This window comes from Lynx rufus, unplaced genomic scaffold (assembly GCF_022079265.1).
Source record: "Lynx rufus isolate CCGP_SWC_20201006 ecotype Redwood Valley unplaced genomic scaffold, mLynRuf1.p SCAF_58, whole genome shotgun sequence".
NCBI lineage: Eukaryota > Metazoa > Chordata > Mammalia > Carnivora > Felidae > Lynx > Lynx rufus.
The window spans coordinates 520771-591080 of record NW_025814876.1 but is presented as its reverse complement, the minus strand read 5'-3'; the positions used below and the strand labels follow the sequence as shown (position 1 = coordinate 591080).

Below are 70310 nucleotides of genomic sequence, written 5' to 3'. Positions count from 1 at the left end.
GAGCACGTGGTATCCATTCGTCCCTTCCCACCCAGCCCCCAGGGCATACTGATCTAGAATGATTCTTCATTGCTAGTGTAGATGGCTATGTGGACACTGTCAGAGAAATGGGGTCGTATAGTATGTGGCCTTTTGTGTGTGTCTCCTTTCACTTAGCATACCGTTTTCAACGTTTTTGTGTGTTTCTTTGTTTGATTAGCATGTATCAGAGCTTTATACCTTTCGAAAAAGAGCTAAGTAAGATCCCATGCCATGGATAGACCAGTTTGTTTACCCACGCATCAGTTGACGGACATTTGGTTATTTCCCCGTGGCGGCCTTTGTGAAGAATGCTGCTACACGACTCCGCACACGAATTTTTGCATGATGTACGTTCTCTCCTCTCTTGGGGATATACCTAGCAGTGCAATTTCTGAGTCGCATGGAATCTCTACTTAACACGTGGGGAGCGGTCAACCTCTTTTGCAAAGCAGTTGCCTCCATTTGAGTGCCATCGGCAACGCGCGGGGCTCTGGTTTCTCCACACCCTCCCCAGCACGTCTTATTGTCTGTCTTTTGGATCCTAGCCATCCTAGGCACTGGGATCTCCTTGTGGTTCTGATCTGCATTTCCCTGATTCCTAATAAGGTTGAGCATCTTCTCATTGGCTTATTCGCCAACCGTGTACCTTCTTGGACCAGTGTCTATCCAGATCCAGTGCTCAATTGTTTTCTCTTTTGGGCAGGGGGGCTTCATTCTTATTCATTGATTGGTTGCTTGATTGACTGGTTGATTTCGAGGAGTAAGAGGTTTGCATATGTCACAGTGTTCCATTTGGATGGCACCCAATTTGCCTGAGTTTTTCTTCCTGTGCTTTTTCTGTCGTATCTCAGAGCCATTGCCGACAGAAGGTCTCAAAGACGTAAGCCAGGATTTCTCCTGAGAGTTTTGTAGTGCATCGTTTTAACTTTTATGCTAAAATGCTTGATCCAGATAGAAGGATTTGTGTTGTTGTTGTTGTTGTTGTTGTTGATGTTGTTTTCTTATATGATGGGATGTAAAGATGCAAGTTCATTCTTTTGAAAGTGGATTTCTAGGTGTGTCAGCACTAGTTATGGAAAAGACTCTTGCATTGATTGTTTTGGAACTCTGGGTGAAAGTCAGTGGAACATAACTTCAAGGGCTCATCTTCATACTGTCCATGCTATGGCACTGATCTGTGAGTGTATCCTTCAGGCAGCACCACAGTGCTTCCATCGCTGTAGCCGTGCAGCACCCATTGCCATTGGGATGTGTGAGTCCCCCACCGTTGAGTTTCTTTGGCAAGATTGTTTTTGTTACCCGACATCCCTTTCATGCATTTCCGCATTCATCGTCATAGGAAAGTTAGGGTCAGATGGTCAATTTCTGCGAAAAGCAACCTTGGATTTTGATAGGGGTTGCATTCAATCTTCAGATCATGTTTTGCAGTGTTGTCATTTTCACCATATTCAGTCTTCTGATCCATGAACGTTGGATGCCTTTGTATTTAATGTACTCTTCTATACCTTCATTCAGTGCTGTTTTGCAGTCTTCAGGATGTCAGTCTTGCCCATTTGTTGTTCCGTTCATTCTTTTTTCTTAAAGTGTAATTATTAAATTATTTTGAGTGAGACAGAGAGAGAGAGAGAGAGAGAGAGGGAGGGAGATGGAGAGAGGGAGAGAATCGCATGCAGGCTCGATACTGTCAGCATGGAGCCCGACTGGAGGATCCAACTCACAACTTGAGCGTCACAACTTGAGCGAAAATCAAGTTGGGACGCTAGACTGACTGAGCCCCCCAGGTGCCCCTTCAAGTATATTCTTAAGTACTTGTTCTTCCTGAGGACATTGTTTTCTGAACTTCAATGATGATTCTTCATTGCTCGTGTCTAGAAATACAGCTGATTGTTGTATATTGCGGATGGATCGTGCAACCCACTGAGTTGATTTCTGAGCGTGGTGTGTGTGTGTGTGTGTGTGTGTGTGTGTGTGTGCGCGTGCACGCTCGCGTGTGCATGCACGTCTTAGGTTCTTTTGTTTGTGCAAGATTATGTGTTCTGTGAAGAGACATACGTTTCCTTCTTCGTTTCCCACATGGATGCCTTTTCCGTCCTTGTCTTGCCTTATTAGCCTGGGTAGACCTTGCGTGCAATGTTGAGTAGATGTGGTGAATGTGGACATCCTTTCCTGTCCCTGACCTTCAAAGGAAATTCCAGGCTTTCAGTGGGACGTGTGGTGGCAGCTGTGGCTGTTTGGTAGATCCTTTGCTCGGGTCGAGGACATCGCCTTGTGTTCCATCCTGTGTGGAACCAACGCTGTGATGTCTGTGAGCCCAGAGATGGAAAGAGTGCTCGTCAGTGTGTGCCGAGACACCCTGCCTCTGGTGTCTGAAAACGGCACCGTTTCTCCTTTTGTCATCCGGAACACCTGAGGAACACGGCCCATTTTGAAGTCCCTGCCCTCTCTCTAGGCTTGGCTCCTGCTCTGCGGCCTGGATGGGCGCAGACACCACTCATGGGATGCCTTGCGAAGCAGATCATGGCATGGGGAAGGAGCAGCCTCCACGATTCCCACAAAGTCTGAATCCCATGGAGGCTCAGCTGTCTGGGCTCCCTTAAGCCTGATAAGAACGACTCTTTTACATTCAGTCGTCTCTTCCTGACTTATTGACTCATTCCTCCATGCGTGTAGTGAGTGAGTCGTTCCTGATTTAATTCCACAAACGTATGTGCAGTGAGCAGTGAGCCAACAGTGGAGTGACAGCAGTGAAGATGTGGGGAGCAGTGGTCCCTTAAGAAGTGAGATGAGGGACACACGGTGTGTTTTGCAAGTGAGACCGCGGATGGAAGGAAACCGCCACACGAAGACCAAGACTTTTGGGGGGAGAGTTTATTTACCACTTATGGGGGTGGTGCACCAAGACCCGTTGGATCTTAACACACCTGTGTTAGTGAGGCAGCTTCCAGGAGACATTGCGATGCCAATGCCATCAAGCTCCTAGCAAGCAGAGGAGAGCAAGGATGTGGTGCTTTGACACAGAGAATGATGAGAGAGGGGGATCTGGGCCACGTCCTGGGCCTGTGGGCCTTTTCCAGGTAGCGTGGCTCAGGCATGAAGGCATGGCCGTAGGAGAGGCCAAAGGGCCTGCAGGATGGGATCGCCTTTGTAGGGAATGTGTATGAGAGTAGTCCATTGCTTTGCCACAAGGGCTGGCTGGGGGCAAAGTCTAAGCCAAGACACTGGAGGGATCCAGCAAGTGGAGAGGAAGTGTTTGGGGGGCGGGCTTTGTGTGTTTTTTTGGGGGGGGTGTAACCAGGATGTACCTATAGTCACTTGAGGGCAAGCACAGGTCTTTCGGAGTTCCCCGAGGCCATCAGCCAGAGCCTCAGACCTTGCACTGGCAGCAAACGGGGACACAGCAGCTGGATTGGCTGCAGGAGGACCCACAGCCGGAAGAGCAGCAGCAGGGCTTGCAGCAGCTGGACTGGCAGCAGCAGGGCTTGCAGCAGCTGGACTGGCAGCAGCAGGGCTTGCAGCAGCTGGACTGGCAGCAGCAGGGCTTGCAGCAGCTGGACTGGCAGCAGCAGGGCTTGCAGCAGCTGGACTGGCAGCAGCCACAGGAGCCACAGGAGCCACAGCCCCCCTTGGAGCCCCCACAGGAGCCACAGCCCCCCTTGGAGCCCCCACAGGAGCCACAGCCCCCCTTGGAGCCCCCACAGGAGCCACAGCCCCCCTTGGAGCCCCCACACGAGCCACAGCCTCCCTTGGAGCCCCCACACGAGCCGCCGCTGGAACAGGCACAGGCTGGCACACAGCAGCACACGGGCTTGCAGCAGCACACGGGCTTGCAGCAGCACACGGGCACACAGCAGCTGGAGCCGCAGCCCCCACAGCTGGAGCCGCAGCCCCCACAGCTGGAGCCGCAGCCCCCACAGCTGGAGCCACAGCCTCCAGAACAGCCACAGCAGCCCATGTTTCTGGTGGGTTTTGGGCGGAGTCGGTCAGAGATGCAGGTGCAGAGGGGAGGTGTTCAGGTGTGGAGCCTCCTGGGCCAGGGGCCCTGTATATACCTGCCAGGGTCAGGTGAGAGGCTGACACACTGTCACTTCCTGGTTCCTGTTTGTGCCGCTTTGCAGCGGACAAAGGATGAGTATTTTTCAGAATTTCATCATGACCATGTGATTGTATTGACCAGAACGTCTTTGGTGGGTTTTGCCTTTTCCCCAGCGCCCGACTTGCATCACCTGACGGGCTTGTGTTTCAGAGTTTGCAGGGAGACGGAAGCAGCGCCTCGGAGCCCTGGTGGTCCCACCCTGACCCGATTCGTGACCCTCAACAGTCTTGGCATGATTCCAAAGAGCACATGACCGGTGGGCTCAGGGTGTGGAGAGTGTGGGAAGCAGAAAGCCACCGTGGCGGTGGGCAGTGGGAAGGGCCCTTCCTGTCCATCTCCGGGCAGGAGGTGCTTATGGGCATTCGGAGCAGGTGGCGCCCACGGTTCTGGGCTGGGACCCTGATGGCGGAGCCTGGGCTACTCAGGGTCCTCCTTGAATTGCCTCGTGGGAGTTCTGCTTTGACTGAACTCGTGGGGGCAGGGTGGTGCTGAGAGATGCCTTGAGCCAGCTCCTGTGCTCCCGAGGTGCCCTGCCTTCCTTCTATGGATCGGAGCCGCCCGATTGCACTGTGGGCATCAGGATCCATCCGTGCTATCAGTACGACGCCCCTTGTTTGCCTGTAGACCCCGAGGCACGAGGAGCCCAAAGTGGCCGGGTGGCCGCCTCAACTCCAGTCCAGCGGAATGGTTGTGTGTCCGTGCTGGAAGCCTTTCTCCCTCCGCAACCAAGAGCTTCAGGCCAGCGGCGCGTGAGGTCCCGGCGACTGGAGAGAAGAACCATTTTGCTAGCGGGTCAGCAGGGAAAAGAGTGAGGAGGATGTGGTAGGAATCACCGGCCGTGCGTCTTTCAGCTCCTTGACGCCGATGCTCTCCGTAGAGTCCGTCAGGAGTGTAGCGCAACCCACCGTTCCTAGCCTGTCCCCTTGGGGTCTGGTGGCTCGCCCTGGCCTCGCCCGCCATTACAGCCCTCAACGCGTGGACCAGGGAACCACGCGTGAGAACAATGGTGTCTGCCCCGGAAGATTTGGATGGCTTGCGGGTTTGATATCAATATTCCATTTGCTCGCGTGACCGTTGAAAACACTTGGCTGTACGTCGTTCCAAGGGCGACTTACACATATGTGGCCTCAATGTGTCTTGTGGAGGCTGATAGCCCCCTCTTCGGAAAGATAAAAATCAAAAGAATACGACAAAGCAAAGACTCCCTGCCAAAGGGACGCAGGGCTCAAGTCTGAGCAACTCGAAGAGAAATGCCCTGCAGGCTCTTAGGCTTAACTATCTATGCCACCGCCTTTATTAGTTTGACAAATGCCCTTCAAATTTTAAACCGCGCGTGCAAAGTCGATAGCTTTGGTTCCTCTTTTGCATGTCTGTGTCTCGGTTGGGCGTGTTCCTTTCCTTCCCCACCCTGTCCCGCCCCCCCGCCCCCACCCCCCCCCTGCACCCCCAGGCATTTTTCTGTCCTTCCGGCTTGGGAAGTTTCCATTGACCTGCCTGAGTTCACGGAGTGCGTGCACACCGTGTCCGGTCAGCTGATGGGTCCATCAAAGCCTTTCTTCGCCTTTGTCACAGTGCCTTTGATCTCTAGCCCTTTCTGGGAATCTTTGGTAGGATTTCCTGTCGCTGCTTCCGTCACCCGTTTCCTCTCGGAGGTGTCCCGAGAGGCTCAGCGTGTCAATCATATTTCTTTTAACTTCCTCGTCTGATCATTTCAAAGTCCCTGCCGTGCCTGGGTCTGGCTGTGATGCCCGCTCTGTGTCTTCCAGCTGAGCTCTTTGTCTTTTAGTATGCCTTGTACTTTGATGTCGAAAGCGGGACGTGATGCACCGGGGAAGAGGAATGGTGGTACCTAGGCCTGGAGGGGTGTGTTAATAAGGGCTGGGGGTGAGGGGATGTTCTTCGTCTTTTAGTGACCTGGCCTGCAACCTTTACTAGGCGGCCTCAGTCGGTCCCCACCACGCCCCCGCCGCCAGCCGGGCTGCCACCCTGCCGCCAGGTGGTCACGAATCAGCCTGGGACTGGAGCTGAGTATTTCCTCCCCTCCAGGTCACTGGGCTCTGAGAAAACCCCAGCAACGTTGGGCTTGGTCAAATCATGTGTCCTGAGGGCAGACCTCACGAAGGTGGGGACGTGCTCTGGCATAATTCTACATGTCTCCTTCCATGCTCCCTCTGGCCCAAAGCGTGAGGGGATTTTTGGAGTGTGTCCCCCTGGAGATGTTAGCTCTCGGGCATGTCTGCACTGAGGTTGGCTTACCCTCTGTTTCTGTAAGTTGTGATTCCCTGTCTCTGCCCCTCTGTCTCTCCAACACAGGGCGGGGCGTGGGGGGGCATGCAGCAGGATGCCCTGTGACCTCGGTTCTTTGGTGGATCTGACAAGGGCTGCTGGTTTTTTCAGTTGAGACTTTTCTTGGTGGGTGGAGGGGCGTGGCCACCTCCAAGCTCCTCCCATGCTCTGCAGGCATGGTTTCCCTCCTGAAGACGCTTTCACATCCCATCACAATGAAACCCTCTTCTAGCATGTCATGTCCACGGACCAAAGAAATACAGCCGTAGAATGTATGAAACGTCCGCTTCTGGGAAATACTTTGGTGCCGTCCTGAATATTCCTTAGGGTAGTTCATGACGTTTGCCTTGACATGGGAATCTGCAGTCCATGACTAAAAGGCGCACCTTCGATGGCGATCCCAAGGTGGTTTGGGAAGATTCTTAACCGTGGACGAGTTTCTTCCCCATAGAAGAGGATGCCCAAACAACGTCACGTCACATGAATTTGAGAATGGAGACCTACTCCGTATGTGATCAAATTCAGCCTTTGACGTGTGCAATTGAGTGGTGTTTGGTCGATTGGCAAAGTGAGACAAGCATCACTTCTGACTCGTTCCAGAACATGTTCATGGCCCCCCAAACACAACTCCATAACGTGAGCACGTGGTATCCATTCGTCCCTTCCCACCCAGCCCCCAGGGCATACTGATCTAGAATGATTCTTCATTGCTAGTGTAGATGGCTATGTGGACACTGTCAGAGAAATGGGGTCGTATAGTATGTGGCCTTTTGTGTGTGTCTCCTTTCACTTAGCATACCGTTTTCAACGTTTTTGTGTGTTTCTTTGTTTGATTAGCATGTATCAGAGCTTTATACCTTTCGAAAAAGAGCTAAGTAAGATCCCATGCCATGGATAGACCAGTTTGTTTACCCACGCATCAGTTGACGGACATTTGGTTATTTCCCCGTGGCGGCCTTTGTGAAGAATGCTGCTACACGACTCCGCACACGAATTTTTGCATGATGTACGTTCTCTCCTCTCTTGGGGATATACCTAGCAGTGCAATTTCTGAGTCGCATGGAATCTCTACTTAACACGTGGGGAGCGGTCAACCTCTTTTGCAAAGCAGTTGCCTCCATTTGAGTGCCATCGGCAACGCGCGGGGCTCTGGTTTCTCCACACCCTCCCCAGCACGTCTTATTGTCTGTCTTTTGGATCCTAGCCATCCTAGGCACTGGGATCTCCTTGTGGTTCTGATCTGCATTTCCCTGATTCCTAATAAGGTTGAGCATCTTCTCATTGGCTTATTCGCCAACCGTGTACCTTCTTGGACCAGTGTCTATCCAGATCCAGTGCTCAATTGTTTTCTCTTTTGGGCAGGGGGGCTTCATTCTTATTCATTGATTGGTTGCTTGATTGACTGGTTGATTTCGAGGAGTAAGAGGTTTGCATATGTCACAGTGTTCCATTTGGATGGCACCCAATTTGCCTGAGTTTTTCTTCCTGTGCTTTTTCTGTCGTATCTCAGAGCCATTGCCGACAGAAGGTCTCAAAGACGTAAGCCAGGATTTCTCCTGAGAGTTTTGTAGTGCATCGTTTTAACTTTTATGCTAAAATGCTTGATCCAGATAGAAGGATTATTGTTGTTGTTGTTGTTGTTGTTGTTGTTGATGTTGTTTTCTTATATGATGGGATGTAAAGATGCAAGTTCATTCTTTTGAAAGTGGATTTCTAGGTGTGTCAGCACTAGTTATGGAAAAGACTCTTGCATTGATTGTTTTGGAACTCTGGGTGAAAGTCAGTGGAACATAACTTCAAGGGCTCATCTTCATACTGTCCATGCTATGGCACTGATCTGTGAGTGTATCCTTCAGGCAGCACCACAGTGCTTCCATCGCTGTAGCCGTGCAGCACCCATTGCCATTGGGATGTGTGAGTCCCCCACCGTTGAGTTTCTTTGGCAAGATTGTTTTTGTTACCCGACATCCCTTTCATGCATTTCCGCATTCATCGTCATAGGAAAGTTAGGGTCAGATGGTCAATTTCTGCGAAAAGCAACCTTGGATTTTGATAGGGGTTGCATTCAATCTTCAGATCATGTTTTGCAGTGTTGTCATTTTCACCATATTCAGTCTTCTGATCCATGAACGTTGGATGCCTTTGTATTTAATGTACTCTTCTATACCTTCATTCAGTGCTGTTTTGCAGTCTTCAGGATGTCAGTCTTGCCCATTTGTTGTTCCGTTCATTCTTTTTTCTTAAAGTGTAATTATTAAATTATTTTGAGTGAGACAGAGAGAGAGAGAGAGAGAGAGAGAGGGAGGGAGATGGAGAGAGGGAGAGAATCGCATGCAGGCTCGATACTGTCAGCATGGAGCCCGACTGGAGGATCCAACTCACAACTTGAGCGTCACAACTTGAGCGAAAATCAAGTTGGGACGCTAGACTGACTGAGCCCCCCAGGTGCCCCTTCAAGTATATTCTTAAGTACTTGTTCTTCCTGAGGACATTGTTTTCTGAACTTCAATGATGATTCTTCATTGCTCGTGTCTAGAAATACAGCTGATTGTTGTATATTGCGGATGGATCGTGCAACCCACTGAGTTGATTTCTGAGCGTGGTGTGTGTGTGTGTGTGTGTGTGTGTGTGTGCGCGTGCACGCTCGCGTGTGCATGCACGTCTTAGGTTCTTTTGTTTGTGCAAGATTATGTGTTCTGTGAAGAGACATACGTTTCCTTCTTCGTTTCCCACATGGATGCCTTTTCCGTCCTTGTCTTGCCTTATTAGCCTGGGTAGACCTTGCGTGCAATGTTGAGTAGATGTGGTGAATGTGGACATCCTTTCCTGTCCCTGACCTTCAAAGGAAATTCCAGGCTTTCAGTGGGACGTGTGGTGGCAGCTGTGGCTGTTTGGTAGATCCTTTGCTCGGGTCGAGGACATCGCCTTGTGTTCCATCCTGTGTGGAACCAACGCTGTGATGTCTGTGAGCCCAGAGATGGAAAGAGTGCTCGTCAGTGTGTGCCGAGACACCCTGCCTCTGGTGTCTGAAAACGGCACCGTTTCTCCTTTTGTCATCCGGAACACCTGAGGAACACAGCCCATTTTGAAGTCCCTGCCCTCTCTCTAGGCTTGGCTCCTGCTCTGCGGCCTGGATGGGCGCAGACACCACTCATGGGATGCCTTGCGAAGCAGATCATGGCATGGGGAAGGAGCAGCCTCCACGATTCCCACAAAGTCTGAATCCCATGGAGGCTCAGCTGTCTGGGCTCCCTTAAGCCTGATAAGAACGACTCTTTTACATTCAGTCGTCTCTTCCTGACTTATTGACTCATTCCTCCATGCGTGTAGTGAGTGAGTCGTTCCTGATTTAATTCCACAAACGTATGTGCAGTGAGCAGTGAGCCAACAGTGGAGTGACAGCAGTGAAGATGTGGGGAGCAGTGGTCCCTTAAGAAGTGAGATGAGGGACACACGGTGTGTTTTGCAAGTGAGACCGCGGATGGAAGGAAACCGCCACACGAAGACCAAGACTTTTGGGGGGAGAGTTTATTTACCACTTATGGGGGTGGTGCACCAAGACCCGTTGGATCTTAACACACCTGTGTTAGTGAGGCAGCTTCCAGGAGACATTGCGATGCCAATGCCATCAAGCTCCTAGCAAGCAGAGGAGAGCAAGGATGTGGTGCTTTGACACAGAGAATGATGAGAGAGGGGGATCTGGGCCACGTCCTGGCCCTGTGGGCCCTTTCCAGGTAGTGTGGCTCAGGCATGAAGGCATGGCCGTAGGAGAGGCCAAAGGGCCTGCAGGATGGGATCGCCTTTGTAGGGAATGTGTATGAGAGTAGTCCATTGCTTTGCCACAAGGGCTGGCTGGGGGCAAAGTCTAAGCCAAGACACTGGAGGGATCCAGCAAGTGGAGAGGAAGTGTTTGGGGGGCGGGCTTTGTGTGTTTTTTTGGGGGGGGGGTGTAACCAGGATGTACCTATAGTCACTTGAGGGCAAGCACAGGTCTTTCGGAGTTCCCCGAGGCCATCAGCCAGAGCCTCAGACCTTGCACTGGCAGCAAACGGGGACACAGCAGCTGGATTGGCTGCAGGAGGACCCACAGCCGGAAGAGCAGCAGCAGGGCTTGCAGCAGCAGGACTGGCAGCAGCAGGGCTTGCAGCAGCTGGACTGGCAGCAGCAGGGCTTGCAGCAGCTGGACTGGCAGCAGCAGGGCTTGCAGCAGCTGGACTGGCAGCAGCAGGGCTTGCAGCAGCTGGACTGGCAGCAGCAGGGCTTGCAGCAGCTGGACTGGCAGCCGCTGGACTGGCAGCAGCAGGGCTTGCAGCAGCTGGACTGGCAGCAGCCACAGGAGCCACAGGAGCCACAGCCCCCCTTGGAGCCCCCACAGGAGCCACAGCCCCCCTTGGAGCCCCCACAGGAGCCACAGCCCCCCTTGGAGCCCCCACAGGAGCCACAGCCCCCCTTGGAGCCCCCACACGAGCCACAGCCTCCCTTGGAGCCCCCACACGAGCCGCCGCTGGAACAGGCACAGGCTGGCACACAGCAGCACACGGGCTTGCAGCAGCACACGGGCTTGCAGCAGCACACGGGCACACAGCAGCTGGAGCCGCAGCCCCCACAGCTGGAGCCGCAGCCCCCACAGCTGGAGCCACAGCCTCCAGAACAGCCACAGCAGCCCATGTTTCTGGTGGGTTTTGGGCGGAGTCGGTCAGAGATGCAGGTGCAGAGGGGAGGTGTTCAGGTGTGGAGCCTCCTGGGCCAGGGGCCCTGTATATACCTGCCAGGGTCAGGTGAGAGGCTGACACACTGTCACTTCCTGGTTCCTGTTTGTGCCGCTTTGCAGCGGACAAAGGATGAGTATTTTTCAGAATTTCATCATGACCATGTGATTGTATTGACCAGAACGTCTTTGGTGGGTTTTGCCTTTTCCCCGGCGCCCGACTTGCATCACCTGACGGGCTTGTGTTTCAGAGTTTGCAGGGAGACGGAAGCAGTGCCTCGGAGCCCTGGTGGTCCCACCCTGACCCGATTCGTGACCCTCAACAGTCTTGGCATGATTCCAAAGAGCACATGACCGGTGGGCTCAGGGTGTGGAGAGTGTGGGAAGCAGAAAGCCACCGTGGCGGTGGGCAGTGGGAAGGGCCCTTCCTGTCCATCTCCGGGCAGGAGGTGCTTATGGGCATTCGGAGCAGGTGGCGCCCACGGTTCTGGGCTGGGACCCTGATGGCGGAGCCTGGGCTACTCAGGGTCCTCCTTGAATTGCCTCGTGGGAGTTCTGCTTTGACTGAACTCGTGGGGGCAGGGTGGTGCTGAGAGATGCCTTGAGCCAGCTCCTGTGCTCCCGAGGTGCCCTGCCTTCCTTCTATGGATCGGAGCCGCCCGATTGCACTGTGGGCATCAGGATCCATCCGTGCTATCAGTACGACGCCCCTTGTTTGCCTGTAGACCCCGAGGCACGAGGAGCCCAAAGTGGCCGGGTGGCCGCCTCAACTCCAGTCCAGCGGAATGGTTGTGTGTCCGTGCTGGAAGCCTTTCTCCCTCCGCAACCAAGAGCTTCAGGCCAGCGGCGCGTGAGGTCCCGGCGACTGGAGAGAAGAACCATTTTGCTAGCGGGTCAGCAGGGAAAAGAGTGAGGAGGATGTGGTAGGAATCACCGGCCGTGCGTCTTTCAGCTCCTTGACGCCGATGCTCTCCGTAGAGTCCGTCAGGAGTGTAGCGCAACCCACCGTTCCTAGCCTGTCCCCTTGGGGTCTGGTGGCTCGCCCTGGCCTCGCCCGCCATTACAGCCCTCAACGCGTGGACCAGGGAACCACGCGTGAGAACAATGGTGTCTGCCCCGGAAGATTTGGATGGCTTGCGGGTTTGATATCAATATTCCATTTGCTCGCGTGACCGTTGAAAACACTTGGCTGTACGTCGTTCCAAGGGCGACTTACACATATGTGGCCTCAATGTGTCTTGTGGAGGCTGATAGCCCCCTCTTCGGAAAGATAAAAATCAAAAGAATACGACAAAGCAAAGACTCCCTGCCAAAGGGACGCAGGGCTCAAGTCTGAGCAACTCGAAGAGAAATGCCCTGCAGGCTCTTAGGCTTAACTATCTATGCCACCGCCTTTATTAGTTTGACAAATGCCCTTCAAATTTTAAACCGCGCGTGCAAAGTCAATAGCTTTGGTTCCTCTTTTGCATGTCTGTGTCTCGGTTGGGCGTGTTCCTTTCCTTCCCCACCCTGTCCCGCCCCCCCGCCCCCACCCCCCCCCCTGCACCCCCAGGCATTTTTCTGTCCTTCCGGCTTGGGAAGTTTCCATTGACCTGCCTGAGTTCACGGAGTGCGTGCACACCGTGTCCGGTCAGCTGATGGGTCCATCAAAGCCTTTCTTCGCCTTTGTCACAGTGCCTTTGATCTCTAGCCCTTTCTGGGAATCTTTGGTAGGATTTCCTGTCGCTGCTTCCGTCACCCGTTTCCTCTCGGAGGTGTCCCGAGAGGCTCAGCGTGTCAATCATATTTCTTTTAACTTCCTCGTCTGATCATTTCAAAGTCCCTGCCGTGCCTGGGTCTGGCTGTGATGCCCGCTCTGTGTCTTCCAGCTGAGCTCTTTGTCTTTTAGTATGCCTTGTACTTTGATGTCGAAAGCGGGACGTGATGCACCGGGGAAGAGGAATGGTGGTACCTAGGCCTGGAGGGGTGTGTTAATAAGGGCTGGGGGTGAGGGGATGTTCTTCGTCTTTTAGTGACCTGGCCTGCAACCTTTACTAGGCGGCCTCAGTCGGTCCCCACCACGCCCCCGCCGCCAGCCGGGCTGCCACCCTGCCGCCAGGTGGTCACGAATCAGCCTGGGACTGGAGCTGAGTATTTCCTCCCCTCCAGGTCACTGGGCTCTGAGAAAACCCCAGCAACGTTGGGCTTGGTCAAATCATGTGTCCTGAGGGCAGACCTCACGAAGGTGGGGACGTGCTCTGGCATAATTCTACATGTCTCCTTCCATGCTCCCTCTGGCCCAAAGCGTGAGGGGATTTTTGGAGTGTGTCCCCCTGGAGATGTTAGCTCTCGGGCATGTCTGCACTGAGGTTGGCTTACCCTCTGTTTCTGTAAGTTGTGATTCCCTGTCTCTGCCCCTCTGTCTCTCCAACACAGGGCGGGGCGTGGGGGGGCATGCAGCAGGATGCCCTGTGACCTCGGTTCTTTGGTGGATCTGACAAGGGCTGCTGGTTTTTTCAGTTGAGACTTTTCTTGGTGGGTGGAGGGGCGTGGCCACCTCCAAGCTCCTCCCATGCTCTGCAGGCATGGTTTCCCTCCTGAAGACGCTTTCACATCCCATCACAATGAAACCCTCTTCTAGCATGTCATGTCCACGGACCAAAGAAATACAGCCGTAGAATGTATGAAACGTCCGCTTCTGGGAAATACTTTGGTGCCGTCCTGAATATTCCTTAGGGTAGTTCATGACGTTTGCCTTGACATGGGAATCTGCAGTCCATGACTAAAAGGCGCACCTTCGATGGCGATCCCAAGGTGGTTTGGGAAGATTCTTAACCGTGGACGAGTTTCTTCCCCATAGAAGAGGATGCCCAAACAACGTCACGTCACATGAATTTGAGAATGGAGACCTACTCCGTATGTGATCAAATTCAGCCTTTGACGTGTGCAATTGAGTGGTGTTTGGTCGATTGGCAAAGTGAGACAAGCATCACTTCTGACTCGTTCCAGAACATGTTCATGGCCCCCCAAACACAACTCCATAACGTGAGCACGTGGTATCCATTCGTCCCTTCCCACCCAGCCCCCAGGGCATACTGATCTAGAATGATTCTTCATTGCTAGTGTAGATGGCTATGTGGACACTGTCAGAGAAATGGGGTCGTATAGTATGTGGCCTTTTGTGTGTGTCTCCTTTCACTTAGCATACCGTTTTCAACGTTTTTGTGTGTTTCTTTGTTTGATTAGCATGTATCAGAGCTTTATACCTTTCGAAAAAGAGCTAAGTAAGATCCCATGCCATGGATAGACCAGTTTGTTTACCCACGCATCAGTTGACGGACATTTGGTTATTTCCCCGTGGCGGCCTTTGTGAAGAATGCTGCTACACGACTCCGCACACGAATTTTTGCATGATGTACGTTCTCTCCTCTCTTGGGGATATACCTAGCAGTGCAATTTCTGAGTCGCATGGAATCTCTACTTAACACGTGGGGAGCGGTCAACCTCTTTTGCAAAGCAGTTGCCTCCATTTGAGTGCCATCGGCAACGCGCGGGGCTCTGGTTTCTCCACACCCTCCCCAGCACGTCTTATTGTCTGTCTTTTGGATCCTAGCCATCCTAGGCACTGGGATCTCCTTGTGGTTCTGATCTGCATTTCCCTGATTCCTAATAAGGTTGAGCATCTTCTCATTGGCTTATTCGCCAACCGTGTACCTTCTTGGACCAGTGTCTATCCAGATCCAGTGCTCAATTGTTTTCTCTTTTGGGCAGGGGGGCTTCATTCTTATTCATTGATTGGTTGCTTGATTGACTGGTTGATTTCGAGGAGTAAGAGGTTTGCATATGTCACAGTGTTCCATTTGGATGGCACCCAATTTGCCTGAGTTTTTCTTCCTGTGCTTTTTCTGTCGTATCTCAGAGCCATTGCCGACAGAAGGTCTCAAAGACGTAAGCCAGGATTTCTCCTGAGAGTTTTGTAGTGCATCGTTTTAACTTTTATGCTAAAATGCTTGATCCAGATAGAAGGATTGTTGTTGTTGTTGTTGTTGTTGATGTTGTTTTCTTATATGATGGGATGTAAAGATGCAAGTTCATTCTTTTGAAAGTGGATTTCTAGGTGTGTCAGCACTAGTTATGGAAAAGACTCTTGCATTGATTGTTTTGGAACTCTGGGTGAAAGTCAGTGGAACATAACTTCAAGGGCTCATCTTCATACTGTCCATGCTATGGCACTGATCTGTGAGTGTATCCTTCAGGCAGCACCACAGTGCTTCCATCGCTGTAGCCGTGCAGCACCCATTGCCATTGGGATGTGTGAGTCCCCCACCGTTGAGTTTCTTTGGCAAGATTGTTTTTGTTACCCGACATCCCTTTCATGCATTTCCGCATTCATCGTCATAGGAAAGTTAGGGTCAGATGGTCAATTTCTGCGAAAAGCAACCTTGGATTTTGATAGGGGTTGCATTCAATCTTCAGATCATGTTTTGCAGTGTTGTCATTTTCACCATATTCAGTCTTCTGATCCATGAACGTTGGATGCCTTTGTATTTAATGTACTCTTCTATACCTTCATTCAGTGCTGTTTTGCAGTCTTCAGGATGTCAGTCTTGCCCATTTGTTGTTCCGTTCATTCTTTTTTCTTAAAGTGTAATTATTAAATTATTTTGAGTGAGACAGAGAGAGAGAGAGAGAGAGAGAGGGAGGGAGATGGAGAGAGGGAGAGAATCGCATGCAGGCTCGATACTGTCAGCATGGAGCCCGACTGGAGGATCCAACTCACAACTTGAGCGTCACAACTTGAGCGAAAATCAAGTTGGGACGCTAGACTGACTGAGCCCCCCAGGTGCCCCTTCAAGTATATTCTTAAGTACTTGTTCTTCCTGAGGACATTGTTTTCTGAACTTCAATGATGATTCTTCATTGCTCGTGTCTAGAAATACAGCTGATTGTTGTATATTGCGGATGGATCGTGCAACCCACTGAGTTGATTTCTGAGCGTGGTGTGTGTGTGTGTGTGTGTGTGTGTGTGTGTGCGCGTGCACGCTCGCGTGTGCATGCACGTCTTAGGTTCTTTTGTTTGTGCAAGATTATGTGTTCTGTGAAGAGACATACGTTTCCTTCTTCGTTTCCCACATGGATGCCTTTTCCGTCCTTGTCTTGCCTTATTAGCCTGGGTAGACCTTGCGTGCAATGTTGAGTAGATGTGGTGAATGTGGACATCCTTTCCTGTCCCTGACCTTCAAAGGAAATTCCAGGCTTTCAGTGGGACGTGTGGTGGCAGCTGTGGCTGTTTGGTAGATCCTTTGCTCGGGTCGAGGACATCGCCTTGTGTTCCATCCTGTGTGGAACCAACGCTGTGATGTCTGTGAGCCCAGAGATGGAAAGAGTGCTCGTCAGTGTGTGCCGAGACACCCTGCCTCTGGTGTCTGAAAACGGCACCGTTTCTCCTTTTGTCATCCGGAACACCTGAGGAACACGGCCCATTTTGAAGTCCCTGCCCTCTCTCTAGGCTTGGCTCCTGCTCTGCGGCCTGGATGGGCGCAGACACCACTCATGGGATGCCTTGCGAAGCAGATCATGGCATGGGGAAGGAGCAGCCTCCACGATTCCCACAAAGTCTGAATCCCATGGAGGCTCAGCTGTCTGGGCTCCCTTAAGCCTGATAAGAACGACTCTTTTACATTCAGTCGTCTCTTCCTGACTTATTGACTCATTCCTCCATGCGTGTAGTGAGTGAGTCGTTCCTGATTTAATTCCACAAACGTATGTGCAGTGAGCAGTGAGCCAACAGTGGAGTGACAGCAGTGAAGATGTGGGGAGCAGTGGTCCCTTAAGAAGTGAGATGAGGGACACACGGTGTGTTTTGCAAGTGAGACCGCGGATGGAAGGAAACCGCCACACGAAGACCAAGACTTTTGGGGGGAGAGTTTATTTACCACTTATGGGGGTGGTGCACCAAGACCCGTTGGATCTTAACACACCTGTGTTAGTGAGGCAGCTTCCAGGAGACATTGCGATGCCAATGCCATCAAGCTCCTAGCAAGCAGAGGAGAGCAAGGATGTGGTGCTTTGACACAGAGAATGATGAGAGAGGGGGATCTGGGCCACGTCCTGGGCCTGTGGGCCTTTTCCAGGTAGCGTGGCTCAGGCATGAAGGCATGGCCGTAGGAGAGGCCAAAGGGCCTGCAGGATGGGATCGCCTTTGTAGGGAATGTGTATGAGAGTAGTCCATTGCTTTGCCACAAGGGCTGGCTGGGGGCAAAGTCTAAGCCAAGACACTGGAGGGATCCAGCAAGTGGAGAGGAAGTGTTTGGGGGGCGGGCTTTGTGTGTTTTTTTGGGGGGGGTGTAACCAGGATGTACCTATAGTCACTTGAGGGCAAGCACAGGTCTTTCGGAGTTCCCCGAGGCCATCAGCCAGAGCCTCAGACCTTGCACTGGCAGCAAACGGGGACACAGCAGCTGGATTGGCTGCAGGAGGACCCACAGCCGGAAGAGCAGCAGCAGGGCTTGCAGCAGCTGGACTGGCAGCAGCAGGGCTTGCAGCAGCTGGACTGGCAGCAGCAGGGCTTGCAGCAGCTGGACTGGCAGCAGCAGGGCTTGCAGCAGCTGGACTGGCAGCAGCAGGGCTTGCAGCAGCTGGACTGGCAGCAGCCACAGGAGCCACAGGAGCCACAGCCCCCCTTGGAGCCCCCACAGGAGCCACAGCCCCCCTTGGAGCCCCCACAGGAGCCACAGCCCCCCTTGGAGCCCCCACAGGAGCCACAGCCCCCCTTGGAGCCCCCACACGAGCCACAGCCTCCCTTGGAGCCCCCACACGAGCCGCCGCTGGAACAGGCACAGGCTGGCACACAGCAGCACACGGGCTTGCAGCAGCACACGGGCTTGCAGCAGCACACGGGCACACAGCAGCTGGAGCCGCAGCCCCCACAGCTGGAGCCGCAGCCCCCACAGCTGGAGCCGCAGCCCCCACAGCTGGAGCCGCAGCCCCCACAGCTGGAGCCACAGCCTCCAGAACAGCCACAGCAGCCCATGTTTCTGGTGGGTTTTGGGCGGAGTCGGTCAGAGATGCAGGTGCAGAGGGGAGGTGTTCAGGTGTGGAGCCTCCTGGGCCAGGGGCCCTGTATATACCTGCCAGGGTCAGGTGAGAGGCTGACACACTGTCACTTCCTGGTTCCTGTTTGTGCCGCTTTGCAGCGGACAAAGGATGAGTATTTTTCAGAATTTCATCATGACCATGTGATTGTATTGACCAGAACGTCTTTGGTGGGTTTTGCCTTTTCCCCAGCGCCCGACTTGCATCACCTGACGGGCTTGTGTTTCAGAGTTTGCAGGGAGACGGAAGCAGCGCCTCGGAGCCCTGGTGGTCCCACCCTGACCCGATTCGTGACCCTCAACAGTCTTGGCATGATTCCAAAGAGCACATGACCGGTGGGCTCAGGGTGTGGAGAGTGTGGGAAGCAGAAAGCCACCGTGGCGGTGGGCAGTGGGAAGGGCCCTTCCTGTCCATCTCCGGGCAGGAGGTGCTTATGGGCATTCGGAGCAGGTGGCGCCCACGGTTCTGGGCTGGGACCCTGATGGCGGAGCCTGGGCTACTCAGGGTCCTCCTTGAATTGCCTCGTGGGAGTTCTGCTTTGACTGAACTCGTGGGGGCAGGGTGGTGCTGAGAGATGCCTTGAGCCAGCTCCTGTGCTCCCGAGGTGCCCTGCCTTCCTTCTATGGATCGGAGCCGCCCGATTGCACTGTGGGCATCAGGATCCATCCGTGCTATCAGTACGACGCCCCTTGTTTGCCTGTAGACCCCGAGGCACGAGGAGCCCAAAGTGGCCGGGTGGCCGCCTCAACTCCAGTCCAGCGGAATGGTTGTGTGTCCGTGCTGGAAGCCTTTCTCCCTCCGCAACCAAGAGCTTCAGGCCAGCGGCGCGTGAGGTCCCGGCGACTGGAGAGAAGAACCATTTTGCTAGCGGGTCAGCAGGGAAAAGAGTGAGGAGGATGTGGTAGGAATCACCGGCCGTGAGTCTTTCAGCTCCTTGACGCCGATGCTCTCCGTAGAGTCCGTCAGGAGTGTAGCGCAACCCACCGTTCCTAGCCTGTCCCCTTGGGGTCTGGTGGCTCGCCCTGGCCTCGCCCGCCATTACAGCCCTCAACGCGTGGACCAGGGAACCACGCGTGAGAACAATGGTGTCTGCCCCGGAAGATTTGGATGGCTTGCGGGTTTGATATCAATATTCCATTTGCTCGCGTGACCGTTGAAAACACTTGGCTGTACGTCGTTCCAAGGGCGACTTACACATATGTGGCCTCAATGTGTCTTGTGGAGGCTGATAGCCCCCTCTTCGGAAAGATAAAAATCAAAAGAATACGACAAAGCAAAGACTCCCTGCCAAAGGGACGCAGGGCTCAAGTCTGAGCAACTCGAAGAGAAATGCCCTGCAGGCTCTTAGGCTTAACTATCTATGCCACCGCCTTTATTAGTTTGACAAATGCCCTTCAAATTTTAAACCGCGCGTGCAAAGTCAATAGCTTTGGTTCCTCTTTTGCATGTCTGTGTCTCGGTTGGGCGTGTTCCTTTCCTTCCCCACCCTGTCCCGCCCCCCCGCCCCCACCCCCCCCCCTGCACCCCCAGGCATTTTTCTGTCCTTCCGGCTTGGGAAGTTTCCATTGACCTGCCTGAGTTCACGGAGTGCGTGCACACCGTGTCCGGTCAGCTGATGGGTCCATCAAAGCCTTTCTTCGCCTTTGTCACAGTGCCTTTGATCTCTAGCCCTTTCTGGGAATCTTTGGTAGGATTTCCTGTCGCTGCTTCCGTCACCCGTTTCCTCTCGGAGGTGTCCCGAGAGGCTCAGCGTGTCAATCATATTTCTTTTAACTTCCTCGTCTGATCATTTCAAAGTCCCTGCCGTGCCTGGGTCTGGCTGTGATGCCCGCTCTGTGTCTTCCAGCTGAGCTCTTTGTCTTTTAGTATGCCTTGTACTTTGATGTCGAAAGCGGGACGTGATGCACCGGGGAAGAGGAATGGTGGTACCTAGGCCTGGAGGGGTGTGTTAATAAGGGCTGGGGGTGAGGGGATGTTCTTCGTCTTTTAGTGACCTGGCCTGCAACCTTTACTAGGCGGCCTCAGTCGGTCCCCACCACGCCCCCGCCGCCAGCCGGGCTGCCACCCTGCCGCCAGGTGGTCACGAATCAGCCTGGGACTGGAGCTGAGTATTTCCTCCCCTCCAGGTCACTGGGCTCTGAGAAAACCCCAGCAACGTTGGGCTTGGTCAAATCATGTGTCCTGAGGGCAGACCTCACGAAGGTGGGGACGTGCTCTGGCATAATTCTACATGTCTCCTTCCATGCTCCCTCTGGCCCAAAGCGTGAGGGGATTTTTGGAGTGTGTCCCCCTGGAGATGTTAGCTCTCGGGCATGTCTGCACTGAGGTTGGCTTACCCTCTGTTTCTGTAAGTTGTGATTCCCTGTCTCTGCCCCTCTGTCTCTCCAACACAGGGCGGGGCGTGGGGGGGCATGCAGCAGGATGCCCTGTGACCTCGGTTCTTTGGTGGATCTGACAAGGGCTGCTGGTTTTTTCAGTTGAGACTTTTCTTGGTGGGTGGAGGGGCGTGGCCACCTCCAAGCTCCTCCCATGCTCTGCAGGCATGGTTTCCCTCCTGAAGACGCTTTCACATCCCATCACAATGAAACCCTCTTCTAGCATGTCATGTCCACGGACCAAAGAAATACAGCCGTAGAATGTATGAAACGTCCGCTTCTGGGAAATACTTTGGTGCCGTCCTGAATATTCCTTAGGGTAGTTCATGACGTTTGCCTTGACATGGGAATCTGCAGTCCATGACTAAAAGGCGCACCTTCGATGGCGATCCCAAGGTGGTTTGGGAAGATTCTTAACCGTGGACGAGTTTCTTCCCCATAGAAGAGGATGCCCAAACAACGTCACGTCACATGAATTTGAGAATGGAGACCTACTCCGTATGTGATCAAATTCAGCCTTTGACGTGTGCAATTGAGTGGTGTTTGGTCGATTGGCAAAGTGAGACAAGCATCACTTCTGACTCGTTCCAGAACATGTTCATGGCCCCCCAAACACAACTCCATAACGTGAGCACGTGGTATCCATTCGTCCCTTCCCACCCAGCCCCCAGGGCATACTGATCTAGAATGATTCTTCATTGCTAGTGTAGATGGCTATGTGGACACTGTCAGAGAAATGGGGTCGTATAGTATGTGGCCTTTTGTGTGTGTCTCCTTTCACTTAGCATACCGTTTTCAACGTTTTTGTGTGTTTCTTTGTTTGATTAGCATGTATCAGAGCTTTATACCTTTCGAAAAAGAGCTAAGTAAGATCCCATGCCATGGATAGACCAGTTTGTTTACCCACGCATCAGTTGACGGACATTTGGTTATTTCCCCGTGGCGGCCTTTGTGAAGAATGCTGCTACACGACTCCGCACACGAATTTTTGCATGATGTACGTTCTCTCCTCTCTTGGGGATATACCTAGCAGTGCAATTTCTGAGTCGCATGGAATCTCTACTTAACACGTGGGGAGCGGTCAACCTCTTTTGCAAAGCAGTTGCCTCCATTTGAGTGCCATCGGCAACGCGCGGGGCTCTGGTTTCTCCACACCCTCCCCAGCACGTCTTATTGTCTGTCTTTTGGATCCTAGCCATCCTAGGCACTGGGATCTCCTTGTGGTTCTGATCTGCATTTCCCTGATTCCTAATAAGGTTGAGCATCTTCTCATTGGCTTATTCGCCAACCGTGTACCTTCTTGGACCAGTGTCTATCCAGATCCAGTGCTCAATTGTTTTCTCTTTTGGGCAGGGGGGCTTCATTCTTATTCATTGATTGGTTGCTTGATTGACTGGTTGATTTCGAGGAGTAAGAGGTTTGCATATGTCACAGTGTTCCATTTGGATGGCACCCAATTTGCCTGAGTTTTTCTTCCTGTGCTTTTTCTGTCGTATCTCAGAGCCATTGCCGACAGAAGGTCTCAAAGACGTAAGCCAGGATTTCTCCTGAGAGTTTTGTAGTGCATCGTTTTAACTTTTATGCTAAAATGCTTGATCCAGATAGAAGGATTGTTGTTGTTGTTGTTGTTGTTGTTGTTGTTGTTGATGTTGTTTTCTTATATGATGGGATGTAAAGATGCAAGTTCATTCTTTTGAAAGTGGATTTCTAGGTGTGTCAGCACTAGTTATGGAAAAGACTCTTGCATTGATTGTTTTGGAACTCTGGGTGAAAGTCAGTGGAACATAACTTCAAGGGCTCATCTTCATACTGTCCATGCTATGGCACTGATCTGTGAGTGTATCCTTCAGGCAGCACCACAGTGCTTCCATCGCTGTAGCCGTGCAGCACCCATTGCCATTGGGATGTGTGAGTCCCCCACCGTTGAGTTTCTTTGGCAAGATTGTTTTTGTTACCCGACATCCCTTTCATGCATTTCCGCATTCATCGTCATAGGAAAGTTAGGGTCAGATGGTCAATTTCTGCGAAAAGCAACCTTGGATTTTGATAGGGGTTGCATTCAATCTTCAGATCATGTTTTGCAGTGTTGTCATTTTCACCATATTCAGTCTTCTGATCCATGAACGTTGGATGCCTTTGTATTTAATGTACTCTTCTATACCTTCATTCAGTGCTGTTTTGCAGTCTTCAGGATGTCAGTCTTGCCCATTTGTTGTTCCGTTCATTCTTTTTTCTTAAAGTGTAATTATTAAATTATTTTGAGTGAGACAGAGAGAGAGAGAGAGAGAGAGAGGGAGGGAGATGGAGAGAGGGAGAGAATCGCATGCAGGCTCGATACTGTCAGCATGGAGCCCGACTGGAGGATCCAACTCACAACTTGAGCGTCACAACTTGAGCGAAAATCAAGTTGGGACGCTAGACTGACTGAGCCCCCCAGGTGCCCCTTCAAGTATATTCTTAAGTACTTGTTCTTCCTGAGGACATTGTTTTCTGAACTTCAATGATGATTCTTCATTGCTCGTGTCTAGAAATACAGCTGATTGTTGTATATTGCGGATGGATCGTGCAACCCACTGAGTTGATTTCTGAGCGTGGTGTGTGTGTGTGTGTGTGTGTGTGTGTGTGTGCGCGTGCACGCTCGCGTGTGCATGCACGTCTTAGGTTCTTTTGTTTGTGCAAGATTATGTGTTCTGTGAAGAGACATACGTTTCCTTCTTCGTTTCCCACATGGATGCCTTTTCCGTCCTTGTCTTGCCTTATTAGCCTGGGTAGACCTTGCGTGCAATGTTGAGTAGATGTGGTGAATGTGGACATCCTTTCCTGTCCCTGACCTTCAAAGGAAATTCCAGGCTTTCAGTGGGACGTGTGGTGGCAGCTGTGGCTGTTTGGTAGATCCTTTGCTCGGGTCGAGGACATCGCCTTGTGTTCCATCCTGTGTGGAACCAACGCTGTGATGTCTGTGAGCCCAGAGATGGAAAGAGTGCTCGTCAGTGTGTGCCGAGACACCCTGCCTCTGGTGTCTGAAAACGGCACCGTTTCTCCTTTTGTCATCCGGAACACCTGAGGAACACAGCCCATTTTGAAGTCCCTGCCCTCTCTCTAGGCTTGGCTCCTGCTCTGCGGCCTGGATGGGCGCAGACACCACTCATGGGATGCCTTGCGAAGCAGATCATGGCATGGGGAAGGAGCAGCCTCCACGATTCCCACAAAGTCTGAATCCCATGGAGGCTCAGCTGTCTGGGCTCCCTTAAGCCTGATAAGAACGACTCTTTTACATTCAGTCGTCTCTTCCTGACTTATTGACTCATTCCTCCATGCGTGTAGTGAGTGAGTCGTTCCTGATTTAATTCCACAAACGTATGTGCAGTGAGCAGTGAGCCAACAGTGGAGTGACAGCAGTGAAGATGTGGGGAGCAGTGGTCCCTTAAGAAGTGAGATGAGGGACACACGGTGTGTTTTGCAAGTGAGACCGCGGATGGAAGGAAACCGCCACACGAAGACCAAGACTTTTGGGGGGAGAGTTTATTTACCACTTATGGGGGTGGTGCACCAAGACCCGTTGGATCTTAACACACCTGTGTTAGTGAGGCAGCTTCCAAGAGACATTGCGATGCCAATGCCATCAAGCTCCTAGCAAGCAGAGGAGAGCAAGGATGTGGTGCTTTGACACAGAGAATGATGAGAGAGGGGGATCTGGGCCACGTCCTGGGCCTATGGGCCCTTTCCAGGTAGCGTGGCTCAGGCATGAAGGCATGGCCGTAGGAGAGGCCAAAGGGCCTGCAGGATGGGATCGCCTTTGTAGGGAATGTGTATGAGAGTAGTCCATTGCTTTGCCACAAGGGCTGGCTGGGGGCAAAGTCTAAGCCAAGACACTGGAGGGATCCAGCAAGTGGAGAGGAAGTGTTTGGGGGGCGGGCTTTGTGTGTTTTTTTTGGGGGGGTGTAACCAGGATGTACCTATAGTCACTTGAGGGCAAGCACAGGTCTTTCGGAGTTCCCCGAGGCCATCAGCCAGAGCCTCAGACCTTGCACTGGCAGCAAACGGGGACACAGCAGCTGGATTGGCTGCAGGAGGACCCACAGCCGGAAGAGCAGCAGCAGGGCTTGCAGCAGCAGGACTGGCAGCAGCAGGGCTTGCAGCAGCTGGACTGGCAGCAGCAGGGCTTGCAGCAGCTGGACTGGCAGCAGCAGGGCTTGCAGCAGCTGGACTGGCAGCAGCAGGGCTTGCAGCAGCTGGACTGGCAGCAGCCACAGGAGCCACAGGAGCCACAGCCCCCCTTGGAGCCCCCACAGGAGCCACAGCCCCCCTTGGAGCCCCCACAGGAGCCACAGCCCCCCTTGGAGCCCCCACAGGAGCCACAGCCCCCCTTGGAGCCCCCACACGAGCCACAGCCTCCCTTGGAGCCCCCACACGAGCCGCCGCTGGAACAGGCACAGGCTGGCACACAGCAGCACACGGGCTTGCAGCAGCACACGGGCTTGCAGCAGCACACGGGCACACAGCAGCTGGAGCCGCAACCCCCACAGCTGGAGCCGCAGCCCCCACAGCTGGAGCCGCAGCCCCCACAGCTGGAGCCACAGCCTCCAGAACAGCCACAGCAGCCCATGTTTCTGGTGGGTTTTGGGCGGAGTCGGTCAGAGATGCAGGTGCAGAGGGGAGGTGTTCAGGTGTGGAGCCTCCTGGGCCAGGGGCCCTGTATATACCTGCCAGGGTCAGGTGAGAGGCTGACACACTGTCACTTCCTGGTTCCTGTTTGTGCCGCTTTGCAGCGGACAAAGGATGAGTATTTTTCAGAATTTCATCATGACCATGTGATTGTATTGACCAGAACGTCTTTGGTGGGTTTTGCCTTTTCCCCAGCGCCCGACTTGCATCACCTGACGGGCTTGTGTTTCAGAGTTTGCAGGGAGACGGAAGCAGCGCCTCGGAGCCCTGGTGGTCCCACCCTGACCCGATTCGTGACCCTCAACAGTCTTGGCATGATTCCAAAGAGCACATGACCGGTGGGCTCAGGGTGTGGAGAGTGTGGGAAGCAGAAAGCCACCGTGGCGGTGGGCAGTGGGAAGGGCCCTTCCTGTCCATCTCCGGGCAGGAGGTGCTTATGGGCATTCGGAGCAGGTGGCGCCCACGGTTCTGGGCTGGGACCCTGATGGCGGAGCCTGGGCTACTCAGGGTCCTCCTTGAATTGCCTCGTGGGAGTTCTGCTTTGACTGAACTCGTGGGGGCAGGGTGGTGCTGAGAGATGCCTTGAGCCAGCTCCTGTGCTCCCGAGGTGCCCTGCCTTCCTTCTATGGATCGGAGCCGCCCGATTGCACTGTGGGCATCAGGATCCATCCGTGCTATCAGTACGACGCCCCTTGTTTGCCTGTAGACCCCGAGGCACGAGGAGCCCAAAGTGGCCGGGTGGCCGCCTCAACTCCAGTCCAGCGGAATGGTTGTGTGTCCGTGCTGGAAGCCTTTCTCCCTCCGCAACCAAGAGCTTCAGGCCAGCGGCGCGTGAGGTCCCGGCGACTGGAGAGAAGAACCATTTTGCTAGCGGGTCAGCAGGGAAAAGAGTGAGGAGGATGTGGTAGGAATCACCGGCCGTGCGTCTTTCAGCTCCTTGACGCCGATGCTCTCCGTAGAGTCCGTCAGGAGTGTAGCGCAACCCACCGTTCCTAGCCTGTCCCCTTGGGGTCTGGTGGCTCGCCCTGGCCTCGCCCGCCATTACAGCCCTCAACGCGTGGACCAGGGAACCACGCGTGAGAACAATGGTGTCTGCCCCGGAAGATTTGGATGGCTTGCGGGTTTGATATCAATATTCCATTTGCTCGCGTGACCGTTGAAAACACTTGGCTGTACGTCGTTCCAAGGGCGACTTACACATATGTGGCCTCAATGTGTCTTGTGGAGGCTGATAGCCCCCTCTTCGGAAAGATAAAAATCAAAAGAATACGACAAAGCAAAGACTCCCTGCCAAAGGGACGCAGGGCTCAAGTCTGAGCAACTCGAAGAGAAATGCCCTGCAGGCTCTTAGGCTTAACTATCTATGCCACCGCCTTTATTAGTTTGACAAATGCCCTTCAAATTTTAAACCGCGCGTGCAAAGTCGATAGCTTTGGTTCCTCTTTTGCATGTCTGTGTCTCGGTTGGGCGTGTTCCTTTCCTTCCCCACCCTGTCCCGCCCCCCCGCCCCCACCCCCCCCCTGCACCCCCAGGCATTTTTCTGTCCTTCCGGCTTGGGAAGTTTCCATTGACCTGCCTGAGTTCACGGAGTGCGTGCACACCGTGTCCGGTCAGCTGATGGGTCCATCAAAGCCTTTCTTCGCCTTTGTCACAGTGCCTTTGATCTCTAGCCCTTTCTGGGAATCTTTGGTAGGATTTCCTGTCGCTGCTTCCGTCACCCGTTTCCTCTCGGAGGTGTCCCGAGAGGCTCAGCGTGTCAATCATATTTCTTTTAACTTCCTCGTCTGATCATTTCAAAGTCCCTGCCGTGCCTGGGTCTGGCTGTGATGCCCGCTCTGTGTCTTCCAGCTGAGCTCTTTGTCTTTTAGTATGCCTTGTACTTTGATGTCGAAAGCGGGACGTGATGCACCGGGGAAGAGGAATGGTGGTACCTAGGCCTGGAGGGGTGTGTTAATAAGGGCTGGGGGTGAGGGGATGTTCTTCGTCTTTTAGTGACCTGGCCTGCAACCTTTACTAGGCGGCCTCAGTCGGTCCCCACCACGCCCCCGCCGCCAGCCGGGCTGCCACCCTGCCGCCAGGTGGTCACGAATCAGCCTGGGACTGGAGCTGAGTATTTCCTCCCCTCCAGGTCACTGGGCTCTGAGAAAACCCCAGCAACGTTGGGCTTGGTCAAATCATGTGTCCTGAGGGCAGACCTCACGAAGGTGGGGACGTGCTCTGGCATAATTCTACATGTCTCCTTCCATGCTCCCTCTGGCCCAAAGCGTGAGGGGATTTTTGGAGTGTGTCCCCCTGGAGATGTTAGCTCTCGGGCATGTCTGCACTGAGGTTGGCTTACCCTCTGTTTCTGTAAGTTGTGATTCCCTGTCTCTGCCCCTCTGTCTCTCCAACACAGGGCGGGGCGTGGGGGGGCATGCAGCAGGATGCCCTGTGACCTCGGTTCTTTGGTGGATCTGACAAGGGCTGCTGGTTTTTTCAGTTGAGACTTTTCTTGGTGGGTGGAGGGGCGTGGCCACCTCCAAGCTCCTCCCATGCTCTGCAGGCATGGTTTCCCTCCTGAAGACGCTTTCACATCCCATCACAATGAAACCCTCTTCTAGCATGTCATGTCCACGGACCAAAGAAATACAGCCGTAGAATGTATGAAACGTCCGCTTCTGGGAAATACTTTGGTGCCGTCCTGAATATTCCTTAGGGTAGTTCATGACGTTTGCCTTGACATGGGAATCTGCAGTCCATGACTAAAAGGCGCACCTTCGATGGCGATCCCAAGGTGGTTTGGGAAGATTCTTAACCGTGGACGAGTTTCTTCCCCATAGAAGAGGATGCCCAAACAACGTCACGTCACATGAATTTGAGAATGGAGACCTACTCCGTATGTGATCAAATTCAGCCTTTGACGTGTGCAATTGAGTGGTGTTTGGTCGATTGGCAAAGTGAGACAAGCATCACTTCTGACTCGTTCCAGAACATGTTCATGGCCCCCCAAACACAACTCCATAACGTGAGCACGTGGTATCCATTCGTCCCTTCCCACCCAGCCCCCAGGGCATACTGATCTAGAATGATTCTTCATTGCTAGTGTAGATGGCTATGTGGACACTGTCAGAGAAATGGGGTCGTATAGTATGTGGCCTTTTGTGTGTGTCTCCTTTCACTTAGCATACCGTTTTCAACGTTTTTGTGTGTTTCTTTGTTTGATTAGCATGTATCAGAGCTTTATACCTTTCGAAAAAGAGCTAAGTAAGATCCCATGCCATGGATAGACCAGTTTGTTTACCCACGCATCAGTTGACGGACATTTGGTTATTTCCCCGTGGCGGCCTTTGTGAAGAATGCTGCTACACGACTCCGCACACGAATTTTTGCATGATGTACGTTCTCTCCTCTCTTGGGGATATACCTAGCAGTGCAATTTCTGAGTCGCATGGAATCTCTACTTAACACGTGGGGAGCGGTCAACCTCTTTTGCAAAGCAGTTGCCTCCATTTGAGTGCCATCGGCAACGCGCGGGGCTCTGGTTTCTCCACACCCTCCCCAGCACGTCTTATTGTCTGTCTTTTGGATCCTAGCCATCCTAGGCACTGGGATCTCCTTGTGGTTCTGATCTGCATTTCCCTGATTCCTAATAAGGTTGAGCATCTTCTCATTGGCTTATTCGCCAACCGTGTACCTTCTTGGACCAGTGTCTATCCAGATCCAGTGCTCAATTGTTTTCTCTTTTGGGCAGGGGGGCTTCATTCTTATTCATTGATTGGTTGCTTGATTGACTGGTTGATTTCGAGGAGTAAGAGGTTTGCATATGTCACAGTGTTCCATTTGGATGGCACCCAATTTGCCTGAGTTTTTCTTCCTGTGCTTTTTCTGTCGTATCTCAGAGCCATTGCCGACAGAAGGTCTCAAAGACGTAAGCCAGGATTTCTCCTGAGAGTTTTGTAGTGCATCGTTTTAACTTTTATGCTAAAATGCTTGATCCAGATAGAAGGATTGTTGTTGTTGTTGTTGTTGTTGTTGTTGTTGTTGTTGATGTTGTTTTCTTATATGATGGGATGTAAAGATGCAAGTTCATTCTTTTGAAAGTGGATTTCTAGGTGTGTCAGCACTAGTTATGGAAAAGACTCTTGCATTGATTGTTTTGGAACTCTGGGTGAAAGTCAGTGGAACATAACTTCAAGGGCTCATCTTCATACTGTCCATGCTATGGCACTGATCTGTGAGTGTATCCTTCAGGCAGCACCACAGTGCTTCCATCGCTGTAGCCGTGCAGCACCCATTGCCATTGGGATGTGTGAGTCCCCCACCGTTGAGTTTCTTTGGCAAGATTGTTTTTGTTACCCGACATCCCTTTCATGCATTTCCGCATTCATCGTCATAGGAAAGTTAGGGTCAGATGGTCAATTTCTGCGAAAAGCAACCTTGGATTTTGATAGGGGTTGCATTCAATCTTCAGATCATGTTTTGCAGTGTTGTCATTTTCACCATATTCAGTCTTCTGATCCATGAACGTTGGATGCCTTTGTATTTAATGTACTCTTCTATACCTTCATTCAGTGCTGTTTTGCAGTCTTCAGGATGTCAGTCTTGCCCATTTGTTGTTCCGTTCATTCTTTTTTCTTAAAGTGTAATTATTAAATTATTTTGAGTGAGACAGAGAGAGAGAGAGAGAGAGAGAGAGAGAGGGAGGGAGATGGAGAGAGGGAGAGAATCGCATGCAGGCTCGATACTGTCAGCATGGAGCCCGACTGGAGGATCCAACTCACAACTTGAGCGTCACAACTTGAGCGAAAATCAAGTTGGGACGCTAGACTGACTGAGCCCCCCAGGTGCCCCTTCAAGTATATTCTTAAGTACTTGTTCTTCCTGAGGACATTGTTTTCTGAACTTCAATGATGATTCTTCATTGCTCGTGTCTAGAAATACAGCTGATTGTTGTATATTGCGGATGGATCGTGCAACCCACTGAGTTGATTTCTGAGCGTGGTGTGTGTGTGTGTGTGTGTGTGTGTGTGTGTGTGCGCGTGCACGCTCGCGTGTGCATGCACGTCTTAGGTTCTTTTGTTTGTGCAAGATTATGTGTTCTGTGAAGAGACATACGTTTCCTTCTTCGTTTCCCACATGGATGCCTTTTCCGTCCTTGTCTTGCCTTATTAGCCTGGGTAGACCTTGCGTGCAATGTTGAGTAGATGTGGTGAATGTGGACATCCTTTCCTGTCCCTGACCTTCAAAGGAAATTCCAGGCTTTCAGTGGGACGTGTGGTGGCAGCTGTGGCTGTTTGGTAGATCCTTTGCTCGGGTCGAGGACATCGCCTTGTGTTCCATCCTGTGTGGAACCAACGCTGTGATGTCTGTGAGCCCAGAGATGGAAAGAGTGCTCGTCAGTGTGTGCCGAGACACCCTGCCTCTGGTGTCTGAAAACGGCACCGTTTCTCCTTTTGTCATCCGGAACACCTGAGGAACACGGCCCATTTTGAAGTCCCTGCCCTCTCTCTAGGCTTGGCTCCTGCTCTGCGGCCTGGATGGGCGCAGACACCACTCATGGGATGCCTTGCGAAGCAGATCATGGCATGGGGAAGGAGCAGCCTCCACGATTCCCACAAAGTCTGAATCCCATGGAGGCTCAGCTGTCTGGGCTCCCTTAAGCCTGATAAGAACGACTCTTTTACATTCAGTCGTCTCTTCCTGACTTATTGACTCATTCCTCCATGCGTGTAGTGAGTGAGTCGTTCCTGATTTAATTCCACAAACGTATGTGCAGTGAGCAGTGAGCCAACAGTGGAGTGACAGCAGTGAAGATGTGGGGAGCAGTGGTCCCTTAAGAAGTGAGATGAGGGACACACGGTGTGTTTTGCAAGTGAGACCGCGGATGGAAGGAAACCGCCACACGAAGACCAAGACTTTTGGGGGGAGAGTTTATTTACCACTTATGGGGGTGGTGCACCAAGACCCGTTGGATCTTAACACACCTGTGTTAGTGAGGCAGCTTCCAGGAGACATTGCGATGCCAATGCCATCAAGCTCCTAGCAAGCAGAGGAGAGCAAGGATGTGGTGCTTTGACACAGAGAATGATGAGAGAGGGGGATCTGGGCCACGTCCTGGGCCTATGGGCCTTTTCCAGGTAGTGTGGCTCAGGCATGAAGGCATGGCCGTAGGAGAGGCCAAAGGGCCTGCAGGATGGGATCGCCTTTGTAGGGAATGTGTATGAGAGTAGTCCATTGCTTTGCCACAAGGGCTGGCTGGGGGCAAAGTCTAAGCCAAGACACTGGAGGGATCCAGCAAGTGGAGAGGAAGTGTTTGGGGGGCGGGCTTTGTGTGTTTTTTTGGGGGGGGTGTAACCAGGATGTACCTATAGTCACTTGAGGGCAAGCACAGGTCTTTCGGAGTTCCCCGAGGCCATCAGCCAGAGCCTCAGACCTTGCACTGGCAGCAAACGGGGACACAGCAGCTGGATTGGCTGCAGGAGGACCCACAGCCGGAAGAGCAGCAGCAGGGCTTGCAGCAGCAGGACTGGCAGCAGCAGGGCTTGCAGCAGCTGGACTGGCAGCAGCAGGGCTTGCAGCAGCTGGACTGGCAGCAGCAGGGCTTGCAGCAGCTGGACTGGCAGCAGCAGGGCTTGCAGCAGCTGGACTGGCAGCAGCAGGGCTTGCAGCAGCTGGACTGGCAGCAGCAGGGCTTGCAGCAGCTGGACTGGCAGCAGCAGGGCTGGCAGCAGCTGGACTGGCAGCAGCAGGACTGGCAGCAGCAGGGCTTGCAGCAGCTGGACTGGCAGCAGCAGGGCTTGCAGCAGCAGGACTGGCAGCAGCAGGGCTTGCAGCAGCTGGACTGGCAGCAGCAGGGCTTGCAGCAGCTGGACTGGCAGCAGCAGGGCTTGCAGCAGCTGGACTGGCAGCCGCTGGACTGGCAGCAGCATGCCTTGCAGCATTGGCCTGGCAGCAGCCACAGGAGTCAGAGCCCCATTGGAGTCCCCCGAAGAGCCAAATCCTTCCTTTGATACCCCACAGCCAGAAATTCAGCCCACACATTTTAGTTGCAGTCCTTAGCCCACCACGGGTATCCGTGTTTCTGGTCAGTTTTTTTGGTTTTTCAGAAATGTAGGTGCAGGTGGGAGGTGTTCAGGTGTTAGTATCGTGGGCCTGGATCCCTCTCTGTAGCTGAGCATGTGTTCACTTTTCTTTGTTTGTTTCTTTTCTCTGGCAGGGTACATATTTGGCCATTTTCTAATAGCAGATGTTAGAAAGTTTATAATTGTGTCACACTTTTTCCTTTTAGTATTTTACTGATTGTTTTCATTAATTCTGTGTCATGTGCATTGACTGACGTTGTACATTCAATGTGGGCTCTGATCCACCTTTGGATTCTCTTGGCTTTTTTAGATTTCACACCCCTGTACTTCGTGTTCTGTTCTATCCGAGTTCTCTCTATCCATGTGGCTCCACTGACCTTGCAGCCTTACATCATGTCTCCGTTTACATCAGCCTTCCTGGGCCCACAGCTTCCTCCATCCTTCCTCCTTTTCTTTTGATCTTCTTTTTTTCTAAGTGGTATGAGGAATCTGTTGCAATCCAACAAACGCAGACATTAATAAATAGTATTCTGTGGTTCTGACAGTCTCAAATATTTTAGCTGTTAGTACCTCAACCATTGTTCTTGAAAAACATGACTGTTTTTACATCTATTGGTATTCCTTTTTAAGTGGTGTCTCTGGGTTCTGGACAATGACATGAGGGTCTTGCTTTCCTTAAACTCCCCTGGTGCCCCCCTGGCCAGTGGTCTCCTGGCCCAGTGTACATATTCTTATCCGTCAACCCCCTTCTGGCTCTCTGGGCATCCCCTGATTTCTGCTGTGTTTCCCGGGGATGATGCCTGGAGATGGTCCTCCTACTTCTGGAGATTCCCTCTGTGCTCATGACACTCCATCTCCTGCTGCTTGGATCACATGGACTTATTTTCATTTAAATTCTTGTCTCCATGGTGCCCATCCCCCAGCAGTTTCTTGAGGAAGAAAGCAATCTATGTGACATCTTTTGAAAATTTACATTTCTTAAAGAGAATCATAATTCTCACTTTAAACCTGACTGGTAGTTTGGCTAGATATACAATTCTGGATTAGAAAATTTCCCCCCAAATATGGATGAAATTGCTGTATTTCTGTCTGGCTCTTAGAGAGACTGTTGAGAATTTGCACACTCATTCTCATGTATGTGTGTGTAATCTGTGTGTTCTCCTCTCTGGAAGCTTTAGATCTTTATTCTGAAATCTCACCTTGTGTGCCCAGGCTCTGGGCCTTTTTTTCTTTTCTCCCACCTGTTGTGCTGATAGTGTGGTGCTCCTCCTGGGTGTGGAAACAGAGGCCTTTCCATACCAGAATGTTCCCAAATGAGATCTTTGTTAACATGCTGTTCTGCATCTCCACATCTCCTTGCTTTGTCTGGTTGTGTTTCCTTGTCTGAGTCCTCCTCAGTGGGGGCTCCAACCCCCTATCTTATTCTTCCACTATTCATCTCTGCCTCTTGGTTCTGTTTTCTGGAATTTCTATTCAAGACTAGCTCTCAGTCTCTCCTGAGTCATTTTTCTTGCTGTTGGACTTTAAATTTGTGAGAATTCTCTTTCAGTCTTTGTGTTTCCCTTTTGGGTAGCTCACTGTTGTTCAGTGCCTCAGGTCTATTTGAAATATCATCTTATCTACTTGAAGATACTCTTCATACAATTTTGAATTCTTCTTTTACTCCTTGAATAATTTTCTCCTCCCCCCACCCCTTTTTCCAGTTTGTGTATTTGAGAATTCCAAGAGTCTGTGTGAAGAAGCTACATAGTCCCGAAGCAGTGGCTGACCATACTTGTCACATGTCCACAGATTCTGTGGGACCTACCAGCGGATGGTGAGCCCACATGTGGCTGCTCCATCCCAAAGAGTCAGCTCTAGAGGCAGGATGTGCCCAAGAAGCTCTGGGCAGGGGAGGGGGCAGCCCATGTCTGGCTGGCACCAATTCCTGCAGGGTAGGGAGGGGGCGGGAGGGACACTGCATGTGACCTATCAGCAAGGGGTCATCCTGCTGTGCCATATGGAGATGTGCCAGGTTCCCCGTGTGCCCTGGGGTGCCTTGCTCCTCCAGTCTGGTGATCCTTGGCTTTGCCTCTTGACCTTTGGGAGAACATTTCCCCCAACATGTCTCCCTACCTTGGGCCACTCTGTTTTTCTGTAGAGGATTCACTCACTGTCTTGCCTGGAAGCTGTGACCAGCCCCCGGGGTCCTCAGAAGTGAGTAGGGAAGAGGCTGGAGTCTCAGATTTGTGTCCGTACTTCCCTCTATCCCCACGACCTCAGTGTGGCACTCTTGGACTCAGCCTGCGCCCTGTCCCATGGTTTCCCTACCTCAGTTTCCCTATGAGTGGGAAGATGATCTAAACATCTAACTCCTTCCTGTATAGACTTTCAACCAATCTGCCTGGTTTTAGTCACACCTGCCCCTGTCCCCAGCCTCAGAGGTCCCCGTAATTGAGTCCCTACATGCCTTTGGCCCCAGTGAGGATTCTTCCTTTCAGCTTTGGGTCCTCTGGGGCTTGAGCTCTAGCTCCCCCTTAACTGTGAAGTGAGTCTGTAATAGTCTCTCTGCTCTCCAGTTTCCAATACGTCCTGACTGTTGTGTTGTCTTTCCTTCTCTTAGCTGAGGAGTTCTGCCTACTCGTTATTATATGTCAGAAGGCATTCAGGACGGAACGTAAGTAGATGTATATTCTGTCCCCCGTGACTGAATATCAACCACCACTGATCCCCCCCCCCCCACACACACACATAAACTTTACAGTCAGTTGGGTTCATTGCAAAAAGGAATCCTGTTGGGGCTTTTATTTGGATTGAAGTAAATGTAAAGATTAATTTAGGAATAACTGATATCTTTTTGCTGGAAAATCTTCCTATGCAAGGAGATCATGGTAAGTATTTACTCTTGTTCAGATCTTTCCTTATTTCCCTCATGGAGGGGTTTCCTCTCTCCTTATTTATTTATTTATTTATTTAGTCATCTTCTCTGGACATTTTGCATCAGTGGAATCCTATGTGGTCTCTGTGTCTGGCTTCTTTCACTGAGTGGAATATTGAGTTGCATTTGTAGCTGTGTTATCAATACCCCACTTATTTTCCTTGCTGAAGAGTATTCCTTTGTGGATTGCCACATTTTGTTTATTCATCACTAGTTGGTGAACATTTGAGTTGTTTCCACTTTTTGGCTATTGTGGATGAAGCTGCCTTGAACATTTCTGTGCAGGTCTTTGCAGGGCTGTGTGTTTTCATCTCTTCCGAGTAGATACTTATGACTGGAATTGATGGGTCTTATGGTAAAGGTATGTTTACCTGTTCCAGAACTTACAGAAATCACTTTCCCAATCAGCTATGCCGTACCGTATTCCCACCAGCAACGCGTGAGGCTTGTGTTGTTCGGCATCCTCGCTGACACTTCCTACTGCCTTTCTTCTGGATTACAGCCACTCTCATGGGTGGAGATGCTGTCTGGTCTTAATTTTTCATTTCTGAAATGACCAGTGATGGTGAACATCTCTTCTGTGGTATTATCCATTCTACATCCTCTTTGGGAAAATATCCATGTATATGTATTGTCCATTCTAAGTTGGGTTGTTTGTGGTCTTATGATTGAGTTGAGGACTTCTTTGTTTGTTCTAGATATTTCTTCAGGCCCTTCCTCTTCTCCATTCTCTGTCTCCTTTTGCAACTCTGATTACACATGTATCAGACCATCTCACCCCATCATTATTCTCACTTGTTCTGTCTTCTCTCTGTGTGCTGCTTTCTGGGCTTACAAAACCTAAGTTTATTTGAGTCCAAACAGCCCTTTAATGTATACACTGATATTTTAAGAATCAGTTTCTCTTTATTTTTAAACTTTGTTTGTTTACTTACTTATTTATCTATTTAGAGAGAGCAGGGGAGGAGCAGAGAGAGAGGGAGAGAGAGGATCCCAAGCAGGCTCCATGCTGTCAGCACAGAGTCTGATGCAGGGCTTGAACCCACAAACCATGAGATCATGACCTGAGCTGAAATCAAGAGTCAGATGCTCACCCGACTGGACCACCCAGGTGCCCCAGGATCAAGTTCTCTTTAGAGGCATATGTCCTGGACCAGGATGAATAGTCGCCCTGCTGCAGAAGGAGTGGTCCAACCTCTGATAATGGTTAGCAAGAGGCTACATCTCGTCTTTGCTACATGTCCACAGGGTGTTGGCAGTTTGCTTTTTCTTTTAGTAAGCATTATGTTTTTCATAGTCTTTTCTTTTCGATGTGTGTATTCCTTTTCTCATCTGTAATCTAACTTCTGCTGTGTGTGAGAGACAGATGGTGGCAGCTCCACTCTCATTCGGAGGGAGAACAGCCCAAGAGAACATTGCTCTCCTCGATTGAAATGAGTCAAACTACAAAAGCTGATTGTTGTAAAACCCACTGGAGAGTTAGGATCATAAAGAAAGGTAAATTCACCAAACTCCAAGGGAGAAGAGCACCCCCGCAGGCGTGCTTATGCCCGCTGGATGGACAGAGAATGGAGAGGCCAGCTGACTGGCTAAGAGGTTGTTAAGGGGTGCAAGCGAGCTGTTGAACAGACCAGACTCCTGCAGGGCCCCCAGATTCAGGGCCCTCAACCATATGCCAACTCTTCCCACGGATCTTCGAGTTCTCAGGAGCAGCATGCCAAATGCCAGGGTGGGAACACCCTGGGAAACACATCCTTGCGGGGCGGGGGGTCACCATGTACGGGGTGGCCAGAAAGTGGCTGGGTGCTGAAAGAGAGCCCCCTATCTATAATTCCTTAAGGAAGAAAATGTGGCCCCTCACACCCAGAAGGATGATGACTATCAGAGAAACAGAGAATGCCACCTGCTGGTGAGGGTGTGAACTCTGGGAATGAATGCTGGCGAGGGTGTGAATGCTGGGGATGAAACGGCGAGGATGTGAACACTGCGATGAACACTGGCGAGGGTGTGAGTGCTGGACGAACACTGGCGAGGGTGTGAACGCTGGGACGAACACTGGTGAGGGTGTGAACGCTGGGAATGAGTGCTGGCACAGCCGCATTGAGGACGGTGTGCCGGTTTCTGAAAAAGTTACAAATAGAATCACCACATGCCTCAGCAGCCCCATGTGTGGCCACATCCCCCCCCCCCAGAGAACTGAGATCAGGGTTTCAAAGAGACGTGCGTGTGAACACGCACCCATGTTCACAGCAGCTAATGAATGGGTGGACACAAGTGTCCGTGGATGGGTGAATGGATGAGCAAACCGTGGCCCATCCACGCAGGGGACTGTCACTCAGCCACGAAGAGGAAGGAAATCCTGACCCCTGCTACAACATGGATGAATCTCAGGGACCTGGTGCTGAGTGAAATAAGCCAGACACCAAAGGACAAATATTGTGTGATCCCCTCATATGAGGTCCCTGGAGGAGTCACATTCGTAGAGACAGACAGTAGATGGTGGACACTGGGGCTGGGGAGGGGAGGGGGTTAGTGTTTCATGGGGACAGAGTCTCGTTTTGTGAAACGAATTCTGAAGATGGATGTGGTGACGGTTGTACGTGGTGTGGTGCCACTGAGCTGTGCACTTGAAAGTGGTGGAGACGGTTAACTTCCTGTTATGTGTGTTTTTCCACAGTGAAAATTTGCAGAAAAGGAAGGAAACTCTAGGACATGGGAGAAGAAATAAGGGAAGCCCCTGGGTCTTTAGGGCTCAGGACTGAGAGGGAGATCCATCCCTGGGCACAGGGAACAGGGGCAGCACAAGGAGGAAGGAGGTTCCCCAGGACCCCAAGAGCTGGCAAAGGGGCTGAGGACAGGGTCCTGATGGGGGGGGACACTGGAAGACAGTGAACCCCAAGAGGGGCCGAGGACAGGGTTCTGGGGGGGGAGACACTGGAGGATGATGAACCCCAAGAGGGAACAAGGACAGGGCCCTGGGGGGGAGACACTGGAAGACAGTGAACCCCAAGAGGGAATGAGGACAGGGCTCTGGGGGCAAGACTCTAGAGGACAGTGAACCCCAAGAGGGGCCGAGGACAGGACCCGGTGGGGGAGAGACACTGGAGGACAATGAACCCCAAGAGGGAATGAGGACAGGGCCCTGCGTGTGGGAGACACTGGAGGACAGTGAACCCCAAGAGGGGTCGAGGACAGGGCCCTGTGTGGGGGAGACATTGGAGGACAGTGAGCCCCAAGAGGGGCTGAGGATAGGGCCCTGTGGGGGGCAACACTGGAGGATGGTGAGCCCCAAGAGGGGCCGAGGACAGGGCTCTGGGCGGGGGGAGACACTGGAGGACAGTGAACCCCAAGAGGGGCCGAGGACAGGGCCCTGTGGGGGGAGACACTGGAGGACAGTGAACCCAAGAGGGAATGAGGACAGAGCTCTGGGGGGTGAGACACTGAAGGACAGTGAACCCCAAGAGGGGCCAAGGACAGGGCCCTGTGGGGGGGAGACATTGGAGGACAGTGAGCCCCAAGAGGGGCTGAGGATAGGGCCCTGTGGGGGGAGACACTGGAGGACAGTGAACCCCAAGAGGGGCCGAGGACAGGGCCCTGTGGGGGGAGACACTGGAGGACAGTGAACTCCAAGAGGGGCCAAGGACAGGGCCCTGTGGGGGGGAGACATTGGAGGACAGTGAGCCCCAAGAGGGGCTGAGGATAGGGCCCTGTGGGGGGCAACACTGGAGGATGGTGAACCCCAAGAGGGGCCGAGGACAGGGCTCTGGGCAGGGGGGACACTGGAGGACAGTGAACTGCAAGAGGGGCCGAGGACAGGGCTCTGGGGGGGAGATACGGGAGGACAGTGAACCCCAAGAGGGAATGAGGACAGGGCTCTGGGGGGTGAGACACTGAAGGACAGTGAACCCCAAGAGGGGCTGAGGACAGGGCTCTGGGGGGGGGAGACATTGGAGGATGATGAACCCCAAGAGGGAATGAGGACAGGGCTCTGGGGGGGAGACACTGGAAGACAGTGAACCCCAAGAGGGACTGAGGACAGGGCTCTGGGGGCGAGACTCTAGAGGACAGTGAACCCCAAGAGGGGCCAAGGACAGAACCCGGTTGGGGGGAGACAATGGAGGACAGTAAACCCCAAGAGGGAATGAGGACAGGGCCCTGCGTGTGGGAGACACTGGAGGACAGTGAACCCCAAGAGGGGTCAAGGACAGGGCCCTGTGGGGGGGAGACATTGGAGGACAGTGAGCCCCAAGAGGGGCTGAGGATAGGGCCCTATGGGGGGCAACACTGGAGGATGGTGAGCCCCAAGAGGGGCCGAGGACAGGGCTCTGGGCGGGGGGAGACACTGGAGGACAGTGAACCCCAAGAGGGGCCGAGGACAGGGCCCTGTGGGGGGAGACACTGGAGGACAGTGAACCCTCTGAAGAGAAGAAGCAGCACCTGTGTCACAAGGTCACAGACATGAGAGATGCTCCAGGGAGGCCCAGTGACCGGGAACCTGAGAAAGCCTTGGATTCCTGAACACTGGACAAGGGACAGAACAGAGAAATGTCTCTGTAGCTTCTGCTCCCAGACAGACTGGAGGACACAGCCTTTGATCGTGCTTGAGTAGGATCAGGAACTGGGAGAGCCCAAGCTTTACAAAGGTCTCCATAAAACAAAGAAACCACTAAAAAACTCTACAGTGAGTCCTTCTGGAATAGAGACAGAAGACAAGGCAGGTGGGCAGGAGGAGACCAATCTGGCCTCATTCCCAAAGGATCTCAGGAGTGAAGCTGACTCTGACTTGAAGGTTTGGAGGGGGAACATTGCACCAGGAGGAGGTGTGTCACAGGCATAAAGCAATATTTGTGTTATTTTTAAATGACACACAATTTCCCCAGGGAGAGAACATGAGTGGAAATAAGGAAGTGACTGTCCAGCATCTCAGCTGACCCCGGTGGATACGTAAAGCCCCCGGCCCAGGAGCCTCCACACCTGAACACCTCCCCTCTGCACCTGCGTCTCTGACCGACTCTGCCCAAAACCCACCAGATACATGGGCTGCTGTGGCTGTTCTGGAGGGTGTGGCTCCAGCTGTGGGGGCTGCGGCTCCAGCTGCTGTGTGCCCGTGTGCTGCTAGTGCAAGACCTGAGGCTCTGAACCCAGACCTTGGGTTTCTCAATGTTTGGTGAAACCTGTCTTCTTGTGGTTTACCCGAATCAGCTCCTTTTCATGCATCCTCTCCTGAAGCTCACTTCTGGAGCCTTTATCTTTTGGCCTGTGGGCTACAGGCTGACAAGGACCCAGTCCCATGGCCATAGAAGACAGACGTCATTCAGTTGGTGGGATGAGGTCCCTCTCGCCTTTTCTTGGGGAACTGTATTTCTCCTTTGCCTTTGTCGGTCTGCAGTCCCTGCAGGGCCCTGACCCCTGCACCCCCGTGCTGGGCTCTGGCCTGACCCGGGCTCTTACAGATAGGACAAACTCCTGGCTTCAGTATCCTGAATTTACTCCACCCCCAAAACTTATCCTCTTGTCTGTCTGACCTCTGACTCCAGTGTGAGCGGCAGGGGAGTGGCAGACAGGGGTTCCCCTAAATCCTAGAGACCCTTTACCACCAAGAGTTGGGCCTTGCTCTATGGCATCTATGTTTGGCTGGCAACTGTTCCGGATCCCTCTGATTTGTGTATCAAGGCAGGAACTATACCATGAAATCCCTAAATAAGTACCCCCACACTCCATCACTGTGGTTCTTCATTCTGGTGTCTGATTAGATGCGTCCCGTTCCCTTCCTGCTCTCCTCCCCTCCTCGGGCTCCCTTTGTGAGGTCAACATCATATTGTGCCCACCCACTCCTGTGACCAACCTGTGCATGCACGCCACCTGTCTTGGGCAGGCTGAGGGCAGGGCCAGGGGGTCAGGAACCACACGGCACCTGCTTCAAGGGTCTCATGGCCTTTGGAAAATCTGCAATCTGAGGCAACAGACAGAAGCCAGGATGTCTGTTTCTTTAAATTACAGAGTCAGGGGCGCCTGGGTGGCGCAGTCGGTTAAGCGTCCGACTTCAGCCAGGTCACGATCTCGCGGTCTGTGAGTTCGAGCCCCGCGTCAGGCTCTGGGCTGATGGCTCGGAGCCTGGAGCCTGTTTCCGATTCTGTGTCTCCCTCTCTCTCTGCCCCTCCCCCGTTCATGCTCTGTCTCTCTCTGTCCCAAAAAAATAAATAAACGTTGAAAAAAAAATTTTAAAAAAAAATTACAGAGTCAAGAGGAATGCAAGGGACGTGCACGAAACCCCGGATACTTGGCCTTGTTCCTCCCACAGATGGCTACGTTTGCCTGGCTCTGCGGCCCGTGTGGCCTGAGGACATCCCTGCAGACTCCAAACGTGGGAGCCCCTCCCTGGATTCTGTGAAGCAAGTTGTGCAGGAGGTAAGACCCATTGCTGGGGAGGGGACGTGTCAGCAGCTGAGGCCCGTTCTGAGCTGTCCTCTGGTAGCCACCTGCCATGTGGGGCCGCTTAATTCAAGCTGAGAGAAAATCCTATGAAGGAAAGGCTATTGCAAGTATGCAGCGGCCTCTTGTGGTCAGTGGGTGCACAGCACACACACAGCACGTTTCCTGCCCAAAGCAGAGAGCTGTTCGGACAGCTCTGGGGGAAGAGGAGACAACTCCACGCCTGGTGCTCCATCCAGACCTCCAGGCTGGGGCCCAGAGCCACGATGTCTCCGTGTGGGTGTTAGGCAAGTGGGTACGGGTGCTCTTACTAATCATACTACACTGGTTGGTGTGAAACAAGAGAGCTCATTCTCTCTCACTTCTGGAGGCCAGATCCCAAATTGAGGCGTTAGGACCACAAGGGAGTCTCTAGGGGGAGAATCGGGAAAACCTTGTCCCACCTCTTGCCCATTTTCCAGTAGAGTGTTTTTTCCGCTGTTACATTTGGAGAGTTCCTTGCGTATTTTGTAGCCAAACCGTTGGTTCCACTTGTGATTTCCAAATGTTTTCTCTCTGTGCTTGTTTTTTCCCCTCTCTTAGCGGGACTTCCACGAGCAGCACTTCTAACTTTGATGAAGTCTGATTCATCTGGTTTCTCTTTTGTGGACTGTGTCTTGGTGCTATATCTAAGAATGCCTTGTTGGTCAAACCCTAGGTCATGAGGATTTTTCTGTTTTCTTCTGGGCATTTTATAGCTTTATGGTTTACATGCTGTGATATGTTTTGAGTTAATATTTAATAAAATATGAGGTTTAGGTCAAAATTCCTTTTCTCCTCTACAAATGTCCAATTATCCCAACGCTATTTTTTTTTTTAAATTTTTTTTTTTTAACGTTTATTTATTTTTGGGACAGAGAGAGACAGAGCATGAACGGGGGAGGGGCAGAGAGAGAGGGAGACACAGAATCGGAAACAGGCTCCAGGCTCCGAGCCATCAGCCCAGAGCCTGACGCGGGGCTCGAACTCACGGACCGCAAGATCGTGACCTGGCTGAAGTCGGACGCTTAACCGACTGCGCCACCCAGGCGCCCCTCCCAACGCTATTTTTGAAGTCTTCTACCATTGAATTCCTTTTGTATTTTGTCAAAAACCAGCTGGTCTTACTTGTATGGGTCTGTTTCTGGATTCTGGATTCCGTTACCTTCTGTTCTCTATCTGTTACATTCTGCTCTGTTACATTCTGTTCTGTTACCTTCTGTTTTCTATCTGTTACATTCCATTCTCTGTTATATTCTGCTCTGTTACATTTGTTCTCTATCTGTTACATTCTGTTCTCTTATCCTCTATTTGTGACACCCTACTCTCTATTTTGTTACATTTAACTATGTGCCTTTCCTTTTTGGATGCCACACACTGTCTTGGTTTTTTGTAGCTATATAGTAAGTCTCCACATCAGGTAATGTTATTCATTTAACTATATTATTTTTCAAAATGGCTGTGACTATTTTAGTTTCTTTATCTTTCTATATAAATTTTACAATCAGTTTGTCTATATCTACAGAGAATCCTGCTTGGATTTTGTGGGAATTTCTTTCACTGTAGATCAATTTGGGAGAACTGACATGTTAGCTCTATTGAGTTTTTCAATCCATGAATATAGTGTATCCCTCTATTCATATAGATCTTCTTTGGTTTCCTTCATTAGCATTTTGCATTTTCAGCGCACCGAGTCTAGATATTTTTGGCTACATTTATGCTTATGCATTTTATTTTTTAGAGCAACTATAAATGATATTGTGCTTTAAATTTGGTTTCCAGTTGTTTGTTTCTATCATATAGACATTTTATTTTTGTGTGTTGACCTTGTGTCCTATGACCTTACTAAACTTGAAACTCATTGATTGACTCCAAGAGTTTTTGGTTTTGTTTGTAGCGTCCTTTAGGGTTATATACATGATCATGCCTTCCTGTGCGTAAAGTCCAGGAAAACTCAGCTCCCTGCAGGTTCCTGGATCACTGGGTTTCCTTGGAACTGTTCTCACCTCTGTGGCCTCCATTACAATTCCTTTTCTCCTACTCCTTCATTGTTCCCAGATGCTCATGCTCCCCAGGGCTCTGTCCTCGACTGCTCTTCTCTACACGCTATAATTGACCGTAAGGCTGACATTATCTGCCCTTGTTCATTCCTGGTTTTGTTGCCATGATCAGCGTTGATAGCTTCTGGATCTGCACCAAGAGCCTGAACTCCAGGACGGTCCATCTGACTGTACTTGCAACACCTCCATTTTGACATCTTGTGGATACTGTGGCTGCGACCTGTCCTCATCTCCCCAAACTTATCTTTCCTCTTGTGACAGGCAGAAGAATAAAATGACCCTCAATGACCCTCACCCTTCTATAAGGTCCTCTTGAGCGTGGATGGAACCTGTAGTTCAGGTGAGATATCACCGCTGTGGTTTTACTCTGCTGTGTGTGGTAAAAGGGACATCCGCAGACGTGATCAAGGCTCCTAATCAGCTGAGTTCATCAAACAGGAGACTCTGTTCGGTGGGCCTGCCCTAATTAGTGAGCTCTTACAAAGGGAGTCTAGTTGCTGGAGACAGAAGTCGAGAGACACACTCCTGCTGGCCTGGAGGGAACCAAACAGCGACATTGTGAGGTCTATGGGGGTCAAGGGCAAGGAGCCACGGGTGGTCTCTGGCAGCTGAGAATGGCCATGGGCTTGTGGCTCACAAGGAAATGGGGACCTCAACCCTGCAATTGCAACGAACACCCTGAGCAGGCTTGGGAGTTCCAGAAGAGAACCAAGTGTGGCTGATGCCCACACTGGCCTCATGACAGCCTGAGGAGAGGACCCAGCTTTGCTGTCCCTGGACTTCAGACCTTAGGGAACGGAGATGATATATGTGTGTTGTTTTAAGCCTCTGAGTTTGTGAGTTTGTTATACAGCCGTTGGAAACACATACACCTCCTCTTAGCACTGAGGCTCCTCTGCTCAATCCCCCGGAGCCCAGTCCTCACCCCCACACTGCCCTCATCTGACCAAATGCCAGTCCTGTAACGTCTCCTCATTATCTCTTTGTTCCGCTGCTCTGCCCATGAGTGTAGGCTTTCAGTGACCCCCGCCTACCCAACGAGCTGACAGAAATCCCAGACACTCCCCCTGCAATCACCTGCTGGCTCTTTAACTTCCAGTGGAAGGATCGAGCTCCTGCGTCGGGCCTCAGCACTCTCCCCTCTCCTGTCCATGTCCCTCTGTGAGCGGGTGGGCCAGACGCTGTGCATTTGGCCTGGATTGGACACTCAGTCTTCACCTCAACACTGTGACTCCCATTTTATAGATTAGGAAACTGAGGCACCAGGAGGACACGTTACTTACCAAAGGCCACACAGTACCTGGTGCTGACTACCGAGCCTGTGCCCTCGCCCTCAGTCCCACGTGCCATGGGGCATGAGCCCGCATGCTCGGACATGATCTCCCGGAGCCCCACATAACTTTACCAAAGTCTTTATCTGAGGAAACCCTCTGTCCCACCTCCCTGCCCTCTCCGTGGGGGCCTCCTCTCCTCTCAGATGGCCAGGGCCACTCTCTGCTGAGTTCCCTCCCAGGATCCTCTGCAGGGGGTCCTGCCCCCCCCCTCCTCTGCAGGAGTGAGCAGGCCAGAGCAAGATACTCCGGGGAGAGTTATCAGACTGGGGGCGAAGACAGGGCAGACAGCAGTCAGAGAGAACTTTCCCATGAGGAGGTGTCTTGTGCAGGAATGTGTTTATTGCAGGACCTCACAATGCCCAGTTTGGACCCAAATGTGCGAGAAAAACAGCAGAAGTGAGAGAGGACTAGCAGATGGTCAGGGAGGCCCTTCGCTTGAAGAATCCCAGGGGGCTCGGGGCTCAGGCTACAAGACGCTGTGAGGTTAGGGAGGGAGGAACACGGAACTCACCTTCCTGTGGTGCCAACTTTCCATTAGGAGGTGATGGGCACAAGGTTAATGCCCTCCCTCCCTGCCTCTGTAGGTAGCCGGACTTCTGAATGCCCGACTGTGGTGACTGAGCAAAGAATGCTCTCTCTGGAGGGTATGATGACATTACAGCTTTAGGGCTGTGGCATGCAGCCCAGGAGGCATCCTGAGAAATCTGAAATGGAGGGAATTACCTGAGCCTGTGGCCAGCACCTCAGACCTTGCACTGGCAGTGGACGGGGACACAGCAGCTGGACTGGCAGCAGCCACAGGAGCCACAGCCCCCCTTGGAGCCCCCACACGAGCCACAGCCCCCCTTGGAGCCCCCACACGAGCCACAGCCCCCCTTGGAGCCCCCACACGAGCCACAGCCCCCCTTGGAGCCCCCACACGAGCCACAGCCCCCCTTGGAGCCCCCACACGAGCCACAGACCCCCTTGGAGCCCCACCGAGCCACAGCTGGAACAGGCACAGGCTGGCACACAGCAGCTGGAGCCGCAGCCCCCACAGCTGGAGCCACGGCCTCCAGAACAGCCACAGCAGCTCATGGTTCTGGTGGGTTTGGGGCGGAGTCGGTCAGAGACGCAGGTGCAGAGGGGAGGTGTTCAGGTGTGGAGCCTTGTGGGCGGGGGGCTTTACGTACCCGCCTGGGTGTCATATGGCCACTTCCCTGTTCCTCTGAATGTACTTTCTCTAGGGAAAGTCTGCTTTTTTCTTTTATGTTGAAACAACCACACAAACATTTGTTTACAAGCACTTTTTATTTACCCCCTTCATCCCTGTCACCTGACCCTGGCAACATCTCGAGCTGGTGTTTCCAGTTCCGAGGGCTCAGAAGTAGGAGGCGTGCGCCAGGCTTGCGTCCAGGCGGCGGCTCCCGTGGCCCAGTGAAGGTTCCCTCGGGTCCAGCACGGGGACGCACGCCCGGTCGGTCCCTGCCGCCCTGGCACTGAGCTGTGGGCGTGGCCATTGTGCTGTGGGCGTGTCCCCGAGCTGTGGACGTGTCCCTGGGCTGTGGGCGTGGTCCCGGGGCTGTGGGCGTGTCCCCGAGCTGTGGGCGTGTCCCTGGGCTGTGGGCGTGTCCCTGGGCTGTGGGCGTGGCCATTACTCTGCAGGCGTGTCCCCGAGCTGTGGGCGTGTCCCTGGGCTGTGGGCGTGTCCCTGGGCTGTGGGCGTGGCCATTACTCTGCAGGTGTGTCCCCGAGCTGTGGGCGTGTCCCCGAGCTGTGGGCGTGTCCCTGGACTGTCGGCGTGTCCCTGGGCTGTGGGCGTGGTCCCGGGGCTGTGGGCGTGGCCCCTGTTCTTCTCTGGCTTCTCGTCCTGCCTGAGCTACCTGCTCCCTAGACCCGCCTTTCCCCTCCTAGGCCTGAATGGGGGGACACTCTGTCCGCAGGGTGCAGAGACCAGGAGCGGTGGGGGTACAGAAGCTTCCGGGTGGGTTAGGCTGGCATTCCAGGAAGCCAGTGTGCAGAGAGGAGGACGCAGGTGGTGTTGAGAAGGAGCCTCCCCCGCCTCTGAAGCCCCTGACACAGCCCCTCCCCGGTGAGGCCCCTCCAGCTTCCCGGTGCCCCGTCCGCTTGCTCCTCTCCTGGTTGTGGGAGTTCAGCAACACGGGACAGCGGTCCCAGGAGGTGCCCAAGCACCTCCAGGGGCAGCCTGGGTCTTGGCTCTGGTGTGCATGTGTGTTTTGTCTCTAAAGCACTGTTTACCCCCACGTGGCCCCTACTAGGGTTTCCCTGGGTGACGTAGTGACAGCCGTGGTCCAAGGTGTCAGTCTCACTGCCATTCTGTGGGAGAGGTGCCTGCCGGCTCCCCTCCTGCTGAAATAGAGAGCATTTCCACTCCAGACATCTCCTTGTCAAACGTCCTGGGGACCCACCATCGTCGTCGTGGGTGTGGCAGCGACAGAAACGGGGTGGGGAGGCTGGCGCCCCCTGCGGCCCACATGCAAGGCGGTTCGGACAACGGTGAAACTTCATTCACTCAGAGTTTGCTGGTGACAGACATCTGCACATACACGATCGCTTGCACACGTACGGACCAACAGTGCGGCCGTCGACGGCAGGAGCCACCCAGCCCGGGCTTCTGTCAGCCCGCCATCCCCACGGCACACCTTCCACACCCCAGACAGCGGGTCCTGGTCAGCAGCCACCTCCACCAGAGCTCCCCTCGGGGCACACACCCCCCATGCACCCCACACGTGCACGCTCTGCCCCTCTCTCCCTCGGTGTCCGTCTATCCCTCTCTCTTTGTCTCTGTCCATCTCTCTGTCTTGCTCTCCGTTTCTCCATCTCTGACTCTCTCAATGTGGACTCTACTGTGTTGCTTCCCGTGTTTTATTCATTCATGGTGACGGGTTTGCAGGTGTTCTCGCATACAAGGGACGTCAGGCTAAGTCCTGTTGTGCACCTGACCTTCCCCCAGACCCTTGTCTGTCTGGTTCCCTTCACGTTGCTTCCCGATCTGGGCTCTGACATCCCCCGAGGAGCTACTGTTTTGTGCCTTTGAACTATAATCGACTGTTCCAGACCCCAGAGCGTGCACAGTTTGCAGGCTGCCCCCCCCCCGCCCCAGAGCAGCCATGAGCTCAGGCTGCCCCAAGGCTAATAGGTCCACCTGACCCCTGCTCCCCACCCACTCTCCTGTTTCTCACAGAGCAACCAGCGTTATGAAGTTATCTGTTGTTTCCTGTTTGTCTCTTCAACTGGGATGTAAAACCCACATGGGCTGGTCCTGGGGCAGGGGTGCAGGAGGGAGGGCAGCCCGTGGAGGGGGGTGCATCTCTGGGCACTTGGGGCCCCCACCCCCGGCCTGGTTTCAGGTCTCTGTGATCTGGGAAAGTAAACAACACGGCTGGTTAGAGTTCTTAATAAGTGGTTACAGTGTAACCCAGTAAGCTGTCATGGGATCGAGCCCCGGGTTAAATCGTGTCCCTTAGAATGGATGCTTATGACCTAACCCTGGTGCCTGGGAACGTGACCTTAGTTGCAGATAGGGTCTTTGCGGACACAATCTAATGAAGATGAGGTTGCTAGGACCTAATCCAACAGGACCCGTGTCCTCACAGGAAGAGGAGAGGCAGACACATGAGGGGTAGGAGACCACAGGGCACAGGTGACATGGGCACAGGACTGATGCAGCGACCAGCGTAGGGACACCCGCAGCCCCAGGAGCTGGAAGAGACTGGAAGCGTCCTCTCCCAGAGCTTTCAGAGAGTGGCCCTGCCCACACCTTGATGTCAGGCTTTGGCCTCCTGACTGGGAGATATAACATTTCTGCCTTACGCCAGCAGCATGTGGTGACCTGTGACAGCAGCCTCAGGAAGGGACATGCCGCGTTCACTGAATGTGTGACTGTCTTCGAGCTGCCAGAGCGTGCAGCCTGGTGCCGTGGCAGCCATGGGATGTGGGCACGGCATGCGGCCCAGTGTCGTGGCAGCCGTGGGGACGTGGGCACAGTGTGTGGCCTGGTTCTGTGGCAGCTGCGGGGACGTGGGCACGATGTGCAGCCCAGTGCCGTGGCAGCCATGGGGACGTGGGGACAGATTGCTTTCTCTCTACATTGTGATGGTGGATGGAAGGCAAGGAGGAGTCCGGAAGAAAACCATTTCCCAGGGCCTGTGGGACCAGCACAAAGAGGGAGGTGACAGATGGGCTCCCTGCAGAGGGAGGTGAGGAGGAGGACACGGAGGGCTCAGCGCCCCGGGCTCTGTCCTGGGCAGCACGTCAGTGGGGGCACCCGGTGGGAACCTGGGCCTCTGCCCTCCCTCACTGCCGAGGCCCCTCCAGGATCCTGGTTTGGGTGCGTGCGACCCACAGGACGTGTCCCCCCTAATTCCGTAGCCGCCGGCCCCTCTTTATGGACGTGACTCTCTAAACTATGTCCGGAATGCGATTTTAAAGCTTCCTCTTAGCTAATGGGTTAACCATCTCAGAGTGTTGTTTTGTTCACCCGGCCGGTCCCGCTGCTGCTTTTCCTGTTGTTTCGTGATCCCGAGCAAGCGGCTTGTCACGGCTGCAGGCTCTGGGTCGTCTTCTCCTTGACCCCGTAACCCTGGGGGGGGGGGGCGGGGGGGTGGTGAGGCTGTGATGGCTCCTGGTCTGCTGTGGAGAAACTGAAGCGCAGAGAGGTCGGGCTGTTTCCCGGGGCCCACGGTGACCAGGTGGTGGGCCTGACACTTGACTCCAGGCTTCGTGTCCAGAACCCACTGTCTTCACCCCGGGGCCAGTGGTTCTCAAACTGGGGTCCCCGACACCCCTTCGGGGTGTCAGGAAGTCCACACAATTATAACAAGCCTCGGTTTCCCTTTTTCCCCTGTCTTCCATGAGTGAACGGTGGAACTTTCCGGAAGGTACATGATGGGTGGTATTGGGACAGTGACTACACAGGCAGATGAGAGGCCAGCTGTCCGCCGTGTCACCCTCTTACCACCACCTGGTGAGGAGGACAAGGCACTTAGGCTCCGCAAAAATATGCCCTTTGTGTTTATGTGTAATGGGCTTACTTGTGTTCTTTTATTTATTTTTTAGTTTTTCCGTGTTAACCTCTTATTATCATGGGAATAAACTCCCTGCTTATAAAACTGAATTTTATTTCCCCCAAGTTACATTGCGATACAGCCGACATACAACGTTTGTAAGTTTCAGCGTACAACAGGGGGAAGTGATGGCCACGATACAGTTAACTTCCCTTCCCGAGTGACACGTTGCTTCCCTTCAAACACACAGCACAGGCTCAGGTCATGATCTCGAGTTTCATGAGTTCAAGCCTGGCATCGGGCTCTGTGCTGACAGCTCAGAGCCTGGAGCCTGTTTTGGATTCTGTGTCTTGCTGTCTCTGCCCCTCCCCTGCTCACTCGCTCCCTCTCCCTCTCTCTCTCTCTCTTTCTCTCTCTCTCAAAAATAAACATTAAAAAAAAAACACAACCAAACACACAGCACGGTATTGCATACACGGGTAACATATTTTCCAATTGTAACATAGTATACACTATGCTGTAAGTCACTTCCCCAGGACTTGTTGGTCTTGGAACTGGAAATCTGCACTTGTGGGCCACATTATTCGTGTTATTTTATTTTTTATTTTTTTGAAGAGAGGGAGAATCCTAAGCAGGCTCCACACTCAGCATGGAGCCTGAGGTGGGGCCTAATCTCATGACCCGGGGATCATGACCTGAGCCAAAATCAAGAGGAGGACACCCAGCTGACTGAGCCACCCCAGTGCCCAATCAGTGTTATTTTATTTCATTTCATTTTATTAAATTTTTTTTAACATTTATTTATCATTGAGAGACAGAGACAGAGCATGAGAGGGGCAGAGAGAGGGGGAGACACAGAATCTGAAGCAGGCTCCAGGCTCCGCGAGGTGTCAGCACAGAGCCGGACGCGGGGCTCGAACTCGCAAACTGTGAGATCATGACCTGAGCCGAAGTCGGAAGCTCAACCGACTGAGCCCCCCAGGCGCCCCATGACACAAGTCTTCTGTCTTGGAACCTTCCCTTTTTCAAACAGACGCTCCAGACCAACGTGGCAACACCCCACCCTGACTCTTTGTGGAAGGTCCTGAAAGGTCTCAGACATTGTCATGGATCATGGGGGTCTCGGCTAGCTTCCTGCTGCTCGTACCACCCCCTGCCACGCTGTGGCATGCCACCGCCACCATTGACTCCTGTGGCCGTGGGGCGGGTGGGCAGGTGTCAAGCTGGGGCCAGGTCTCTGAGTTACTGTCCTGAGGGGCTTCCTTCTTTCACTGGAAACCTGTCTTTACTCTTGGGACCTTCCACTGATTGGATGGGGCCCGCCCACATGAGTTTTTTTTAAAGCGATTTAAATGCTTATCACATCTACCAAATACCTTCACAGCAATGTCCAGACCACTATGAGACCAGAAAGCACCGGGAGCCATGGCCCCACTCCCTTCCGGCTGTGTCTTGCTGGATTTCACTCTGAGACATGGGTTTGCAGCAGGGCTTTCTGGGCCACGAGATGACACGGGGCTTACTGAGGCTGAGCATTGCGTGCAGATAGTCTGCCCCTGCCCCCTTTCCTCTCAGGTGGTCGGGTCAAGAGGACAAGGGTGGGCGAGCCCTGACCTTGGCCGGGCATGGCAGATCCTCTCCCACAAGAATAGATGCTTCTCACAGCCCCGGGCCTCCTTCAAGACCAGGAGAGTTACCCATGTGGGTCCAGATCCTCGCCGCAAGAGGTCCCCCAACCTCGTGCATACCGGGGGTGCACGGACGCCCAAGGAGGGATTGGGTTCACGGAGGAGGCAACGTGAGGCCGGAGCCCAATGAGGCAGTTCTCTGGACGCCGCCCTCTGCCCACCAGAAAGAGGAGAATGAGGGACCACAGGGGACAGAAGGACTGAGGGGACAGTGTGTTTATTTAGAGGGACACAGATTCTGGCTGGACTGTAGCAGATCCCAAAGAGCAAAGGTAACGTGTGGGAGAGCTGCCCGCAGAGCAGACCATTCCTAAGCGCTGGGGAAAGTCGGACCTCACGGGAGAGGTGCTCTGGTCTGGTGTGGACCCGCACCCACTGCCCCCTGGCCTCGAAGCTGGACACAGCTCTTCACTGGTGGGGCGTGGAGGGCCAAGCTCGTCTCGGGTCCAGCTGGTGCTGTGGCTGTTGTGACAGAGGAGGAACCACCCACCCCTGGGTCTTGTGTCAGGAGAGGAACAGAGGTGTATGGTGAGCAGATTTCTAGGGTGAAGCCAACAGCATGGGTGGGGGGACTCTGTTTCCGGGTCAAGAGATACAGACTGTCCTATTCCAGAAGACAGCAGGCTAAGAGCCGTGCTCCGGGGGGTCGGGGGCTGGGCATGGTCATTGCCTGGGGAGTGCGGTGGATTTCCTGGCCACTTGAGGTCCATGGCCATTATTCAGATCTTTCACTGGTAGCAGAGAGGGACACAGCAGCTGGAGACGCAGCCCCCACAGCTGGAGCCGCAGCCCCCACAGCTGGAGCCACAGCCTCCAGAACAGCCACAGCAGCCCATGTTTCTGGCGGGTTTTGGGCGGAGTGGGCCAGAGACGCAGGTGCAGAGGGGAGGTGTTCAGGTGTGGAGCCTCCTGGGCCGGGGGCTTTACGTACCCTCCGGGGTCAGGTGAGATGCTGGACAGACACTTCCTGGTTCCTGTTTGCGCCACTCCCCCAGGGAAATTTTATTTATTTGTTTTCTTAAACTTTAAAAGCGCCCATTCTTCTTCTGCGTTGTTTTGCACTTTTTTCCCAGAGTCCTCTGCCTTGACCTGACTTGCTCGTGCCGGGTCCACATGTCATGGGCGAGAAGCACCAGGGCCCTCGGGACTCAGCCGGAGGCCTGCATGGCTCCTGCCTGATCCGGACCAGGGTCGTAGTCCTGACCTGACTCCAAGGCTGGACCTTGGATGGTCAGATGGGGAACAGGAAGGCTGGATGGGCGGGGAGGGCGGGGAGCGCGGCTCGGCTGGGCCCCAGGCAGACATGCTGAAGCACTAAACTCTGTGTAGCTGGACCTGCAGGGGCAGGAGGGGGCGGGGCGACGAAGCCTGAGCATCCCCCCCACTCTGCCCACCCCCCCCCCAGGCCTTCGAGGGTCATATTTGCACAGACATGAGTTGGCACTTAGTTGCTCCAAAGCATCAATTAGTGCCCTGGCAGGACCCCATCATTCAAGGACACAGTGCACAGCCCCCAGCAACCTACACCCCCTGTCCGCTGCCCCTGCGCACCCCCCCCGGGAGGCGACCGCCCTGGGTCCAGAAGAACCTGGGCTGCTTTCCTGTGCTGGAGACCTTGCAGGCAGGGGGTTTCGAATCCCAACCCGGATGGCTCGGGGATCACTGTTGCAGGTTTGGTTTGCCCGGAGCTGGCACCCCAGCACCACCAAGGCCGGCCACCTGTAAGGAGATCTGCCGCGTGGCACTTTGCTGGGGTCTCATGCTCAGCCGGGGTGGCCGCCTTCCTGCCAAGACCATGTTGACACCCAGCGGGCAGTCCCTGTGGGAGCAGTGCAGACCAGGGGGTGAGCAGACCTGGTCCTTTGCCATGTTCACGGAGCCCATCCCACAGCCCCCAGAGGTAGATGTCATCATGACCCCCACTTTACAGATAAGGACACCGAGGCACGGAGCCCAGGACCCACAGCCAGCAAGCAGAGGAGCCCCATCTCGGGGGCGGCTGGTCTGGTCTGCAGGCTGTGACCGGCGCCTGGGGCCACCTTGTGGTCAAAGCAAGAATTGCTTTTGCGTGTCCAGGTGGTCAGGGTGAGCCTGGCACCAGACCAGCGACCCTTATGCACCCCCCTCCCCCGACCGATCCTCCCAGGATCCTGAGCCTCAGTGAGGATTCTCTTTCCATCAGCCGAGGGCCTGGCCTGGTCCTCTCTCTCTCTGGGACAATGGACAGCGTGTAGCCGGGGTGTTTCTGTCTTCGCCCGGATAGCCAGGAAGTTCGGGATGTTGTTGTGGGGAAAACAGTGAGTCTGAAACCATTCAGCTCTGGTTTTCAATCCCGACCTGTCCTCAGACGAGCCAGTGTGGGGCTGTGCGGGGGTCCAGCCCGATGAGGCGACCCGAGGGCAGGGTCCTGGGACCCTTGCAAGAGGCGGGCTGGGAGGGCTGCGGGAGGGTGGGGACCAGGACCAAGATGCATTTCATGGCACGTGTGAAAGCGTCGGATGTGGGCCCAGGGGCCGAGGTCCTCACGGGGCAGCTCTGGGGGCACGGGTCTGAGCCGCGGTGAGAACAAGGCTCGATGGGGAGCCCTCTGCCGAGGGTGGTCTCAGGCTGGCGAGGATGTGGGCCAGGGTCCCGCTTGGCTGTTAGCCTGCATATGCGGCTACTTGCCCGTCAGCTTGACTCTGTCCGGGTGACTGCGTGTCCTTGTCTGGGACCGGCCGCACCCTGGAAATAGCCAAACCGTGCCTCTGTCTCTCAGAACTTGCTGTGCCCAGAGGGTCGGCCTCCGGCACTGGCCTCGGGCGGAGACCCCCACGGTTGGGGGGGGGGCGTGGAAAGGGAGGCTCGGCTGTGCCCTGAGGGGCTGCGGCGGCTGCCGGGAAGCCAGGGTGCCCCATGTGGCTGGCTCGGGCGTAGGGCCACAGTTAAGGCGGGCGTCAGTCATGAGGCCCTGGCTCTTTGGGGCCGGGATTGTAGTTCGGCTTTCTGGACTTCTTGCCGGAGATCAGGGTCTGACTTCCCGCACGTCTGGCTCAGGCGGCCAGCTGCTTGCTGATAGTGACTGTGGGCGTGGGCGGCTTCCCGGGTGTCCGGCAGGGGGTGCCTGAGCCCCGGAGCTGCTCCTTGCCTGGACATCGTCTCTGTGGATGTTCCGTCCCCAGCACCGTATCGCTTTCACGTGTTATCACAATCTTGCCATCCACGGCGACGTGGATGGCCCTTGAGGCTGCTCTGCCGGTGACATAAGCCAGAAGCGGAAGGACAAACACCACATGATTGCACTTATGTGTGGAATCTTAAATAAGAAATAAACACGCAGAAACAGAGAACAGATTGGTGGTTGCCAGGGAAGGGCTGGGGGCTCGGGGGGCGCGGTGAGTGGAGGTGGTCAGAAGGCACACGTTTCCAGTTATGAGGTAAATAAGGAGAAATATCTATCTGTGCGCGTGTATGTAAAACGCCAACCGGTGCCAAAGGTTACAGTGAAAGTGGGCAAAGGCCTCCCTCTCCCTCAGCCCCAGGCCCCACCCGGGGATATCTCTGTGTCTCTTTCTCTGTCTCTGTCTCTCTGTCTCTCTGTCCCTCTGCCTCTGTCTCTCTCTGTCTTTCTCTCTCTGGCCCTGGCTCTGTCTCTGTCTCTCTGTTTATCTCTGTATCTCTATCTCTGGCCCTAGCTCTGTCTCTCTGTCTCTGGCCCTGGCTCTGTCTCTGTCTCTATCTCTCTGCTTCTGTCTCTCTCCCACTGTCTATCTATCTCTGTCTCTCTGTCTCTGGCTCTCTCTGTCTCCCTTTGGCTCTCTCTATCTCTCTCTGTTTCTCCCTGTCTCTGTCTCTGTCTCACCTGTCCTCCATCTGGACTGCCCTCTCTCGTCCTGTGCCCTCTACTGGTGAAGCAGTTTCGCGTCTTGTGATGGTTCCCGTGGACGTCCACTTGCCACCCGAGACCCTCCCGTCACCTTCCAGAGACGCTGAGCCCTTTGTGGTTCTCTGCATGTGGCACCTGGTTCACCTGAGTCTGCTTGGGCTGTGGTACACACATCACACACGGGGCTCACACTGCAGAAGGTCACCGTCCCCCCGTCCTGGAGGCCAGAGCCCGAGGTCCAGGCGTGGGCAGGTCCAGGCCTCCCGAGGCCTCTCTCCTTGCGTGTGGACGGCCGTCCTCTCCCTGTGTCCTCACGGGGGTCGTCCCTCCGTGCGTGTCTGTGTCCCGATCCCCTCTTCTTGCAAGGACCCCGGCCACACGGGATCAGGACCCACCCTGGTGACCGAATGTTACCTCAGTCACCTCTGTGAAGACCCGTCTCCAGACACGGCCACGTCCTGGGATGCTGGGTATTGGGGCTTCAACATGAGTTTGGGGGACACAGTTCAGCCTGCAGCGGTGCTTTGAGCATCCCTCTCTTGGGATGTCTTTTCTTCCTTGCCGACTGGGGAGCCCCCTGCCGGCGGAAAGCCTCGCGGGCAACGGCTGTGAAGGCCTCCAGGCCCTGCTTCCGTGTAAACCCTGCCCGGATTCTTTGCCGCCTCCCGGGAAGGTCTCTGCAAAGAGTCCCAGGGGTGGGCCGGGATCCCCTCAGACGGGCGAGTTACTCCTCGGCGAGCCCGGGGCCTGGCACCCTCCCGGCCACGGGGGGAGCAGGCGTGCACCTGCACGGCCCCCAGGTGGCCCGGCTGGGCATCAGGACGACGCAGGAAGTGGTGCCGGAGGGCAGGCCCCGGGGCCAGTGACCAGAGCCACGGGGGGCAGGATCCCCTGTCCGTAGCTGCGGGAGAAGCACCCGAGTGAGAGGTGGGGGTCAGGGTGGACAGTGTATTCATTCACAGGGGTCGTGGCATCCCGCTGGGGCCCTAACAGAATCAGGCCAAGTGCCGTGGGTCGCCCGTGGGAGAGGCTGGGCCGTTCCCCGTGGAGGTCCTGTGGCCCGGTGACCTCCTGGACCGCGGGGCCGGCCTCTACCTTCCTGTGACGAAGGTCGGGCGGCGTGGGGAGGGGGTGGGGGTCAGGCTGCACGAGAGGCAGGGGGGCTGACATCAGGCGGGACCGGCGGGGGGCGCTGGTGACGGCAGGGTCTCCGCGGGGCCAGGAGGGGTCGGCAGTTCCCATCGCTGCTTTCCGGGTGACCTCCGCCTGCACCCTCCACACCCTGTGAGAAGGCCCCTTGCCTTGAGTTTCATGTAAACACGTAGGGCCATAAATCCTCTCTATGTCTGTACCATTTCAAGCCTGTCAAGCTGGTTTTGATGTAAAATCTCTTCTAAATGCCTTATGGGGCGGCATGTTTTTAAAGTTCCAGAAATGTGGGGCTTTTACAGTTATCTTTGTGATAATGATTTTCAAAAGTCATTGAGGGCTTGGAGAACATTCCATTCAACTGGGCCGAGACCAGCCATATAGTGAGTACGTGGACGGCCATACTGAGGTCTGATATGGGCTCACAAATGCCCACTCTTCGATCACTGGGTGTCAGAGTCTATACGTACCCAGTGGATTTAACCTACTCACCGTGCACTTCAAACTTGCTATGAACTTGCTGACCTTACTGGCCATTGGATCCCACAGTAACTGAGAGATGTGCTAAAATTTCCCACCTTGGGAGTGGATTTGCTGAATTCTCCCAGACACTCTGGGCATACCCTTGCCTTGGGGCCTTTGCACCGGCTGGCCGAGAGGGTGCTTCCCTGGGAGGCGCATGGCTCGCTGCTTTGCTGAGTGTTCAAGGACGCGTTCCCGAGGAGGCCCGCCCTAACAATCCTTTAACATGAACCACCTTCCCTGTTTCATCTTCTTCCTTTGGAACACTCTGCAATTTAATGGCCCATTTTTGCTTTTTGTCGAGACCGAGATCTTGTTGCTTTTACGCTCCATCGCGTCCCTAGCGTCTGGATAGCTCCAGGCACAAAGAAGATGCCTGATGAGCGTTTGTTGGAAGGCTGACTTTTCCTCAGGCTCACTGTCCTGAGTGAGAGTGTGTGTGCTTCTGTTTATCTCATCTGGAACTCAGGAATCTGTTAGCATTTTTCATAAATTCTCGAAAATTCTCCCACATTGTGTCTGAGTGTTGGCTCCCCCCTCATCACGTCCGTTACCTCCTCTGGGAGTCTGGCTGTTTGCGTGCTGGACTTTCTTGCTCAATCTTCCGTGCCTACTCGCAGATTCCCCGTGTGTTTGTGTCCACGCTGTGTTACAGATAACGTCTCCGTGCTTATCTGCCCATTAATTTTCTTTTCATCTGGCCTCGCCAGACCCAATGAGTTTTGTTTTGTTTTTCATGTCATCAAAAATTAGCTTATTAAATTGAAAGTTAGGTCTTTTAACAGCCATACAAGTAAAAAAAAAATTAAGAGCTTTGTGAAGGTGTAATTGACACGTAATAAACCGCACATAATTCAGTTATTACGGTTTTCATTTACAGAATTTCTGTGCTTACTGTTCCAATAGCTTGGTTGGGTTTAGGCTCACCTACCTCTTGCGCCTGTTTTCAGTCGGCTCTTTTATTTACTTTTTTAGTTCTTTCTAAAGTTCTTACTTGGTACTGTGTCTGATAACTTCAGTAACCAGAGCTCTCGCTTGACTGATTCTTCTGTTTGTAGCTGCAGCTGGCTCTGTCTCGTGAGGCCCGTGTGTGTGTGTGCTGTGATTTTTGGGTTCTGGCTCCTTGGAACCTCGTCTGGGGCATCTCCGACACCTGCTTAAGGGCGAGGGCAGACCAGGTCGGGCTGCAGGTGCTTGGGAGGACGGGCTTCCGACAAGTGTCGGGGAGGACATTTTCTTGCCTCTGCCCTGGGCCAACAGTGTCCCGATGACCTTCCTGGTGTCACTCGTGCCTGTTTCTGGCCTTCGTGGATTCAGAACTCCCTCAGTTGTTGGCTCTGAGGATTCTTTGCTTTTTGAACAGCTCAGTGACCTTTAAAAAGTCATTTTGTAATCTGGCACCTTCAGGAGTTTTCATGGGAGGGCTGTGGTTGGCGTCTGGTCAACCTTACTAAACAAACTTACTAAAACTGAAGCTCAGAAGAACGTCTAGAAATTTCCACATTGTTGAGCTGACATGCTCTCATTGTGGTTCGGTCAGGTGCCCGCTGCCCGGGGGTCTGTGAGGAGCTGCCCCGAGAGCTTCCAGGCCTGCGTAGCCCCCTCCCTGCTGCCTGCCTTGCCCACGAGCCCCAATGTGTGTGAGCTCCACTGCTCTCTCACGGTCAAGTCCTGAGCCCAGGGCCTCGGAGCAGGGCCTCCCGTGGGAATGGGGCCGTTGCAGACACAATGAGTTAAGAGGAAGTCACGCTGCACTGGGAGACCCCAGATCCAACAAGACTGGGCTCCTTCCATAAAGGGGACATGTGGACACAGAGATGAGACACGCATGGGGGGATGACCCCGTGAGGACACAGGACACTGGGAGAGGACGGCCGTCCACACACAAGGAGAGAGGACTCGGGAGGACCCGGCCCTGCCCATGCCTGGACCTCAGGCTCCGGCCTCCAGGACCGGGGGACAGTGACCATCTGTGGTTGAAGCCACGGTCCGTGGTGCTTTGTTAAGGTGGCTCCAGCAAACTAATACCAGAGGGACCATGGGGGGGCTGGGGTGTTGGTCCTAAAAGCACAGGAGTGGGATTGTATAAATGTTATGCATGTTTGTAATCACACGGAAGCTGAAACACAGACTCAAAGGCAAACTTTCAGGAGGCACTGGATGTATTTATTTAGAAGATCTGGACTGGACGCTTACCAGACAATCCCAGCAATGAGCAAAAGACCTGAACCCTGGCCAACAAGGAAGGGAAGGGCTTGGAGACCCCTTCCCTCAGGGAGGAGCCCGGCACCAATGCCTCTGTGTCCTGCAGCTAGAACTCAAGGGTGACCCCGGCTCGGGCAGCCCAGGTGGGGTGGAGAGGGAGGGATGCAGGCGCCGGGGGCAGGAGGGCTGGGGAGAGGGCCAGCAGGGGCCCCGGCCAGAGGGCATCTGACTCGCGATGCTCCCAGCAGGCTCACTGGAGGCACCCAGCGGCCCCGAGAGGTGTGGAGGTGAGATTGGGAACGGTGCGGGAGGGGACGGGGCGCTGGGGGCCTTTGTGGCTGGAGGGCTGCAGAGCTGAGTGCTGAGGGCTGGCCACCAGGTGCCACAGTCCAGAGGACAACGGACCCACGGGTGTGCTCCAGGAGTTCAGGACACTGGCCATTGCTACAGAGCCTGCGGGTGCAGGGACCGCCTGGACCAGTGGCCACACCTCAGACCTTGCACTGGCAGCAGATGGGGACACAGCAGCTGGACTGGCAGCAGCCACAGGAGCCACCCCCCCCTTGGAGCCCCCACAGGAACTATAGATACATGTAATTATTATGTACAGTGATATGTCGGGGTGCGGCCGGTGTAGGAGTAGAGCTGGGCTGTCAGGCGGGCGAGCTCATCCAGGGGGAAGTGATGTTAGATGTGTCAGCGCCTCTGTGGCTATTTTCAGGACATGACGGCCCTGCCCGGGCCCTGGGGACACGGGTGTGGGGTGCCAGGGTCACCAGGCACCAGCCTTGACTGGACCTGGAGTCTGGGCCGGGCGCTGGTTTGGGCACTGAGGGAGGGTCTTGGTCCTGCATTTCCAAGCGGTCGAGGAGCCGCTCCCGAAACAAGGGGACGACGTAGGGGTGGAGCCAAGGCCACCGGGGCCCCACTTTTCTTTCCGTGCCACCAGCTGCCACCGGTTGTGCCTTTGAAACCCACGTGGATCTAAGCGGTACCAGGGTCACCGCCACCGCGGAACATCCACGGCACTTTCCACGTGCCGGGCCCTCAGCCGTGCTCCCACAGTCACAGACTCCGAGTGTTGGCTTCTCCCTTGGGGGTCACTGCAAAGCCCCTGCCTGCACATGTGGCCCACCCTGTGAGACCTCACTGAGGGATACATTCGAGGCGGGTGTTTTGTTTTAAGTTTATTTATGTTGAGAAACACAAGACAGTGTGAGTGGGGTAGGGGCAGAGAGAAAAGGAGAGAGAGAGAGATAGAGAGAGAGAGAGAGACCCAGGCAGGCTGCCAATGCAGAGCCGGACTCGGGGCTCGAACCCACGAAACCATGAGACCATGACCTGAGCCGAAACCAAGAGTCGGACGCTCAACCGACTGCGCCACCCAGGCGCCCCTCAATTTGAGTTTTAACTCAGCAGCTGGGGCTGAGAAGTCTGAGGCTCTCACGTGTCTGGGCTCACTCCAGCCCTGGCCTCCTGGCTTTCTTCGAGTGTCCTTGAGCTAACCTCTTGCTTACAGTGCTCTGTGAAGTGCGGCCACGATGACCCACGCAGAGCAGCACTGAGCTTGCAGGGTCTTGCCCGGACACACGTGATCTGGAACAGTGACGCCAAGTCCACTCTAACCATGCTTCCAGCCCCTGCAAACAATTTCCTCTCCGTCCCCACCTGGCCACTGAACCAAGGCCACAACGCTGTGCTCTCCTTATACTACGTTCCTGGGTCAGCCGGGATGGTCAGTCATGCTGCCAACTAGCCGCCCCCACAGTTCAGTGCTTATTTCTTGCTCGCGCTCCACGCCACCGCCCGCCGGCGGCCGGGTCACTGCACTTCCTCCCTCGGGGCTCGGGCTGGGGGAGCAGCCGCTCTGGGAACGCCAGCGGTTGCCCTGGAGGAAGGAACAGTGCACGTGGGAAATTGCACTTAAGTTTCTGCTCACGAGCTCACACAAATCACATGGCTGTGCCCAGCTGCAGGAAGACCTCAGGGGCCACCTGCCCCTTGCCCTCTGACCCTGTCCCCAGGAAAGGAGATCCAAGGGGTCTGTAAATAGCCTGATTTGAGCGTTCTGCACAGTAGCCCTGTCAGCAGTGTACATGGTTTGAGCTAATGGCCTTAAGCGCCTACCTTTTTGACTCACGGATGCATTTATTTTTATAAAAAAAATTTTTTTAACGTTTATTTATTTTTGAGACAGAGAGAGACAGAGCATGAATGGGGGAGGGCCAGAGAGAGGGAGACACAGAATCTGAAACAGGCTCCAGGCTCTGAGCTGTCAGCACAGAGCCCAACGCGGGGCTCGAACTCACGGACCGTGAGATCATGACCTGAGCTGAAGTCGGCCGCTTAACCGACTGAGCCACCCAGGTGCCCCATCACGGATGCATTTAAAGCTAGAAGTTGTTTCTATACCTGATTGGGTCGTGGTCAATAGATTCGATACGTACAGTGTGGTCACCAGAAGGTAGACTTTGTGTATCCGACAAAGCACATATTTTCCTTATTTCCTCTTGTTCAGAATAACAGATTGATTCCCAACATCCTCCAAGGGCACCTGAGGACCGTGCCTATCTTTTCCAACTTTAAGGAGGGGTGATTGATGAAGACGGCATGAATTTTGGTCATACCGTGTGACGTTTGGGTGTGCAAACACGTTGTGAGGTGGTTACCACTGCCCAGGCAACACCCGTCACCTCGCATACCTACCCTCCCGTGTTTTGCAGGGAGAACATTTAGGATCTTCTCTCTCGCAGCTCCCCAGAGCACAATGCAGTGCCATCAACCGTAGTCACCGAGGCGTGCGTTAGGTCCCGCAAATGGAAGTTGGCGTCTTCTGACCAAAGTCTCCTCCTCTCCCTGCAGCCCGAGCCCCGGGCAGCCACTCTTCTATAATTTGTTACTGTGACTTCAATGTTGTTAGATGCCACATAGGGGGGAATTGATGCAGTATTTGTCCTTCTGCGTCTGGCTCGTTTCACTGAGCAATGTCCTCCAGGCCCGTCCATGTGGTCACAAATGTCAGGGTTTCCTTTTTTTTGACTATTGTATAATAAATAGTTCACTGTGCTTGTAAACTATACCTTCTTTATGCATTCATCTTTTGGCAGACACTTAGGATGCTTTCGTATCTTGACGAAGTGCTGCTTGAACGTGGGGGGGGGGGGGGGCTGTATCTCTTCAAGCTAGTGACTTCATTTCCTTTGACAAATACCCTGTAGTGGAATTGCCGGGTTGTAAGGTAGATCTATTTTTCGCTTTTTGAGGACACTCCACACTGTTTTCCACAGTGGCCGCACCAGTTTGCATTCCCACCAGCAGTGCACAAGAGTTCCCTTTTCTCCACATCCTCACCAACACTTCTGATTTCTTGTCTTTTTGATCCTAGCCTTTCTGACAGGTGTGAGGCGAGATTTCATTGTGGCTTTGACTTGCATTTCCCCAATGATGACTGATGCGGAGTAACTTTTGCATGTACCTGTTGGCCATCGTGTGTCTTCTTTGGAAAAATGTCTATTCAGGCCCTTTGCCCATTTTTGAATAGTTACTTGGGTTTTGCTCTTGAGTTGTGTGAACTCCTTACATGTTTTGGATATTAACCCCTTATCACAGATATGGTTTACAAATATTTTCTCCCATTCTGTAGGTTGTCTTTTCACTCTGTTGATTGTGTGTGTTTGTTTGTTTGTTTTTGCTGTGCAGAAACTTTTTAGTTTGAATTTTTATTTTTGCTTTCCCTTTGAGCTCTCCTTTGACTCATTGGTGGTTCAGGAGTGTGCTGATTTCCACCTACGTGTGAATGTTTCCATTTCCTTCCTGTTACTCACTTCTAGTTTCATGCCATTTCTGTTAGAGAAAATACTTGATATGACTTCTATCATCTTAAATTCAAGATTTGTCCCAAAGAGCCTGTGTGGCTCAGTTGGTTAAGCCTCTGACTCTTGATTTCGGCTCAGGTCTGATCTCCTTGTTCATTAGATTGAGCCCCATGTCGTGCTCTGCACTGACAGTGTGGAGCCTGCTTGGGATTCTCCCTCTCCCTCCCTGGGTCTGCCCACTCATGCTCTCTCTCGCTCTCAAAATAAATAAATGAACTTTTTTTTTTAAAAAAAGACTTGTTTTGTAGACTAATATGATCTACCCTGAAAAATGTTCCATGCCACTTAAGAAGAATGTGTATTCTGCTGTTCTGTCCCAGTCTGTTAGGTCCATTTGCTCTAACATAGAGTTCAAGTCCAATGTTCCCTTGCTGCTGTTCTGTGTTGAGTGATCTCCTGATTGATGAAAGGGGGTATTGAAGGGCTCTACTGTTATTGTGTTACTACCAGCACTTCCAGATTCACTAGCATTTGTTCACTATACGCAGGTGTTCTGATGTTGGGTGGATAAATATTCACAATGTTCTATCCTCTGAGGAATTGACTCTTTGAGGTCATATAATGGCTTTCCTTGTCTCTTCTCACTGTTTTCACTTGAATCTACTTTCTCTGATGGAAGTACAGTTGCCCCTGCTCTCTTTTCCTTTATATTTGCAGGAAATACCTTTCTCCCTCCCTTCACTTTAAGCCTATGTATGATTTTCAAGCTGAAGTGAGTTGCTTATAGGAGCAGAGAGTTGGGTCTTTTTTTTTTTTTTATCCTTTCAACCATTCTACCCTCTTTTGAAGAATTTAATCCATTTACATTTAAAGCATTATCGATAGGTAGGAACTGGTGTCATTGGGTTAATTACTTTCTGACTGTTTTATAGCTCCTTGGTTCCTTTCTCGCTCTCTTCCTTTGGGATTTGATAATTTTCTGTAATGAAATACTTTGAACCTGTCTCTATCTTTTGTGTATCTGCTGTAAGGTGTGTGTGTGTGTGTGTGTGTGTGTGTGTGTGTGTGTTTACCATGACGCTTACATAAAACATCTTGTAGCTATGACACTATGCATTTTGCGTACTATCTGTATTACTCTCTGCACACTACCATGTGCTCATAGATTGGAGCATAATTGATGTGAATCAGTCCATTAAAAGTTGGTGTTCACATTACCGCAAATTTGTCTACTGGAGATCTCTTTGAGTTTGATGCCCTGCTTCTTCTGACATGACCCGAGTAGTCTTTGTTACTTTGCTTTCTGGGATGATGAGATATTCCAGGTACATCTTGTTCATTTCCAACCCAATTTCTGCAGAGAACCCAGGTTCCGTGTAGATACAAGACATGGCATGTGGCAACATCAGGCTCGGCACAGGGAGTGCTTCCTGCTGCTGGGTTGGCCATGTTTCCAGGTCTTTCGAAGAGATAGGAAACTATTTTTTTAAGATGATATACACTATAATTTCATATTGACATCTTTAATTCAAATTCAGCACTGTGGGGTTTTTATTCAATTTTTCAGTCCCACACACACAACCTCAGTTTCTAGTCCCAACCTACTTGTGCATTTGCTCCCCCATGAGGCCTTCACAACTGTCTCAGAGTAACCATACCAATGCTACCGCCAACAAAATGGTTAGTGAAAACAGCTTAAGATTTCTATTTTTGTGTTTTTGTATGCTTGGGGCACAGCCCACCAGGAGATTACTGTGTTTCCAAATAACTTGGAATAACCCATCTTTATTAATACGCCTTTTAAGAATTTTGAAAGAATGCGGTTGGAGGTCTCAAAGTAACAAGGGAGGCCTCAGAGTGTGATTTCCCAGGGTCCTCGGTCTGGGACACAGCCACTGTTTTTCTTTTTCTTGACAATCCCTTATGTATTATGCAGATTGGGATAGACAGGTGCAGGGCAAGGACACAGATATGGAAGATGAACTCTCTTCCTCAAGCCAGTGTCCAAGTTTCCTGTGGCAAGAGGCTGGTTGCACCATAGCCCTACAGCCCCTGGCCATTTGATCAAGACCGAGGAATTCAGCTTTGCCTGCAGTTGGAAGAGAAGGAGGCGGGTGGCAGAGGCCTGGACCAGGGGAAGGCAGAGGCTAGAACTCCAGGACTTGGCCACAGCTGCTGGGTCCCTGTTGGCCTGGCCTTGGGGACTCTCCTGTCGTCATCACATCAGTGGCCGGGGAGATGTGAGGAAGCAAGCCTCCTGAGGAAAGAAGAGACAGACCACGGAGGAGGTGTGAGGCCTCGGTGACTGCCAGCTGCCTCCCGATGGTGGATGTTAGCACCCCCAACAGACCCACCACCCCCCTCAAGTCTGGAATAGAATGAGAACAACAACAGCAGTGACCATAGAATAGGAATGGCCAATGACAGAAATGCACAAGCCATGGGTTACAATTTGTCAAGGTGGTGTTTTTACTGATTTGCAACAGAGGGTTTAAGAGAAAGCAGAGGGTTTGACATGCGAGGCAGCTGCATGGAAGTCCTTGACCCCCAGCCTGTTCCAAGTGGAAGAGTGACTGGAGGAAAACAGGACTTCATTGGAGTACATGCCTCTCAGTGGACTGTCCAGCAAGAGGTCGGGGAGGGGGGAAGGGACGTGTAGCCAGGGAATGACGTGGGAAGGGATTTGTCAGGAGACATTGGATACTAGAGTGCCTTCTCCCAAGGAACTGGCAGCCACATGTAGCTTCTTTCTACAAGGGTGATGGAGCCTGAGGTGTGGTTTGGCACTTAGCATCAAAACATGGGTCATACTTGGGAAACCTGGATCAGCAGGAGGTACCTGAGACCTGAGATCAGAGCCTCAGACCTTGCACTGGCAGCAGATGGGGACACAGCAGCTGCACTGGCTGCAGGATGACCCACAGCCCCCCTTGGAGCCCCCACACGAGCCACAGCTGGAGCAGGGACAGGCTGGCACACAGCAGCACACGGGCTTGCAGCAGCTGGACTGGGAGCCCCCACACGAGCCACAGCCCCCCTTGGAGCCCCCACACGAGCCACAGCTGGAGCAGGGACAGGCTGGCACACAGCAGCACACGGGCTTGCAGCAGCTGGACTGGGAGCCCCCACACGAGCCACAGCCCCCCTTGGAGCCCCCACACGAGCCACAGCTGGAGCAGGGACAGGCTGGCACACAGCAGCACACGGGCTTGCAGCAGCTGGACTGGGAGCCCCCACACGAGCCACAGCCCCCCTTGGAGCCCCCACACGAGCCACAGCCCCCCTTGGAGCCCCCACACGAGCCACAGCCCCCCTTGGAGCCCCCACACGAGCCACAGCTGGAGCAGGGACAGGCTGGCACACAGCAGCACACGGGCTTGCAGCAGCTGGACTGGGAGCCCCCACACGAGCCACAGCCCCCCTTGGAGCCCCCACACGAGCCACAGCTGGAGCAGGGACAGGCTGGCACACAGCAGCACACGGGCTTGCAGCAGCAGGACTGGCAGCAGCAGGGCTTGCAGCAGCAGGACTGGCAGCAGCAGGGCTTGCAGCAGCTGGACTGGCAGCAGCAGGGCTTGCAGCAACTGGACTGGCAGCCGCTGGACTGGCAGCAGCAGGGCTTGCAGCAGCTGGACTGGCAGCAGCAGGGCTTGCAGCAGCTGGACTGGCAGCAGCCACAGGAGCCACAGGAGCCACAGCCCCCCTTGGAGCCCCCACAGGAGCCACAGCCCCCCTTGGAGCCCCCACAGGAGCCACAGCCCCCCTTGGAGCCCCCACAGGAGCCACAGCCTCCCTTGGAGCCCCCACACGAGCCACAGCCCCCCTTGGAGCCCCCACACGAGCCACAGCCTCCCTTGGAGCCCCCACAGGAGCCGCCGCTGGAACAGGCACAGGCTGGCACACAGCAGCACACGGGCTTGCAGCAGCACACGGGCTTGCAGCAGCACACGGGCACACAGCAGCTGGAGCCGCAGCCCCCACAGCTGGAGCCGCAGCCCCCACAGCTGGAGCCGCAGCCCCCACAGCTGGAGCCACAGCCTCCAGAACAGCCACAGCAGCCCATGTTTCTGGTGGGTTTTGGGCGGAGTCGGTCAGAGATGCAGGTGCAGAGGGGAGGTGTTCAGGTGTGGAGCCTCCTGGGCCAGGGGCCCTGTATATACCTGCCAGGGTCAGGTGAGAGGCTGACACACTGTCACTTCCTGGTTCCTGTTTGTGCCACTTCCCCAGGGAAATCGTATTTGTTTGTTTGTCTAATCTTAAAATAACCTCAGTGCGGTCACAGTTTTGACTCTTTCGTTAGTTCATGACTTCCCCTCACGTCCTCCCTGAAAAATAACGACGTCCTCCACGTCGGTGTCAGGTGAAGGTGATGGGAACGGGGTCCTTGGTTTGAGGCTGTGTTCGTCCCTGCGTTAGTTTTCCGTGGCTGCCAGAACAGGTGACCCGGACTGGATGGCTTGAGACAGCAGACGGTTCTGCTCCCGCGGTTCTGGAGGCTGGACCTCCAAGACGGTGTAGCCAGGGCCCTGCGCTCTCCCAAGGCTCTGCGGGAGGACCCTTCCTTCCCCTTTCAGCTCCTGGGGCTGCCGGTGTCCCTGCCACTCCCTGGCCCAAACTGGAGCCTAAGCCTGTCTTCACATGGCCTTTCTCCCTGTGCGTCTGCACCTCACTTCTCCTCTCTTCTCTCTTACAAGGGCACCAGCCATTGGGTTAGGGCCCACCCTCATCCAGGACCACCTCATCTTGACTTGATTCCATCTGCAAACACCTGATTTCCAAATACACTCGTATTCTGAGATTCTAGGAGGACACTGTTCAACCCACTGCACTGCCCCGTCATGTTCCTGATGCTGCCCTGGCCGTGAAAGCCCAGTGAGTGTCCACAGAAGGCACGGGGAGACAAAGTCCATGGAGACATCTGGCACAGTGAGTCTCCTCCTGCCTGTCATCTCTGGGAAGAATAGGACTCAGGGTCAGGACAGGACTCAGGACCAGGACAGGACTCAGGATCAGGACAGGATTCAGGATCAGGATAGGATCCAGGATCAGAACTGGACTTTGGATTGGGTCACAACAGGACTCAGGATCAGAACAGGACTCAGGACCGGGACAGGACTCAGGACCAGGACAGGACTCAGGATCAGGATAGGAGTCAGGATCAAGATAGGACTCAGGGTCAGGACAGGACTCAGGACCAGGACAGGATTCAGGATCAGGATAGGAGTCAGGATCAAGATAGGACTCAGGGTCAGGACAGGACTCAGGACCAGGACAGGACTCAGGACCAGGACAGGATTCAGGATCAGGATAGGAGTCAGGATCAAGATAGGACCCAGGACCAGGACAGGACTCAGGATTAGAACAAGACTCAAGATCAGAATGAGACTCAGGATCCAGACAAGGCTTCGGATAAGGACAGGACACAGGACGAGGACAGGATTCAGGATCAGGATAAGACCAAGGATCAGAACTGGACTCAGGATCAGAATAGGGTTCAGGCTCAGGACAGGACCCAGGACCAGGACAGAATTAAGGATCAGAACAGGATTCAGGATCAGGACAGGACTCAGGTAATGAGCTAGGGTTCCCCTTCTGGACTTCTAGGATCCTAGGTGTCTGTACTCGGGCATACATGTTAGGAAAGTCTCCTAAAATGTTCCAGCTCAACCATCAACACATTAGTGGACTCTGACCTTTCTGGTAGAGAACTCATCAATAAACAGCTTTTATTAAACATCATGCATCCCTAAAATAGGTGTATTTCTATGATACGTATGACCTATCCAGTCATATATTGCATACTAGCTAATTTTTTCACATTTTTGAAACCGAAACATAAATATGTTTTAATATGCTTTTCTATGCTCCACACTGGGGACCACACTTGTGGACCCATTCTTAAGTACTTTAGGTTCCTACACCCTTCTTTGAAATTCAAATGAGGTTCTCCTTAGACAAGTCTATACATATGCACATAAACATGGAATTTTGCACAAAATTTGCAAGAATCCCCATAGGACCTGGTGTCCATCCGTGGTCTGTAGCTCCAGACTAAAAACCCACTAGAAATGGCTTCACGTGAGAGGAGGCATTTCTCCCGAATAGTTACCGTGGGCTTCCCATGAAGATTGCAGGATTGATTGCATGGGTTTTCGCACTTCTATCACCTGAACCCACAATAAAAGTCAAGCAAAGGTGCCAGGGCAATATTGTTTTGGGTGGTGAAGTGCTGATTCAGCTGAACAAGGAAAGGTAGTCTGAAGACCTGGGGACAGGACTGCAGGTGAGAATACTAGCATAGTGATTCACTTGGAATGAACTGGTGCTGTGTGATCTGGAGGGGAGGTCATAAGAGGCAGTGTAGTCTCTCTCTTGTCACTACCCCTGCTGGGTGGAGCACAGAGAGGCCCAGGTGATGAAAACCTGAGGCCTCCAGCCAACAGCCACAGGGTGGGAGGGCAGAGGGGAGGGTGGAGGGCGCCATCTTGGAAATGGTTCCTCCAACCCCACTCAAGCCTTCAGATGATGCAGCCTGAGCCAACACCGTGCTGAGAACCTCAGGATGGACCCCGAGCCAGGACCACCCAGGAACATTTAGAGCTTGACAGAAGATATTTTGAAACAAGGCAAGCATGCAAATAAAGATGCTAGGAAAAGCACAGACTGAAACCAAAATAATAAGGAAGAAGCAGAATAAAAATAACAAATGAGTAACAAGGAAAGCTGTGTCTTTGAAAAAATCAATAAGAGAGACAAATGTCTGAAAAGCTGAGCCACAGAAGAGGAGGCAAGATCCAGATAAACAAAATACAAACTGAGCAAGGTTAAATAGTCCACATATAATGGATTTTACCAAAATGAATTTGGGGAGCAAATTTCCCGGTAATTTGAAATCTAGAAGAAATGGATACATTTCTAGGGGGGAAACACGAAATGGTAAAATTCACATGAAAAGGTATTTAAAACCTGAAGATCAATAACCATCAAAGACAACGGGATTATCACCAGAAATTGAA

At 53.3% G+C, this 70310-nt stretch overlaps 2 protein-coding genes across 2 annotated transcripts; both read right to left on the bottom strand.

Annotated features, from left to right (window-relative positions):
- Nucleotides 1–17511: 17511 nt before the first annotated feature.
- Nucleotides 17512–17724, bottom strand: LOC124527875 (keratin-associated protein 5-4-like; the record flags this gene model as incomplete). The annotated part of the gene is made up of 1 exon (XM_047101152.1): nucleotides 17512–17724. A coding segment is annotated over one exon (213 nt), but the record flags the coding sequence as incomplete, so codon positions are not given.
- Nucleotides 17725–31628: 13904 nt separating this feature from the next.
- On the bottom strand, nucleotides 31629–53607 carry LOC124527874 (keratin-associated protein 5-4-like). The gene is made up of 3 exons (XM_047101151.1): nucleotides 53442–53607; nucleotides 49525–49626; nucleotides 31629–32146 (listed from the first exon to the last, which is right to left on the bottom strand). Exons 1-3 carry the CDS (start codon nucleotides 53605–53607, stop codon nucleotides 31629–31631), a joined length of 786 nt encoding a protein of 261 aa, XP_046957107.1.
- Between the last annotated feature and the right edge of the window lie 16703 nt (nucleotides 53608–70310).

Excerpts from the sequence above, each read along its gene's own strand:
- LOC124527874 (XM_047101151.1), bottom strand. The coding sequence starts at position 53,607 with ATGGCAAAGGACCAGGTCTGCTCACCCCCTGGTCTGCACTGCTCCCAC. Across the intron at positions 49,627-53,441 it reads ACAGGTGGCCGGCCTTGGTG|GGTTACGGGGTCAAGGAGAA; the intron begins GTGCTGGGGTGC and ends CCCCCCCCCCAG. Across the intron at positions 32,147-49,524 it reads GCAGCAGCGGGACCGGCCGG|GCCAATGCTGCAAGGCATGC; the intron begins GTGAACAAAACA and ends GGCTGCTGCCAG.